The following is a 60,274-nucleotide window of genomic DNA, read 5'->3' as shown; positions in this document are numbered from 1 at the left end:
TCAACCACGCACCCCGTGACACAAGAATTTTATATATTAGATATTATGATAGTCGGTAAGTCACGACGGCCGTCGCTAGATGCATGAATTGATACGACTAATATTATATATTCTGTGGCATGAGATACATCCAAGATAGACAGACAGACAGACGGATAGCGGACAGACAATGAAGTCTAGTAATAGGGTTCCGTTTTTACCCTCTGGCTACGGAAACCTAAACGAAATAGACCAAAAAAAAATGGCCAAGTGCGAGTCGGACTCGCGCACGAAGGGTTCCGTACTGTTATAGAGCGAAAGTAGGTAAATTTTTGATTCTTTCAATTTTTATACACGTTATTAAATAACTCCCTACCAACATAGATATCAGAAACAACAGCCTACCAATAATAAATCATAAAGTTAATACCTACAGGTATATTAAATTTATTTTTCGAAAAAAACGCCTCCGTGGTCTAGTGGTTAGAGCGTCGCTCTCGACTCTGGAGGTCGTGGGTTCGAATCCCGCGTTGGAAACATGTTATTTCCAAGTTTGGTTAGGACAATGCAGGCTGATCACCTGATTGTCTGACAAGTAAGATGATCCATGCGTCGGATGGGCATGTAAAAAGTCGGTCCTGCGCCTGATCTCTCGCCAGTCGTGTCGGTCTTCCGTCCCACTGGGTTATGAGAGTAAAAGGAATAGAGAGTGCTCTTGTGTACTGCGCACACACTTGGGCACTATAAAATTACTCCTGCGTAACTGGCCTGGTTTCAATGAAACCGGCCACTTTAGCTTTACCCAAGTTGTGTAAAGATAAATAAGCTTTAAAATTTGGTACTTACTTTAAAGATAAATAAGCTTTAAAGTTTAATTAAAAATATATATATTATGTGCACACTGCACGGCTGTTTTGGGTATTTTGATTTAAGGGGTAAAGGTTTTAAAAAGCTTTTGACACCAATTTTGTTGACACCGCGCGCTATAAACTGAAGTCCACGCGAACGAAGTCCCGGGCAAGAGCTAGTGTAGTTTATATACGTTTTAGGATAAATTACGTTTATTTTAATACGGGAACTAATTTTTTGAGCAGTTATTTAAATATTTGAGATGTTATTATAATCAGTTTAAAAAAATATTGAGCAGTTATTTAATTTTATGGCGGTTGATTAATTATTGCGACTGTAAAACATGGACAGTAATAAAAAAATAATTGAACAGTCCAATAACTGAATGAGAGATAAAAATGATGGAATGAGCGGTTCGATAACAGAAGGCCTACTTAACCACGGATATCGTAGCGGGGGGACGGGGGGGCGCAGCTTCTTTCTTTTTTTTTTCGACTATTTGAAAATACAAGCGTTTTTGTGGAACAAATCGTTCGACACTCGTTATTTATCCGACGCGTTTGATTAACACCCACGCATTTGGACCGCCATACTGGTACAAATGACCAAGAATTTTGTGTCACCATCTCCTGGTCTATATAATATCTATAGTTACAAAAAAAAAACAATTAAAAAATAAGTACCTATATATTTACTTGTAAGTATGTAATAATAACAGTTATAAATTTACAAAAACACAATAAGGAGTTGTTTTATATAATAATATGTCAAAGCAAATGTTACTTAAAAGGCATTTAGCATTCAAAGCCTAGCTGTAATATCAAAACATATTAATATTTACATAATACTTTCTACAGAATGCAAGAAAAATATTATAGTACGGGAGACCAGTAATAAAAAAAATGTTCTAAGGCTCCCGTACTATCATATTCCTTATTGACCCAAACTATTGTGATCTACGGATAACAAAAACTAAGGAAGAGTAACTGTCAAAGTGTCAAAAATTTGTCTTACGAGTCTACAAAATTAGTACCGAATATTATATGCATAATTTATGCTGGTGTTTTTGGTACATAACAGTAGGGCCTCGTAAATCCGGAGAGGCAAAAACACGACCCTTTTTTGGATTATAGTATGCGATATATTTTAATGTTTATAAAACACATGTTTAACCTTCACTTCTTTAATATTTTTTTTAATATCAATGTCGAATATACGTGGCGGCGCCATGATCTTAGCGAACGCGCTAAATTTACACTGAGTGTCCCCGCCAAGATGAGCCGAGCGAAGCGCGCAAGGGCACTACCTACCTTTTCTCGAAACGTTTCGTCGTATTTTTGAACCCTCGTAACTTTGGTTAGGTTAATGCCAGAGAGTTGAAATTTTCATGATATTATGACATGAGTATCTTATATCTTTAAACGAGCAATTCTTGTATATATGTCGCAGCCGACTGGTTTAAATAGCCGTTCAATCAAACAGCTAGCTCTTTGACTGAACAACGCCATTCAATCACACGTCTAGCGTCTAGCGTTTTATATAAGGTCCAGTGAGGCTATTGTAACTATCGGGAAAATGCAACTTATCTATATATTTTTCGATACAATAGTTTTTTTAAGATAGTGACATCTAGAATCGTTAGGTGAACTACTAGTCTTTGTAAAAAAACATAGATAGAGCTACCACTGTGTAAACTGTTTTACTTACAGTCGCTTTTAAAAACCGCCCTTTTTACGGCAGTGTTGACGAAACAACCGGTGTTAAAATTTTCCGTGCAAAAATTGTAAATTGCTGTTTTTTCAACTAGAATTTTAAGTGGTGAGCAGATTAAGTTCAAGGTAAGTCCTTTTAACTATTTACTTCGTAAAATATTTCTTTAAATAAGTAATATGGCTATAGATACATTTGCCCCTTGAAATCACATTGTGTGGCTATTGTGACTTTTGGGTTAGTTGCAATGACCCCATCTAATTTGTATGAAATTGAAAAAAGCTAGTGTTGGCCTCATGGTCGATGTTTTAGTAAGGTATCGTAATGACATTTTATAAGAATATTTTTATTTTAGAACATTCTCGAGACACATTCGACGTTTACTTAACTGTGGAATATATATATTTGCGGGTTAGACTCCCGAGAGTAGCGGAGAATATATTTAAATCTGTCGACCGAAACACTCATTCTGCGAGTACTCTGGTATCTTCTTAAGTTGAACCTGTTAGGCGAAAGGCTTATTTTAAACCGACTTCAAAAAGGAAAAGGTTTTTATGTGCGTTTCCGTACCGTACCTATTATTTTATATTATGTGTTCGAAAAAATTCGATAGGGTACGTCTTAGGAGTGGTACCATATAAACTTAATTAAAATAGTTTTGTGTTTTACGCAGGAAAAAAATATATATCTTGTTAGAATCATGAATTGTAAAAAATATGTGATACTTAATTTTATTTATTAAACTTTATTGTCCCGAAGTGCCTCAATTTAATTACTTTTACTATTTTGTTTAATCAATTGAATAAATCTATTTTAGATGGTGCGAAACTATAAGAGAAAAAAAGAAAAGCAATATACTCAAGACCAACTTCTTGCAGCTGTTGAGGAAGTGCGCAGAAAAGAAATAAATAGCTATGATGCTGCAAAAAAATACGAAATCCCAAGATCGACTATTATTGCTCGGTTATATGGTACCAGAGGCTCTAAAATGAATAGAGCTGGAAGACCTTGTGTATTTTCTGCAGAAATTGAAAAAAAAATTGCGTCCTATATTCACATCCTTGAGAGATGTGGATATCCATTGACAAAAAAAGAAATAGTACAAATGATTACAGAATATATTCGACGTAATGGAATTATAACTCCCTTCACAAATGATGTTCCAGGCAAAGAGTGGTTCTTAGCTTTCCGTAAAAGACATAAACTGTCATACAAAAAACCGCAGTCTGTCGAAATGGCACGCAAAAAGGCCTGCAACCCATTTATTGTTTTTGAATACTTTGGTATACTAGAAAAGGTCACGCGAGAGTTAGATCTTTTAGATAAGCCAGGACAAATTTTTAATCTAGATGAAACAAGTTTTTGTTCTGACCCGTCTAGAAGCAAAATTGTTGGATTAACTGGATACCAGTCCACAAGAACAACAAGCGGCCCTGGACGCGAAAACACAACGGTTTTGCTTGCTACTAGTGCCAGTGGCGTAAAGGTACCACCATTAATAATATTTCAAGGAAAGTATTTGTGGAACGAGTGGATGTACCAAAACGATAATGTCAAAACTGCATATGCAGTCAGCCAAAAAGGATGGATGGAAACGACAATATTCGAAAAATATTTGAAAGACATATTTATTCCTGCGATTGGTGACAAAAGACCTGTGTTACTAATATATGACGGGCATTCTACCCATGTGGATTTGAATGTGGTAGAACTAGCAGCATCAACGGTATAACAATTATAAAATTACCTCCGCATTCATCACATGTGCTGCAGCCTTTAGACTGCAGCACGATGAAGCCAATGAAAGATAAATGGGAAGAAGCTCTTGTTAAATGGCAGCGGTTACACGTAGGTATAAAATTACCCAAGGCAGATTTTGCTCGGATTATCACAGAAATTTGGGATTCACTTAATCCCGTTATACTACAAAACGGATTTAAAAAGACTGGAATTTACCCCGTTAATCGGCATGCAATTGAAGAGACAAAATTTGATTCCTTGTCATGGTTGAAATGGCAGCAACACATAAAACCAACCAGTGCTCACGAGTTTGAAGATTGTTTTACAGAAATATCCTTCGGAGAAGTAGTTAATAACTGTGATCTTCAAAAATCTGACCAAAAAGTGCAAAGTCTTTTGAGTATCGTAATTAGTAATATTAATTCAATATTCGAAATAAATTCAAAAACAAATTTTAAAAGCCTGGTGAGTGTTAAACCTGCGAGTAAGGAGATTCCAATATTAAATGAGAAAAACAATAATTTGACTTTATACAGATCAGGAAACGGTACTGACGGTTACAAACTACTACCACCAAATAAGCGTATCACAGTTCTATCCGATGAAGTAATCGTACCTGCAGTATCTAGTACCAATAAAACTTTCTATTCCCAACATGAAGAGCACATATCATTTGAACAGTTAATTTTACAGTCTATTGCTCGGAACGATATACCCAAAAAGTCGAAAAAGCGTATAAATACTCAAGGTGCAGAAGTGTTAACATACCCAACTACAATAGAGCGAATGAAAAATGAGTTGCAGGAAAGAAAAGAAAAGGAAGCTAAAAAGCAAAGAAAAAGTAAAGGGTCAACATTGAATGAAGATCAGCAGTCTGAGAAAGAAAACCAATATGATGAAAAAGAAACGAAGAAAAAAAAGAAAAAGCTAGCTTCAAAAGCAAACATCGTTAAAAAACCAAGAAAAAGACAATACTCTACAAGAAAAACAGTTATCCAAAGAAATTCCATAAAGAGAAGACGGAAACTACATAATAGTCAATAGTGAATCCAGCTCAGACTCATTATCTACCAATTTTAGTTTTGATGGCACAGACGATTCAGATAGTGAAACACTTGATCATTTTCTAGCTGAATGTTTAGAAGAAGAAGCAGAAGTTACTGATGATATCTTACACCAGCTAACGCAAAACGATAATTCCGAACTGGAAATACCATTTGGTGTTCATGACATCCAATATGATACTGAAAAAGAATTTAATTTGAAAGAAAATGACTGGGCTATCGTCCGATTCTGCACAAAAAAAAGCGTGAAACATTTCGTTGGAAAAGTTATGACTCTGGATGATGCAAAATGCCCCACAATGAAATTTGTAAGAAAAGTGAAAAATTCTAGGTTTGAAAAGGGCACTACGTTCAGCTATCCAACGGTAGACGATGTATGTGTCATAAAATACTTAGACGACATAAGTGTAGTGTTACCGGAGCCGAAAGTCGCTAGACGTGGGCAGTTAATATTTAATTACGATTTTAGTGAATTTAATGTTCAATAAAAACGTACGGTACGGTAGTCATATTGTTTTCATACAGGGTCATAACTATATTGTATCTTTGTCTTTTAGATAAGTAGGCAGTTTTGTGATGAGGCTTTAGAATATACATTTATTTTTGTTAATCGCAATTTTTACAAATTTTTGTCTTGTTTTCGAGTGTTTTTTCTTTCATATATTTTATAATGACTAATTCTAAGTAAAAAAATCGTTATAAGATTATTTAAAAAAAACTACGACTAAGTTGGAAGTTGTTGAATGTTTAAGTTGTTCTTATAAACGAATTGTTAATTTAATAAGTATCTATTTGCTTCAAATAGTATTATTCTTACAGTCAAAGTAACATCTTTATTTTATTTCTCTTAGTGCCATAATAAAAAAATATCTCCAAATTCTAATTATTTTATTTTGTAATTTCCTACTGAAGTCTTAGAGCAAAAGTGGTTTTGCAATCGTTAACGATAGTTGAATGTATTCAACTATCGTTAACGGTTGCAAATATTTAGGGGTAGCTTCAATCTATAATACAAGCTACGAGTTAAATCAATTTAAAACAAGTTAAATCAAGCAACACCTAAAAATTGGTACTTAATTAATAAACACACTGTAGGTATAATTATATAATATGTTATGGAACAAGTTAATAATAATACGGTATCGATTAAATAAATCAATACCGTATTAGCCAATTAACGAAATTTACAAACTAGTACATACCTACCTAAAGAGAGCCAGGGATAATAAAATATAATATATAGATAATAAAAAAAATATTCTTTAATTTGTCGATAAATTTCCCATTGTAATATCCCAACACTAGTGACTATGAAAAAAGTCGCATTAGCCCCATTATTTTTTTTACTTTAATTTCCTGTAAATTAAACCGTCATACCGCTGCATAAAGTTCATATTTAAATAAATAATATGTTTTTGAATGATAAACCACAATTTTATATTTTGAACTGTAATGACAGTCATACTAACTACCATTAGTTGCATTTACCTCGGCTTGGGGTTATTGTAACTATTTACGTCAAATGTTGAGAATAAATGTCAATTTACTCTATAAAGCAGTCTTTTATCTCTTTTTGATAAATCAAGAGTATAAATTGATATATCTGCAACTTATATGTATTCTTATTTCTACGCCAAATTTTGTACTGATGATGATACAAAAGTTTGAAATTTTGGTGGCATCTTTTTTAGTTACAATAGCCTCGCTGGACCTTATATGAAAATTCCAACTCACACACAAACCGTGCAAGATTGTGCCGTGCGAATCAAGCCTTAGTGTTTCGTTGCTATTGCCATATTTTAGTGTGCGAAAAGGAACCAAATTCAAAATTGAAGTATGGGACTTGGGAGTTACATTTCCTTAGTTTTTATTATTCGATGATTGTGGTTAAAAGCCTTACTTATTACATCGACGATTTTTGGGCGATATGATTTCGCAATGGTCACTCAGGCTTGAAGTCTCGAAACCAGCGGGCAGCGGGGCGGGAGCGGCGGCGTGTGACAATTTATAAAATATGGACATTGGACACGCCCCAACTGAGCGGCGCGCGGCGTACTACACGGCTTATCCATATATGTAAATTCTATTCTATTATTGTCACGCGCCGCGCCGCTCCTGCCCCGCTCCCGCCCCGCTGCCCTCTGGTTTCGAGACTTCAGACTAAGCGGTTTAGTCGCGGCGACTTCGCGGCGAACATTAGATATATTATGGGCGTCGCGCAACCGCTTCGCCCGCATGACACCAGTATGATATGGCCTTTAATATCAGTTTTTTCCCCATATAACTGAACTAGGCTTTTAATGTACTTAATTGACAAAAATAAATATATGAAATCTCTATACAAATAATATAGTTTTGTAATATAACATACTTAATATTATCATATTGTATTTAACATGGCGAAACCTAAACAGAAAAATCAGATCCTTTTATACTACTAATTTTACGGTTTGTTGGTTCTATAACATTTAACAATATTATTATAACTCAATATATAGAAGTTTATTTTGTGTTCTCTTATGGATTTAAATTTAATTCAGGTTTATTCTCGCTGCAAAAACCTACTAATCGGCAGTATGTAAAATAGGTATTGCTATTTAGACCTATTAACTAAAATATAGGTACACTATACAGTATTATTGGCTTCTTAGCCATATTATGTTACCACCCTGTGGTACTATACTGTACTGTACTACTATAGTAAGTAATTTTGTTCGTAATTTCTCTGAACTTTTCATAAACAATATAGTTTTGATGGGTAGAAACTACTTGATATGTTACAAACTTTCATATATAAGTACAATAAATAAAATTGAAAGTTTTCAACAACAATTAACTGAGGACTTCTACATTCTTTATTGATTTCAAATGACATATAAATTTTTGTACCGAATCGTACATAGGCATGTTGATACTCCGTGCGTTAGCGACGAGTCCCGGTACGATCTCACCAGTGAAAGCTTTAAGTATTTCCCACTGCCAATTGGCATTCATTTTCATTATGTCAACTTCTACACCCTGACTGTTCGCTACCTTTATGCAAAAACACTGCACATTGCTGAACAGAGACAGAAACAGTACCGTTTGATCTGAAACGCCCACTACGTAGCTCAACTTGAAATTTATAAGGCAGCGGTATCCGGTCGGCAGCTTAGTTTTGCTATCCAGTAAACGAATATTGTAAAATTGAAGTAAATTTCTAAAATACATGAACGGCGAGGGCGTCGAAGTATTCGGAAATTCGACCGTGTCTAAAATCATGCAGTCCGGTTTACGTACTAAATTGGTCTCCACACCGTTCGACATGGTGTTTCCTATTTGAGACAGGGGGCGCATCGTCGCTGTGGGTGCTATGTGGACGTACTTCGGGGCATTAGGCCCGTTGTTTGCGAGGTTATAGTTGGTGACGTACATGTTAGGCGCGCCCGCCGCGTCCGCCGCAGGTCGGTTGGATTGCGCGGGGCCGGCGAAGCAGTGGTACGGCTGCGAGTAGTACCGACTGTCCCCCGGTTCGTCCCGTTTCGCCATTAATTCGTGCACCGGCTTGAGCTTGAGTCTCGGTAGAGCTGTTTGCGCACTGCCGTCAGCTGTTGAAGTATCTGCACTGCTCGTTGTGTTCGAAACACTCTGTGTATTGATACCATTCCCGCGACTAGTGTTTTGGCTTTCGACCGATATCTGGATGCTCAAACCCGATTCCTCGTTTTTCTTTGGAAGCCTTTTCGGGTTGGGTACAGGATTAGCGTTCAGCAATATACCATATAACGTACGTGGCGAACTTGTAACTTTGTCCTCGATAAATGGTTCCGGTCTTAGAGCCTTATTTAAAACATCAAAGAAATCAGTCGTCGGCTCCGAATTCGATGTACTATGCAGACTTTTCCATTCGATTTCATTATTAGATCTTTCTTTCTTGTTTTTTAATTTTGTGCGAATGCGCACGTAATTGTCATTAGATTCGTTCATTATAAAATTAACTTCCAGGTTTCTGTGCTCTAAGTATCTAAGTATACCAATACAATTAATAGGATTTGAGTTTATAATTTTCGAACCTATGCTTAAAACTTTGTGACGGAGTTGCGATTTTTCTGCCGCGTTTTTAGCTATACTTGCACTATCCATTTTTTTCAGTAAATTATTGTAACAGACAGTAATAAGTGTATCTATCAAATTTCCACTCGGGATGTTATTTAATTGTGGGGGTTGCGAATTACTTTCGCTCGCACTGCTAGGTGGCCGATCATGGATTTTTATTGTTTGTTGTTTCGTTTCTTCCTTAATCTCGGCTTTGATTTCTTCACTATCATCTATCACCAATGTGTCACTGGAACTTTCCGAATCTAGTTTTAGTCTCTTAAATTTTCTCTTCGGAAGGAGCACCTCATCCTCAGAATCGGAGTGGGAGTTGGTCTTGTGTGAATACACTATATAGTATTGTGTCTTATTTCTCATTATTTTATCTTTATATAAAACAACAAATTTTGTGGATCCTGTGACATTTGGTCTATCATCAAATTTCTCTAGCCTTACAAAACATGCGTTATTTACATTTCTCTTGTGTGTTCTTATATGACTCTCAATTTCATCCTTCTTTTTAAACTTTTCAGAACACAACCTACATCCAAACTGTTTTACATAGGAGCTACGCCAGCCTTTGTTGAGGGTTTTCTTACTTTTCTTGATAATTAATTTAGTGTCCTTACCACTCGAAGTAACAACAACCCTTTCTTGTTCTTCAGATTCCTCTTCTCTGGACTGTGACCTTCTCCTATGTTTATGTTCATTTGGTTTAGCGGCACTAATACCACTCCCTTCAGATTTATTCTGTAAATTATGAAAGTCATTTATAAAGTATTTGGTCACTGTCATTTAGCACTGTGGTCTGTAAGTATATGAAGCTAAGCCAACTCAGCTTGCTGAATGTACAACTTTTAATATAATAACTTATTCCAATGAATGTTAATTATTATTATAAACGCAAAAGTTTGTATATTTTTCTCAGTCAGTCAGTCAAGAAGTCAGAGGACTTCCTCAATCCTTATGCTCACACCTCTGAACCAATTAAGATGAAGTATGATGATACTTTCAGGACTGGATATTTATTATCTCAAAAAATGGTATGAATCTCATATAAAATATTTTGACGCGATGTAGTTACAACATAATATATAATATATTATATTGCCCTTGTACCCTGTGTATATTCTGAATATATTCTGAATATACACAAGAAAAAAATAGCAATAATTTGTCTCTATCATACGTTTTTCCATAATTTACACAATGGATACAATGTTTGGTGATACTATTCCATGTTTTCTGCATTTTTTAATATCCCGTTAACAATCCCCTTGGCAGACAAAGACCAAACTTTGCATAGCTTGCGTGTTGTGTAACTTTTTTATTAGGTAGAGGGTTAAGATTATACTTAAAATAACTTACTGTTTCACATTGAAGCCTGCTTTGCAATCTTTTTTGCTTTTCTTGAAACAACTGCTTAGTACAAACAAAGTTACTCAGAAGTTTTTCACAATCAACACATATTAACTGTGGAAGCCCATTATTTAACTCAACCTGCAACAGAATTGTTTTGATAATTAGTATGAATTATTTAATTATCAGAATGGTGCAACTGGAATTGTTATCTAATGGAATTAGGGTTGCCATCCGTCCAGATTTCCCCGGATTTGTCCTAGTTTGAAGGGCGTCCGGGGTGCATCCGGCCGGGTTTTTGAAAAATGTCCAGTTGAAATCCAGACACTTTTGATGAGAGAAATTTAACTTTTAAATCATGCGGCAATAAACAAAAGATAAAAACTCGCTAAGCATACACACATTTTCTTGCACGGACTTGAGTTAGTCAGATGTTAACAAATTCTTGTTGGAAAAGCAAAAATTGGCAAGACATTATTGTAAATACTGTTTAAGAGGTGTACGGGGAAATAACCCCATTTTGGCCAAATGTCCGGGAATTTTGTTGTGCCTGACCGGCGAAGGGAATTTGGGTGATGGCAACCCTAAATGGAATCTACAGATTACAGTAGATAACAATATTTGTTTATAAAAACAATTGGTTTCACAGGAACAAATGTAACTTTTGCTAAAAAATTTCAATATGTGGCTTCTAAGGATAAAAGATTGTTCTAGCGCAGCCCTACTGACAAAATACGTCTGTAGGCCATAAAGAGTAGTAAAGCATCTTCATTCACAAAAAAATACAATTATGTAAAAAGAGCCTAATAATAATTAAAAAATCTACACATTTGTACCTCAATATCAAATACGAATTTAATATTTTCCTGGATTACAGGTACAATTTGGTACTTTCCCTTTTCTTCTAGACACAGCCGACATGTAGTAAACAGTTCATGATCCACTACAATCTTTGGATTCATTTTCCCCTCAAACTTATTTTGACTTGCTTTTTCCTGCAAATGTGAAATATTTTACAAATATGGAACAAATCAAAGTAAACCATAGCAGCCAGTAAAACAGCATTGCGGTACTTCAGCTTTTGTCTTCAAAAGATAACTTAGACTTTATAAAATCCTTTAGACGGCAAATCTTCCAATTCTATGAAGAAATCACAATGATATTACAGAATTCGCATCATACAAAACTTGGATATTACAAATAAACACAAGTACCGTATGCTTTTTTGGCGGTCAAGATTTGAAAGATTTGTCTAAATAAAAACTAATACACAACACACGAAATCAGAGAATAACAGGAAATATACAAACATTGGTTTTAGCGCTTTTACCTCAAACTGGCTCAAACGGCAAAATATCGTAAGAATAGTGAAGGTTCTCGTTATTTTACTAATTACTTTTTACGATGTGCATCTAGCCACTAGCTCCAATTACGTTTTTAGCACAGATTACTAGTATATGTTTTTAGTTTTATTCATTGCAGATCATCAGATAGCCAAAAACATAAAATAATTTTTAGGTGGAAGCAAGGCAGGGCCAAAGAGAATGTCATATACTACGTAACAAGAGGTCGGACTTAGAAGAAAAAAAATTAACATTTATTATTTTTTTAAATTGAAACTTAAGTTAAAATTTTTAAGTGCAAAACCTTCCACTCTAAACATACCAAAAAAAAAAGAAATGAGCTCAAATCAATGTTTTATTTCAATAAAAATTATTGTACATAGCTAAATAAACACAAAACAATAAAACAGATTTAATTCACAAGGTTTAGGCAACAAATCCGTCCGCTGCGTACGATCCGATTCCGATCCAGTGGACGCGCATCTTTAAACATACACACATAAGTATTATTACTTTGTTTTGTTACATTCTGTACATACGACAGCTGAAATCTATCGCGTGGGCTCAGGCCAGCTGTATATCACCTCACTTGATCAGAGGATTTTCCCTTAGTGGCAGCACCTCTCATAATCCCATACCTTCCTTCTCCTTAAATCTCCTTAACAACCATTGCCTGCAGATTAAAATGTTGCAAACTAGTACAGGGACCTAAAAATCTGAAATTAATGAAAAGTTTTTCATTTACTACATTTCCATACATAAATTATTATAGTTAATGACCTTAACGTGCAATTAATAGACACATTTCAACATTTTCGAAATTAACTGCATACATATTGATACATTATAATATTTTCCATGAAATAATAATCTATCTTTTTCATATTATTATAGTTTAAGTTGTAAATTATTAAACAAATGTGCAAATAATCACTATGACATACTTTGTATTAGAAGTTAGAACACGGTATGACATAGTTATGTTTTGCTTCAATTTATCAATTTACGGTTATATTTACATTTTACAATGGCTTACCTTTTGTTTTTCAATAATTAATCCACTAATTTACAATTTTTGAAAGAGTTGCTACAAAATAATTTTCACTAACTGAAAATCGAATTTTGAGTTTTAAACTTCTTCTTCGTCTTTTTTATCAACCAATCACAGTCGATCTTGCTTAAAAATTGTACAGATTATCCAACTTAATTTAGTTGCTACGTTTAAATTTGGAACCCAATTTTTTTTTGTTCGAAAGTTTCAACCACCTGGGCAGGGCCAGTGTTGCAGAAATGACATTTATGAAATCGGTGTTGCTACCAACTAAAAATCGAGAGAAATAGGGAGATTGCTACCAACTAAAAATCGGGAGATAGTTTGCATCTTTAATATTACTGCTTGCCTGTTACCACCCAGCAAACTCCGGGCGTGTTTCCCACTCTTTTTTATATTTTTGTACATATCTTTTTCTTTTTGTTCAGAACCATAAAATTAATACAACGATATCAAAATACTGATAAGGGCATTTCTCCGGATTCGGATTATTTAGTTGATTCCCTGGTACATTTTTATTTCTGCATATTTTTTTAAATCAATAATCGCATATTATTCTTAAGTGAATTATAAAAATAATTATCTATTTGGGCTCTTTTTCACTTCACAATTTTAGAAGATATTTTGATTTCAATTTTTCTAACCTAGGGAATCAACAAAGCTAATAGAAAAAAGCTTTTTCAGCTAAATAAACATGTTCAATTTAAATATAAACATGTAGGTATAAAATTGTCTACAAACTAAACTTGTTCGTTAAAACCAAGTACAATGAATGGAAAATGAATTTATTTGAAATATTTTGACTTCAAGAATTTTTTTTTTAAATATTTTACTTTTTGGTATCATTTATTTGTATCAGTATATTATGAAGATAATGTAAATTTATTTTAATAAAAATAAACAGATATGTACTAATTAGATAAATAAATGTAAAATATTTTGATTCCCTACTTAAAATACCCAGGGAATCATCAAAATGTATGTAGAGGGAATCAATAAAAAGTTAGTTTTACCTGAGGTGTACAAAAACTGTGCATGTAGGTTAAACAATAAATAGTCTAACTAAAAACCATACTCATTATCGTCGTTTACATCGTGTCTAAGCAAACTTAACTTTGAAAATGACATTGTAATTAGCGAATAGGGAATCAATTGTGTAAGGAACCAGGGTTGAGGGAATCAGATATTTTCCTTTGTAACTCGGAAACGGAGCTACGAATTGTGTGACTTCCTTCCATGATGTTTAGAGGGCTACCGAAACTCCCGCCCTGCGCACCCGCAACCACGTGCTTCTTATAACTAGGGAGGTACGAGCCTCCAAGTGAAGCGTATAGGGAATCACTATGTGAGCCAGGACAAATCTTAAAATGACTTTTTCTATTTATATAACGATATATACGTTTATATACAATTGTTTTATAAATATTTTGTTTATACTCTTACTATTTATTTACTTTGAAATTAGAAATTCATTGTATTTGTGGGATTTTTTTTGAATTTATAGTGAATTCTGGGGACAGGACACGTCCAGGGAATCAATTTTTCGACCTTTAAATTAATTTTAATTATATTTACAGTTAAGTTTTTCTTCAGTACCAAAGTGGCCCAGTTAGATCACACCTTATATTACTATAAAAAAATACAAAGGTCTACATAATATGTAACTCTGCGGGTAGTTTGTACATCCGGACAACTAAATTTTGCGGTTTGGAGAATCAGCCTAATATACCTTTTTTTTTTTTTTTTAGGCTAGCGGAGCTTAATTAGGCGGGCGCCAGACATGTGATCAAATACCTACGCAAATTCGCCAAGTGTGGCACTGACATTTGCCTATTTGTGCAAAGTTATTGCTAGCATTTTCCTATTTGTGCAAAGTTTGCTCAAACTTTGATTTGAAGCCCATGTCTGGCGCCGGCTAGGGTTGCCATCGCCAAAAATTGTGCTATTTCGGTTTTGTGTAATATAGATACACATTAAAAACCGCACAATTTTTGAGGTCCTGGAAGTTAGCCCCCCCAATAAATTTTTTTTGTAATTTTTTGATTTTTATACTCGTATATCGTTTGTTCGTCGTTTGTTCGTGATTGTTCGTTATAAATAATCGTTTGTTCGTTACTAGTTTATTTAATAAAAAATGTTTTAAAATATGATCTTAAGTTAGCCCCCCCATTCTAATTTTTAATGAATTTATGTTAATATTGAATTATAAATATTCATTAATGTTTGTTCGTCGTTTGTTCGTGATTGTTCGTTATAAATAATCGTTTGTTCGTTACTTGTTTATTTAATAAAAATTAATTTAAAATATGATCTTAAGTTAGCCCCCGCATTTAAAAATTTTAATAAAATGTCAATATTGAGTTTTAAATATTCATTAATGTTTGTTCGTCGTTTGTTCTTGATTGTTCGTTATAAATAACCGTTTGTTCGTTACTTGTTTATTAAATAAAAATTAATTTAAAATATTATGATCTTAAGTTAGCCCCCTCATTCAATTTTTTAAAGAATTTATGATATATTGAATTATAAATATTCAATAATGTTTGTTCGTCGTTTGTTTTTGATTGTTCGTTATAATTAATCGTTTGTTCGTCACTTGTTCATTTAATAAAAAATAATTAAATATGCTCTTAACTCTTAAGTTAGCCCCCGCATTTTAATTTTTAATAAATTTATGTCAATATTGAGTTTTAAATATTCATTAATGTTTGTTCGTCGTTTGTTCTTGATTGTTCGCTATAAATAACCGTTTGTTCGTTACTTGTTTATTAAATAAAAATTAATTTAAAATATTATGATCTTAAGTTAGCCCCCTCATTCTATTTTTTAATGAATTTATGACAATATTGAATTATAAATATTCAATAATGTTTGTTCGTCGTTTGTTTTTGATTGTTCGTTATAAATAATCGTTTGTTCGTCACTTGTTCATTTAATAAAAAATAATTAAATATTATGCTCTTAACTCTTAAGTTAGCCCCCGCATTTAAATTTTTAATAAATTTGTGTCAATATTGAATTATAAATATTCATTAATGTTTGTTCGTCGTTTGTCTTTGATTGTTCGTCATAAATAATCGTTTGTTCGTCACTTGTTTGTGTAATAAAACTTAATTTAAAAAAATCTTCTTAATTTAGCCCCCCGTTTTAAATTTTAATAAATTTATGTTAATATTGAGTTATAAATATTCATTAATGTTTGTTCGCCGTTCGTTCGTGATTGTTCGTTATTAAATAATCGGTTGTTCGTCGTTTGTTTATGTAATAAAAGTTAATTAAAAATATCCTTTTATGTTAGCCCCCCAGTCTAATTTTTAATAAATGTATGTCAATATTGAAATGTAAATATTCAATAATGGCCGTGTTCGTCGGCGTATTTTTGGACAAACCTTTTATTGCGCATGTCCAAAAGATGTCATGGCAACGCCATAACAAGTTGCTGGTCAAGTCGTAAACAACGTCTTAATTGTTTATACATGATTAAAATAATAAAAGCTAAACATAAATACATAAGCCTAAATTGTCTAAAAGCCGCAAAAATAATTTATTTAACACTATGATAGTGTTTGATTATTTTATTTTGGAAAATATGGGTATGGATCACTTGGAAAAATTTAAAAATTTAATTGTTTTTTTAATGAAATAAGAGGGCAAACGAGCAAACGGGTGACCTGATGGAAAGCAACTTCCGTCACCCATGGACACTCGTAGCATCAGAAGAGATGCAGGTGCGTTGCCGGCCTTTTAAGAGGGAATAGGGTAACAGGGGAGGGTAGGGATGGGAAGGGAAGGGAATAGGGGAAGGTAGGGAAGGGAATAGGGTAGGGGATTGGGCATCCGGTAAACTCACTCACTCGGTGAAACACAGCGCAAGCGCCGTTTCACGCCGGTTTTCTGTGAGAGTGTGGTATTTCTCCGGTCGAGCCGGCCCATTCGTGCCAAAGCATGGCTCTCCCACTGGTTTGTTCATTGTAACGCCACCAACAAATTGCAATTGGGTTAAATGTCAAGTCGTAAACAGTTGTCGTTGCCATGGCATGACATGATTTGGACATGCGCAATAACTAGGTTTTGCAGCGAATGCGCTAAAAATTACGCCGACGAACACGGCCAATGTTTGTTAGTGCTTAAAAGACGTTTGTTCTTCCTTCTTTTTTGTTTAATTAACAATTTTTATAATTATTATTTTAGTCTGGCTTACCCAGCATAGGTATATTTCGACTGGCAACATTATTCTGAAGTTGATCTTTGTCGTCTATGGTCATTGGATTTCATGATTTTGATACTTGGGAATAAGGTAAGGTTATTTAAATATTATTATGGTTATTATTTTTTACGTCTTTACTTGTCTGTGGCGCCTTGAGCGGGTTTCGCCACAGGCAGAGGTTTCTACACGCCCAGCATACACTAAAACTGCAATTTCATGTTCCTTGGTCTTGCGGAATGCGTTATAAAGATCTGAATCATTTTTAAATTAAATTTTCTACCTAGAAAATAGTACTTTTGTAATATATATTTGTCGGTATAATGTTATACAGCCGGTTTAATTACTGAGATACCTATGTTCAATAGATTTTGGGTCATATTTTAATAATAAACCACTATTTAGCGAGCCAAGAGTATTTATTTATTTATATAACCTTATAATATTATTCACAAAAATAATATCACACAAGTCACGACTCTCATACAATTATTTTAAATAATCAACGTTATAAGTACAGCGGTTCTAAAATGGTCACATTTAGCAATTATTCCTCTCAATCAATTCAGCAAATGAATTGTCAAAACTGTTAAACTGACAAATGTCAAATCAACTACAAAGATACAGAAATGAATTGCAAGCAGAGTTGCATTTTGCGATTTTAGAAAAATGAATCATATTATGATTCATATCATGATTCTTCAAAGCGACCATTTTAGCCTTTTTTGCTAGCTGTCTTGCTCTACATAAACGGGTTTCAATATGATAAATATGTAAGTACTTACAAAAAAAGCACTGCTATTTTTGTACTTACATATTATTCTTTTTTTTTCACAACATGTTTTGGTTCTTTTAGAATATTTTATTTTTTATTTCTAAGTTTTTTTTTTGTTATTCTTATGCGTATTTTATGTGTTTTTGTTACGATAAATTGAATAAATTATTCTTATTAATACTAGTGATGACAACCAATAACGATTAAGCGGTCATTTGCAAGTTACGTCACTTTATAGTTTGTGCGTTCGATATGGGTGACAGTTTTCATGTTCCTTGCTACAGTTTTTTTTACAAGAAAACAAAAAAAATCAAAATGTAATAAATTATATTCCATCTACAAAAACAAATGTTTCCTATAATTGTAAATAAATAAAAATGAAAGGATGCTAAATGCCAACTTATTAATAAAAATTATAAATATTAACTGTGACATAGGAGTATAAAATTATTGTTACGAAAACATTTGAAAAATGTCATAAGCATGAAACGAAACTTATGTCAATAGAGATTGACTCTGTTGAATTGAAATCAAATCGATATAAAAGGGCGGCTATCTTAAATCGCCGGCACCACTGAAATGTCAGTACGAAATCGATAATTTCGATTGCAATTCCTTTACGAAGTGATTCGATATTTTTAAACTATCGATTAATTTTTGTTAGGTAACTTCCCTACTATTGTCAATTATAATGTGTCACGCATATCATCATAAAACGCACAAACTATAGTTAAGCCCAGTATTCTGATATATTATGATCATTATTTCCTTATCTAAAATTAAAGTAAAAGTCACATCAAAATAGCAATTAAAACATTTTAAAATCGATTCATCATAAAACATGCGATTTAAGTATATTAATTAATACTTAGTCAATAATAATAATAATAAATAAGGTTAGTTGGGGTAAGGGGGCCGAAGGGGAAAGGGAAACAGTAGTTTGTAAATCAAAAACTATAGACCGTAGCCCTATTATTTCTTGGTCGATAAAGCAGTAATTTTGTTTTAGTTTCAAAGCAAAAACATAAATGGCGCTATATCTACTTAGTACGAAAGAGTGACAGAAACAAAAAAATCAGTTGACCACTACAATATCACGAGCTCGCCGCGAATTGTTTGGGTGCTGGTTTATTGTGTTAAAAGTGCTGCAATAAGGCTGTCATTTTCAGTGAGTATTGTTAAATACCCTTAATTTGATTATTTACATACAAATGTCTATAAACTATGCTATAAATATCAAAATTTAGTATGATTAGAAACACAACCTACAAATTCAAATTCGGGAAAGGGGAACTACCATGGCCAGGGAAAGGGGAACATATGTTTCCCTTTCCCGATGTCAGAGGTCTTGAACATTTTAATAGTTGCTAATTTTAAGAATACGCACTAGAATTCAGGGTGCCTGTACAAGTGGCGATCACATTTACACCCGGTTTCTGAAAGGCTGATCAACGCTAAAATTAACTAATCGCCTGTTAAATCTCTTGTCAAGTACCAATTGGGCTGCTTGAAGCATGGTTAGTTAGTTTAATTTGATCAGCGTGTCAGTTGACACAGCTGTTTTTAACTCGAGAATGATATTATATCAACCGCTATTTTGGGTTTCCGAAACGCTTGTCAAGCCGTGATCATAGATTAAAGGTTTGTCAAAAGCTGAAAATGTTTTAATTAGTAACTTGTAATGCCAAAGTAAAGTCCCTAGTAGATAGTACTAGTAGATATAGAGATACTAGTAGATAGATTTCAAATGATTTTACTTTATGTAGGTAATTTAAATAACACGTTTTTTAATATAACGGAATCTTACTGCAACAAAAATTACTATTGAGACTGATTCATATGAGCTGTATGTTTAGTATGAATAAATATTTAAAAATTTGCATTTCGTTTTTAGTTGACTACCCCTGTTTCGACTAGTATGTTTCCCTTACCCCGAATTCCGATTTTAATCAAAATTTCCTATTTTAGTTCGTATTTCAATAAGTATTGAGTTCCAATTTGATAAACGAAATATTAAAAAATGATATCGTGTAGGTGTATAATCTATACTACTATTTATACATAAGATATTCAGACTGTTCCCCTTACCCCAAAAACAGGGAAAGGGGAACAAAAAAAGTAGCCTAACGATTTAGCATTTTCTGGTTAAAAGCATTATAACTAGCTTAAAAAGTCGTTCAATCATGGAAAGCTGACATACATAGGTATATTTTGCGTTAATCAAAATTATTAAAAGACATACGTAGTAGTAGCTAGAACTCAAAATAACATTTGAAAAATAAAGTATGTTTCCCTTACCCCAACTAACCTTAGGTTAAATATCTTAATTAAGAGTTAATTAAGTTACACGTGGGAGAGCCATGCTTCGGCACGAATGGGCTGGCTTGACCGGAGAAATACCACGTTCTCACAGAAAACCGGCGTGAAACAGCGCTTGCGCTGTGTTTCGCCGAGTAAGCGAGTTTACCGGAGGCCCAATCCCCTACCCTATTTTCTTCCCTACCCTCCCCTATTACCCTATTCCCTCTTAAAAGGCCGGCAACGCACTGGCAGCTCTTCTGATGCTGCGAGTGTCCATGGGTGACGGAAGTTGCTTTCCATCAGGTGACCCGTTTGCTCGTTTGCCCCCTTATTTCATAAAAAAAATTAGTATAATGCAGCAACAATGTAAACTATCCAGCTAAAATGTCATAATAATTGATTGGTATAAAAAATAAAAAATAACACAAAAATTCATGTACAAAATTAATAACAATTAAAATAGAATTAATTACATTGTCACATCAATTAAAAATACAAAAAAAAATCAATATCAATGTCTACAGAACAACAAAAATATTAAATTATGTTACTAGAATAAATATTGTATATATTACCGTTAGAATGCAGAATACGTTAAACTGCACATTACCTAGGTAATCTGCAGATTCCCTGATACCATCTTTCCATTTTTTCTATCGAGTGAAGTTGATGATATTGTGTAATGGAATATGAATTCACACACATCACATTCATGGAATATGAGTTAACACATTTAACTGTTAGATCCTCACTTAGCTTAGCTCCCCATTTCTATTATTGCACATGCACATGAAAATGAAACGAATATCTCTATTCTAAGCAGCTGTATCGCCATTACTTTTCGAAGAATAGTTTTCATCAATTTCAATTTGAAATATTTCCAAATTCAATTAACCAAAAGAAAAAAACATAAACCAACTTACAAAAAGAAATGAAATCCAACTAAAAATATTTTCATGTAAAAACTAAAAATGTTGCCAAATCGAGACGATATAGTTCGTGGTGTCAAAAAGTAGTGAGATCTCATGTAGAGCCAAGTTTCTATTAAGTATTTTGCCGCGACTTATGTGTAAAATGGTTTTTAGATTTAGGGCTGAGTAGGTATGTAAGGTTAGGAACTTGGCTCTATATCATGATCTCGCTACTTTTTGACACCACGAACTATATCATGGTTTCGTCTTGAAATTTTTTTTACATGAAAATGTTTTTGGTGCGATAATAATTATTATTCTAGGACATAAAACACTGCGTGGGGCTCAACTCTGGTACTAATATATACCGATTCGAGTTTCGTTGACAAATCATTATATATTTGCCAATTACCTCCTAGTCGCTGGCAATAAGCAATGTAGAGGCCTGTGGTATACGCTGCAACTCCAGATATTCTAAAAATTTATTAAAATTAATTAATTTGATTCAAAACAATAAACATGAAATTGCAGTTTTAGTGTATGCTGGGCGTGTAGAAACCTCTGCCTGTGGCGAAACCCGCTCAAGGCGCCACAGACAAGTAAAGACGTAAAAAATAATAACCATAATAATATTTAAATAACCTTGCCTTATTCCCAAGTATCAAAATCATGAAATCCAATAACCATAGACGACAAAGATCAACTTCAGAATAATGTTACCAGTCGAAATATACCTATGCTGGGTAAGCCAGACTAAAATAATAATTATAAAAATTGTTAATTAAACAAAAAAGAAGGAAGAACAAACGTCTTTTAAGCACTAACAAACATTATTGAATATTTAAAATTCAATATTGACATACATTTATTAAAAATTAGACTGGGGGGCTAACATAAAAGGATATTTTTAATTAACTTTTATTACATAAACAAGCGACGAACAATCGATTATTTAATAACGAACAATCACGAACAAACGGCGAACAAACATTAATGAATATTTATGACTCAATATTAACATAAATTTATTAAAATTTAAAACGGGGGGCTAAGTTAAGAAGATTTTTTTTAAATAAGTTTTATTACACAAACAAGTGACGAACAAACGATTATTTATAACGAACAATCAAGAACAAACGACGAACAAACATTAATGAATATTTATAACTCTATATTAACATAAACTTATTAAAATTTAAAACGGGGGGCTAAATTAAGAAGATTTTTTTTAATTAAGTTTTATTACACAAACAAGTGACGAACAAACGATTATTTATGACGAACAATCAAAGACAAACGACGAACAAACATTAATGATTATTTATAATTCAATATTGACACAAATTTATTAAAAATTAAAATACGGGGGCTAACTTAAGAGTTAAGAGCATAATATTTAATTATTTTTTATTAAATGAACAAGTGACGAACAAACGATTATTTATAACGAACAATCAAAAACAAACGACGAACAAACATTATTGAATATTTATAATTCAATATTGTCATAAATTCATTAAAAAATAGAATGAGGGGGCTAACTTAAGATCATAATATTTTAAATTAATTTTTATTTAATAAACAAGTAACGAACGAACGGTTATTTATAGCGAACAATCAAGGACAAACGACGAACAAACATTAATGAATATTTAAAACTCAATATTGACATCTTATTAAAAATTTTAAATGCGGGGGCTAACTTAAGATCATATTTTAAATTAATTTTTATTAAATAAACAAGTAACGAACAAACGATTATTTATAACGAACAATCACGAACAAACGACGAACAAACATTAATGAATATTTATAATTCAATATTAACATAAATTAATTAAAAATTAGAATGGGGGGGGCTAACTTAAGATCATATTTTAAAACATTTTTTATTAAATAAACTAGTAACGAACAAACGATTATTTATAACGAACAATCACGAACAAACGACGAACAAACGATATACGAATATAAAAATCAAAAAATTACAAAAAAAAATAATCTTGGGGGGCTAACTTCCAGGACCTCAATTTTTGGAAAATAATACAAAAACATGACAAAAACACGACGTCACTCTTTCATACTCCCGACAAAACCTCTTCTTCTTCTTCTTTTTTTTTTCATATAATGGCACTTCGGCTATAAGTGCTATAACCATGGCCAGTGTCGAGTATAATATTATGGCGGGAAAACAATATTCTTTAGACATTTTTTTATATAATTTTATATTATTAATATTATTATATTATTATTATTATTTTTTTCTATATTATCGTCAGGTCAGTCAGGTCTAAAGTCTAGTCAAAGTCTAAGTATAAAGTCAATACAGTCAAGAAGTCAAGTCGGTCGATTCAGTAAAGTGGTAGGACGCTTTACTGAAACTTTTGATGGAGTTTTGGAGGGAACACAAAAGAGCACGCTTCTGGTTATTACATCACTTTCCCACACTTGTGCACGATAACGAATATTTAACGGTTAATATCCTACCAATATTACACATTAAAAACCCAGATAACACAATTTTAGGAAAATAATATAAAAACACAACATCACTCTTTCACATTCTTCCAAAAAACCTTCTTATTCTTCTTAATTTAATGGCACCCAAAGATGCAGGGATGCACCATATTTCGATAATTTTGAATTTGGAATAAAGTAATTGATTATCGAAATGTTTGATTTTTAGTGGTTGAATAAATTTTCTCCATTGTTTCGAAACAACTACTGGTAAAATACACATGGTCAAGAATAGCATACTCCGAGAGCTTCCTATGGTTACGCCGAAACTCCACCCAATACTCACGGCCGTAGCTAGAGGGGTGCATTGGGGGGCAATGCCCTACCTTAAAATCACAATGCCCTACCTTAAAAATATCAAAACCCTAGAAAATCAATCAATTATGATATTTTTATTACTTCTGCCCTACCTGTAACCAATGCTGCCCTACCTCAAATCTAACTCTAGCTACAGCCCTGCCAATATTCCTCTAACGTGTTCAACTTTCGTTTACTTACAATAATCAATGGTTTTTCGCTCAGCTCCATCTTTCTTAAAGTCAGTCAAAAATTTAGATAGATATTCGCCTATTTCAATTTGGTTAGCGTATAACTTCTCCATTTCGATAGCTGCTATTTGGTCAGTCAAATTAATAGAAAATAAATGGTTCTATCTGACCTGAGTATCGCCTTACACAGGTACTGCAGTACTCTCACCGGCGCGGCGCGGCACCCGATCTGATGCACAGGTCACTTATGGTCACTGGTCGCTGGTTTCTATTAGTTCCCGAAAACATGAAATACCTAATGGTAAATCGCGTCCCGAACCTAACTCATCTCGAAGGACCATGAAAAGGGTAATGTTTTAAGGGGTAGAGTTTCGGGGTTTTGGTTATTGGTTCGTTGGTTGCTCTGATGGTTCAGTTTATGGTTTACACACGCGTGGTTGGCAGAGTTAAAAGATGCAAAACTGGTTAAATTATTTATTCACTATTACTACACTGGTATTATGGTTTAGTTAATGGTAAATGGTAATGGTTATACGAGCTGTCAAGGCAGCGACTCGGACGGCGGACCGATTGGTTGACAACTCGGCAACTACTCGACAACTGCGCTCGCTAAATGCGAAAGCTATTATAAATTATTATATTGTAAAAATGCTGATCTGTTCGATATACCTCGAACACTTATCCATAGGAATAAAACGTTTCCCTGCGGTTAAAAGTGGTCTTGTAGTTAGTACCTATAAGCTTTATTACTGTTTAGAGGACCGGTTGGTCTCTCTAAGAGTTCACTAGAGGTCGGAGGAGTAAAGAGTAAAACTCGATTTACTGTGGTGAACTGAAGTGATTTATTTACAAAAATGCGCTGCTTATATACAAAAAAATGAGTTAATTATTATTATTACAAAATGTACAAAGGTTAAAAGATTGATTGTGATTGGCTATTACAATTAGAAAGAGATGTACAGAAAGGGATAAAAACATTTACAAAAATTAGAAAGGGAAAAAAATTGAATAAGAAATATTTACAAGGTAATTATGATTGCCGCGCGAGAAACTGGACGCACCGCGGCTCGCGGCGCTGGCATCGCCCGAGTATAAATATGGGCTCTCGCGGGCCGCGAATTCAGTCCGCGCGCGCATTCCATACCGACGACGTCTCGCTGCCGGTCGACGCCGTGCCGGTAATAATTGTAGTGCCGCCATTTTGTGAAGATGGAAGCTCTGCAAACGCCATGAAGACCGTAGCCACGCTGCGAAGATCCCTCGCTCGACGTAGCCGCGATGTGAAGACGCGTAGTGTTGTTGCGAAGAATTCTTATTAGAAAAATGCCTTTTTCAAGGCCGGTTCATGTCCGGTATTATTACACGGACAGTTTCTCTCGTCATTGCGAACGTACGTTCTTTGCAGAGCGATTTCCTTCTGTGTTTCAACTTCTATAACGAACGTATACAAAGACGGCGTGCGTTCTTTTCAGAGCGCGTTGTTTTCTTTGTTTCATCGGCGAACGAACGTAGGTACTGCTACAGTGCTCCCCCTCAAGCGAAGCGTACCGGCAGTCTGACGACACGGCCTGTTCTTGTTGTCTTCTGTGCTGGACTTGCTGGTAACTTCTGCTTGATCGGTGTTGCACTTGGTAATGGTTGTGAGGTAACAGGTAAAGGTAATGAGGTAACGGGTAAGGGTAATGAGGTATTTTGAGGTAAATTATTGGTATGTGAAGGTAAGGTAACAGGTAAATTGGTATTAGGTAAGTTGAGAATTACCGGTGACTGTTGTACATTGCTCGTTGACTCGCCGAGGTAATCTTCACTCAGTATGTAGGCGGGCTTCAAACGATCGATGGATACTGTTGCTGTGCGATCGGGTAGTTGTATTACGAAGTATTTTTCTTCTCGTCGGAGAACTTTGTACGGCCCGTCGTACGGTGTTTGAAGTGGTTTCCTTACGGCGTCGTTACGTAAAAATACGTATTCGCACGTAAGTAGATCACGATGTATGAAGATGTTGCGTTGATTACCGTGGCGCTGTACATTGTTTTTCGGCTTGAGAGAGTTGATGTTTTTTCGTAGTTGCTCAATGTAGGTATGATCTAAGCTCGATGATGATGTTGTTTCGAAGAAGTCGGCCGGTAAACGTAGGTTACGGCCGTAGGTTAATTCGGCGGCGCTGACTCCGGTGTCCTCTCGTATGGCGGCGCGTAGTCCGAGTAAAACTGTAGGTAGCTCGTCGATCCACGATGTATTACTGTTGATGAGTCTTGTTTTCAGTGAATTCTTGAGACTTCGATGCCAGCGTTCGATCATGCCGTTAGATTGCGGGTGATAAGGCGTTGTACGAGTTTTTTTGATACCCATACATCGAGTTAGGTTGACGAACAGCTGACTCTCGAACTGGCGTCCTTGATCGGTTGTTATTGTAGTCGGACACCCGAATCTCGCTATCCATTGCTCGTAGAATACTCTTGCGACGGTTTCGGCGGTGATGTCGGTGAGTGGTACAGCTTCAGGCCATTTTGTCGAGCGATCGATCATAGTTAGTAGGTATCTATGACCACTCGCTGTTGTAGGCAGCGGTCCGATGATGTCGGTGTGTGTATGTTGAAAGCGGTCGACTTGTGGGAATGTCGACACGGCGCTCGATGTATGTCGTTGTATTTTGCTTCGCTGACATTGTATGCAGGTTTTCGTCCACTCGCTAATGTCGGAGTTCATTGACGGCCAGAAGAATTTTTGCGCGATGAGTTTCCTTGTTGCTTTTGTTCCAGGATGACTTATGTTATGAATGGAATCGAACACGGCGCGTCGAAAGTCTTGCGGAATGTACGGCCGAACGTATTTTGTAGAAGTTTCGCATACAATCTTGATATCGGAGTTAGGTAGCGTAGTTGTTTTGAAACTTAAGTTTTCTTGGCTGTAGAGTGTAGGTAGCGTGCTATCTCGCTCTTGCGCGCGAGATAACTCTTCGTAATTTACAGCTGACGGCGTGTTGATTGTTTCGATGCGGCTGAATGTATCGGCGACTATGTTGTCTTTTCCGCTGATATGACGAATGTCGTGCGTGAATTCGGAGATAAAAAGTAGTTGTCGAGTTCTTCTCGGAGTTTCCGATGTTGATGATTTTTTCTGTAGGGCGAATGTCAATGGCTTGTGGTCGGTGAATATGATGAGTTCTCGGCCTTCAAATATTTTTCTGAAGTATTTTACTGACATGTAGATAGCTTGAAGCATAGACATAATATATACTGTCGTATTATATTATGTCTATGGCTTGAAGCATAGACATAATATATGCTTGAAGTTCGCGATCGTAGGTGCTGTACTTCGTTTGCGCTGTTGTAAATTTTTTAGAGAAGTAGCCGAGTGGTTGCCATTTGTTATTGTTGAATTGTTGTATTACAGCTCCCGCTGCGGTGTCCGAGGCGTCGGAGAAAATAGCGATCGGTGCTTTGTGATTCGGGTGGGCAAGCAAAACAGCGTTTTTGATGCTATTTTTGCATGCCGTGAATGCTTCTTTTGATGTCTCGTTCCACTCGATCAGTGTCTTGTCTCGCTTTTTCGCATTATGTAGGTATGCGTGTAGCGGGGCTTGAATTGTAGCGGCGTTCGGAATGCTGTCTCGGTAGAAGTTTAGCATGCCGAGAAAACGTCGTAATTCTTCTATGTTCTTCGGTAGCGGAAAATCTTCGATGGCTTGTAGTTTGTCTTGTGGCGGCTTGATTCCGTCGCTGTTTACGGTGAAGCCGAGGAATTTTACTTCTTGTTTTCCGAGTACACATTTGGCTGGATTTATCGTGATTCCGTTTTCTTCTAGGCGTTGAAGAACACACCGCAAATGTTGGCGATGTTCTTCTTCGCTGCTGGATGCGATCAACAAGTCGTCGATGAACGAGAAGACGAAGTCGTAGCCTTGCAGTATTTCGTGTATAAAACGTTGAAATGTCTGGCCTGCGTTCCTAAGGCCGGGACACATTCTCGGAAATTCGAATAAACCGAATGGTGTGATGATTGCTGTCTTCTCTATATCCTCTTCATGGACTGGTAATTGCTGGTAGGCCCGGTTTAAGTCGATCGTTGAGAAAATAGTTTTTCCGGCGAGTTGAAAGGTGAAATCTCGTAGTCGTGGGATAGGGTAGCGGTCGGGCTTCGTTACTGCGTTGAGTCGTCGGTAGTCGCCGCACACCCTTATGTCGCCGTTCTTCTTTGGTACGACGTGAAGCGGAGAAGACCAGGCGCTCTTGCTGGGACGACAGAGACCTTGTTGCATCATATTTTCGAATTCTTTCCTGACTTGATTGTAGCGATGTGGTTGTAGCGGTCGGGCGCGACAATGTAGCGGTGGCCCAGACGTCTCGATGAAGTGTTCGACGCTGTGTTTCGGTGTAATGTTCATCGCAGTCAATCTCGTGATGCCGGGGAAGTCTTCTAGTATGTCGTGGTACACCTGCGTGCTGTCGACACTACGGACAGTAGGTACGTCCGTGTAGCGTCCGGGAGCGTTGATGTGTAGACTGGTTCTCCCGTCGATGAGTCTTCTGTTCTTCAAGTCGACAATGAGTTCGTGGTGTTGCAGGAAGTCGGCACCGAGGATTGGCTTCGAGACTGCGGCGACGATGAACTTCCATTTGTATGGTCGGCGAAGTCCGATGTTGAGTTCAAGTGTCTTCTCGCCGTATGTCGGTATGACGGTGTTGTTGGCGGCGTACAGTTGAAAAGGTAGCGGCTGGAGATGGAGGCCTTTCTTTTTTGGTATGACGGATATGTTTGCACCCGTGTCTACCAAAAAAGTGAGATTCGTAGTCTTGTCCGTGACGAATAGGCGGTATTGTTTGTTGTGAACGCCGGATTCCGCCGCTGCCAACGTTCTGTCTAGTTTTCCGTCGTGTTGAACGTACACGGTTGTGTACATTTTCTTGCTTCCTTGCCGAATCTGTTGTGGTAGTAACAGAATGGCGATGGTGATGTAGACCGAGGACGCGATGTCGATCGTTGCCGGAATCTTAATGTCGATCGATGTCTTGACCTTGAGCGTTGATAGTAATTTTCTCTTCTATAATTATTGTTGTTGTACTGTTGTTTTTTTAACTCGGCGACTTCTAGTGACAGTTTGCGGATTTCTTCGATGAGCAGGCACTCGACGTTCGATGATGTTGATGCGGAGCTATTTACACGATGAGTTGATGATGAAATGCTATGTACAGTATTTACAGTTGACTGCTCCATTATTTTGTCGGCCAGCGCAGCTTGCTCGTCGAGTGTGGTCTTCGACTGGAACGTTTCACTGACGGCCAGGACGGAGCGGATACTCGTCGGGAGGAGATTGGCCCACATGAGTTGTAGGGTGGAATCGGGGACCTTGTTGCGAGCCAGGTTTCGCATACGTCTGAGAAGTTGTGAAGGTTTTTGGTCTCCCAATTCCATGTCCGACAGCAGCGTTTGGAATTGCCGACTGTCGGATTCTTCGTATGCGGAGATGAGCCGGTCTTTCAGTGCTTGGTACTCGTTCGTCTCTGGCGGGTTGTACAGTAGGTCGGCGATCTGTTCGATGTCCTCTTTTTCTAGACGAGCGATGACCATCTGGGAGAGCTGGCTTTGGTTCTTCTGTGGGCTGCTGGTGGCTGCTTCGAAGGTGACGAACCAGAGCCTGGGTTTGTCTCTCCAGAATGGCGGGATTCGCATTGACAGGGCAATGCCGGCGATTTCCTGTGATGACGGTGACGTCGCCGTGTTGCTGGTGAGTGCCGAGGTTTCGGGCAGGGATTCGCCTCTGGATTCCATTGTGTGGATTTGGTGCGGGAAAATCTTTTCGGGCAGGGATTCGCCTCTGGATTCCATTGTGTGGATTTGGTGCGGGAAAATCTTGAGCAGAGTTTCGTCGGGCAGCGGTTCGCCGGGCAGAGGTTTGTGAGCAGCGTTGTTGAGCAGAACTACGTCGAGCAGAGATTCTTCTTGAGGTTGCTGGTTTTTCTTCGGGCAGAGTTTTCCCTTGCAGAGGTTGCTTGTTGTTCACGGGGTCACCAGTTTAGAGGACCGGTTGGTCTCTCTAAGAGTTCACTAGAGGTCGGAGGAGTAAAGAGTAAAACTCGATTTACTGTGGTGAACTGAAGTGATTTATTTACAAAAATGCGCTGCTTATATACAAAAAAATGAGTTAATTATTATTATTACAAAATGTACAAAGGTTAAAAGATTGATTGTGATTGGCTATTACAATTAGAAAGAGATGTACAGAAAGGGATAAAAACATTTACAAAAATTAGAAAGGGAAAAAAATTGAATAAGAAATATTTACAAGGTAATTATGATTGCCGCGCGAGAAACTGGACGCACCGCGGCTCGCGGCGCTGGCATCGCCCGAGTATAAATATGGGCTCTCGCGGGCCGCGAATTCAGTCCGCGCGCGCATTCCATACCGACGACGTCTCGCTGCCGGTCGACGCCGTGCCGGTAATAATTGTAGTGCCGCCATTTTGTGAAGATGGAAGCTCTGCAAACGCCATGAAGACCGTAGCCACGCTGCGAAGATCCCTCGCTCGACGTAGCCGCGATGTGAAGACGCGTAGTGTTGTTGCAAAGAATTCTTATTAGAAAAATGCCTTTTTCAAGGCCGGTTCATGTCCGGTATTATTACACGGACAGTTTCTCTCGTCATTGCGAACGTACGTTCTTTGCAGAGCGATTTCCTTCTGTGTTTCAACTTCTATAACGAACGTATACAAAGACGGCGTGCGTTCTTTTCAGAGCGCGTTGTTTTCTTTGTTTCATCGGCGAACGAACGTAGGTACTGCTACAACTGGAACTTTTTTTATTTCCTCATGGTTCTCATCATCAAACCACCACTTTTGTGAACAAATTGAAATACCCCATACAACAAAAGAAAAATTTTGAAAATCGGTTAACAAACGGCGGAGTTCAACGATAAAAAAATATCCACAGCCGAACGTATAACCTCCTTTTTGGAAGTCGGTTAAAAAACCTAACAACGAACTTCTTTAAATTTATCTACGAACGTATAATTTACTTATATCGGAAACCCAGATCTATTTAATATACTCATTTTTCTAACTTTGAAACCTAATTACAAAAGGTTTGCAACATCTGAATAAAAAAATCGCTTACCTGCCATTTTCAGGTTAAAACTTAGTAAAACTCAAAACAACGTAGCCTTCCGTTAACATTAGATAAATCAAGTTAACTTCTAAGTTCTATGGCGTGTCATACACGGCTCACGTGTCACGAGAAAATTGTATGCCGCCACGACTGAAAGTCTTCAAAAAGGTGCGCCGCATTGAATGATAAATCGTTTATAGTTTGTGCGTTTTATGATGATATGCGTGACACATTATAATTGACAATTATAGTAGGGAAGTTACCTGACAAAAATTAATCGATAGTTTAAAAATATCGAATCACTTCGTAAAGGAATTGCAATCGAAATTATCGATTTCGTACTGACATTTCAGTGGTGCCGGCGATTTAAGATAGCCGCCCTGTTTTATTATCGATTTGATTTCGATTCAACACAGTCAATCTTTATTGACATAAGTTCCGTTTCATGCATATGACATTTTTCAAATGTTTTCATAACAATAATTTTATACTCCTATTTCACATTTAATATTTATAATTTTTATAAATAAGTTAGCATTTAGCATCTTTTCATTTTTATTCATTTACAATAATTATAGGAAACATTTGTTTTTGTAGATGGAATATAATTTATTACATTTTGATTTTTTTTGTTTTCTTGTAAAAAAACCCGTAGCAAGGACCATGAAAACTGTCACCCATATTATCTTAGAACGCACAAACTATAACATCAATGGTTTGGGTTCAACTAAATATGTTAATATACGCGTAAAAATAAACCTTTTTGAACATGGCGGGTGACACGGTAGCCGTGTCATCTACTTCTATGGCGTATAACACGGCTAACGTGACACAAGAAAATTGTATGCCGCCACTAGGTACTGAAAGTTTAAAAAATGTGCGCTCCATTGAATCGGTTGGTTTGTCCTTGTCTGTTAAAATATGTTTTTCAAACTTTCCAGACAAAGACAAGATATTGTACAGCAAAAAAAGCGAAGGGTAGTTAAAAACATACCATTTAATGTCAATTTTATTACCTTTTATTCATTATAATAATAACACATCATTATAAGTATAATTCTAAGCAATTATCCATCAATATAATTGTTAAAAACAAAAGTAACATTGTTACTAGTCAAGTTAATTAACATAAAATTGATGTTGTCGACATGTCAATAAACATTCACATTAATATTCTCACTGAATATTATAATCAATATGAAGCATTTTATCACAATGCATGTTTAATATTTAATACATCCTGGGGAGAAAGTTTATGAAGAATTATTTAAGTAGAACATTTTTCCACCGGCTTGTTTTCATTTAAGATATTATCACAGCACTAGTACTAATAAAATTGCAGTGTATAAAAACAACATAATATTTACAACAGATGGAAACCCCAGATGACGTCAGATATAACATATAACAATACAATGTTAGAACATAATATTACACAAAAAATTGGCTTATCTACGATGGCGGCGTTTCTTCTTTTGTGGGCGTGTACCGTTTCCATTTTGAGCTTGACCATTTGAAGGCCCTGGAGGGGCAACAGAAACCAGCGCTGGGCTGGACGCCTGGGAGGAGTCGCCATGACTGACTATAAGTGGCCCGATGGCAATTATTTGCTGTTCACGCGACGAGTTAGAATTGTTGTTGCTCGAGCGTTGGGGAGGCGTAAAATAGCTGGAGCGCGGAGGGGGCACGGGAACCATGCCAGGCGGAGGGACAGGCGCACGTGCGTTTAGATTTCTGATTATATCCCCCGCATCAAATGCGTTACGTATTTCCTGCATTTGCCTCTCCATAGCTTGGATTCTTTCCTGATGCGGCGAAGGTGCCGTCGCAGCTGGTTCCCCGGCTGGTCCATTCAACGCAGCCCTCAGACGCTGACGCATGCGGCGGCGAGCGTTACGCGACAACGTCGGTTGTTGCTCAACATTACCATTATTCAAAGTAGGCTGTGCGGCTACCGCATTACGTGCGGGGGCTGAAGGAGCATTCATTTCGTTCTCAATGGCTGCAGTAATCTGGCGATCGATCACGGCGAGAGACTGTGACAACCTCGTTATATTGTTGTCAATGTTTTGAAGAATATTGTTTGAGATGTTATTACCATTGCTCACACGGTTGGCAATCCTGAGCACGGCTCTCGGTTGTGATTGGTTGGCCAATTGATCCTCAGGAGTACGGCGAATGCATAATTTTGTGCTGATATGAGCCGGCGCGGTTAAGGCTTGAGCATCTAAATCTTTCACGAGTAAACAATGCCCTCGTTTTTTCAATGATCCTTCGCAGGAACGAACTGACCAGACCTAAAAGTAATAATTATTTTAAAGTAAAAAATCATTACATAATATATGTTTGTTTAGGGTTGATGCAATAGTTTTTTTCAGATATAATATTATATTACAAAGTAAAAAGTATTTAATAATTATTTTAAAGTAAAAAACATTACATAATATATGTTTGTTTAGGGTTGATGCAATAGTTTTTTTCAGATATAATATTATATTACAAAGTAAATCTATCTAAAACCTTGAAATTTTGTTCATACATACAAGTCGCACCTACATTATTTAGTATAATTAGATCAATGTGACCTGAAACTCAATTGCTCGGATGTACTAAAGTATTATAATTTTATTGACTTACACAATCGGAGAAAATAGCTTCACGATCATTGCCACATATAGTTACAGTATAATTAAATGCATGAGCAACCCATGGTGTAGCGGCCATTGATAGCCAAGCAAAAACAGAATCACCTGAAAATAACGAAATTGTGTGTGTGTTATAATCATGATCTCATTTAATTATTCCTAGCCAACCTAAGTATTAAACAATTTATATGTTACGCTCAAAGCCCGAAAACGCTCAGTGAGCGGAAAAATAGCCCACAACGCATTGTGGTCACAGTTAGGGAATGCAATCTTGATCTTGCAAGATCAAGATTCCACCAAGATCTTGAGTGATTTTCCAAGATTCAATCTTGAAAGCCATCAATCCTGAATTTTGAAATCCTGTTCGCGATCTTGACAAAATAGTTCAAGATTGTAACAAGATTTTGAGAATTTCAGACTGTTCATACCTGCGCTGCAAAGCGCGAACCACAGATTTAAGGGTATATAATATAGAAGACAGATAAGCGCAGGCGACGGACAATCCGTGACGCACTTTTTTAGTCCGTGGAAATAGAACCTATGCAATTGCCAAATTATATGCAGTAACGCACATGTCTGCGCTGCGCGTCGTATGCGTTACTGCATACAGGTTCTATTTCCACGGACTAAAAAATGCGTCACGTGTCGTCTGCGCTGCGCCGATTTTTATGTTTCAAAAAACTTGAATTTGTAAAAACAGTTTGTTTTGTTTTACTTAATATTAAAATATTGGTTACTATCAATTTGCAGCAAAAAAAAACGATTTTTTTCAATTATTTTGCTCAATCTTGAAAATCCCGAAAATCTTGATTCGCGACCAAGAGCTCGACCCGAATCTCAACAATATCTCTAACTGACCAATCTTGGTTCAGAAAAAAGACGCCAAGATCTTGAGTAGTCAATCTTGGCCCAAGATTGCATTCCCTAGTCACAGTGAACAACCACGACGCGAAATTCGCGTTGTGGCTCTAATGAAAACGGCCACGACGCGTTCTGGCAATCACAAAAAGACCATAACGCGAAATTCGTGTCTTGGGCCGTGGCTGATATGCTATTCGTTTTTCTTGATTTGTTCTTGATTGATTAATCGTCTATAATAGGTATGGAAGATTATATTTGAATTACCACGCATACTACAAAATATTTTTTCTTTTACTAAATCACTGCATAACGTGTTTACCATTATCTTAAATATAAGATTCTCGTGTCACAATGTTCGTTCCCGTACTCCTCCGAAACGGCTTGACCGATTCTCATGAAATTTTGTGAGCATATTGAGTAGGTCTGAGAATCGGCCAACATCTATTTTTCATACCCCTAAGTAATAAGGGTTCTTCACCCTTAAATATTTTTTTTTAATTTTGGACGAATCTTTTTATTTTAATTTTTTTATAATGTGACATTCAAAAATACATACAATCCTAAATTTTTACTTTTTTATCACCAACCCCTATTTTTTAAAGCCATTTTAGTAATTTAATCATTGTTCATCCCCAGTCGATAACTGATCAATCGTTCTTCTTCTTCTTCTTTTAAAAATGGCCGCCTCGGTGAGTTGCCAATTCGTTATTTCATTAGTTATCCCCGCCAGTTGTCTACAGGTGTCATGTCAAGGGTTACGTCAAGCCACTGTCAGATGCCCATTAACATTGACTTGCCCAATCTTATATATAAAATTCTCGTGTCACGATGTTAGATACCGTACTCCTCCGAAACGGCTTTACTGATTTTTACCAAATTCTATATTATGCATATTCAGTAGATCTGAGAATCGGCTACTGGGTACTTTTTATATTGATAAGTCCATTTATTGAATAAATAATAGTAAATTACTTATTACTAGTCGAGACTGACGGCGACCATTATTTGTGCGACGGGATAGCGATGGACATTGCCATGGTGACATACTTATTTAGGCACTTTAATAAAATAATATGGGCGAAATACTTTATATAGCAAAACAACGTTTGCTGGGACAGCTAGTTATTTATAAAATATCCATAGTTCCATTATACTATCCGTACCTACTAATATTATTACTGTCTGTCTGTCTGTCTGGCGCAACGTAGTTGCGGGCATCAACTAGAAATATTATATTTAAATTATATAAATTAAAATAAAACTATATTTTTATTATTTAATGACATCAGATTACTTTTAAACTAGCGACCCGCCCCGGCTTCGCACGGGTATAAAATATATAATATAGCCTGTCACTCACTGAAAAAATTATTAAAATCGATTCAGTAGTTTTGATTTATATTCATAACTACCCGTGGCCCGCATTGGTTGGTACCGCTACAAAAGCTACGTCCCGCAATTTTTAAGGTTGGGTTGTACCAGAGGCGTGGTTAAAGTTAAAGTTGGACAGCTGGTCCAACAAAGTTAAAAATGAACGTGAGCGGGGGCGCTGCTGGTAAAGGAGAACTGTCAAAAATGGCGTTTTTGTATGATGACAGCGTTAGTTCTTTTTTTCGCCACGTGCATTTAAAACCTTGCCGAGCTCTATGGTTATGGTTAAATATGGCATCTTGATGGCGTCCATTTTTAACTTTAACCAAAGATTTGACATTTTGCATTGTAGTTAAAGTTATAGTTGTTACAGTTATAGTTAAAGTTAGTTGGTGCAACCCAACCTTAATCTGTAATATCTTCGAAAATATTAATTTAAATCATATGCTGTAAAGAGCCATGTAGATCTATATTAAATCAATTATGTATTTAAAGTATTAAATTGAATAAGGATTAATGCTGTATTGGTTAAAATCGCTTCGAAAATTAGCCATTATTTGTAGTTAAAAGTAAATGACAAAAGTTATTAAAGTACAAATATAATTAAGGATTTCGTGAAATTTTCAAGTGCCTCGCTGTTACTATTATTGATTACGAGCAAAAAAGGCCAAATAAATCACGTTTCTTGTAATATGGGAGGCAAGCCCACCTTAAATATTAACTTTATTTTATTTTTAGTATTTGTTCTTATAGCGGCAACAGATATACACAATTTGTAAAAATGTCAGAAGTCTAGCTATAGCGGTTCTTGAGATACAGCCTGGAGGCATATAGACAAACAGGCAGACGGACAGACAACAAAGTCTTAGTAAACCCTATTATTAAGACTTCTAAAATTTTCACAGATTGTGTATATCTGTTGCCGCTATAACAGCAAATACTAAAAATAAAATAAAGTATAATATTATTTAAGGGGACTCCCATACAAGAAACATGATTTTTTTGGCCTTTTTTGCTCGTAATCAATAATAGTAACAGTTAGGCACTTGAAATTTTCACAAAATCCTTAATTATATTTGCACTTTAATAATTAATAATAAAATTAAAATAAAGTAATTGTTTAAGATGGCTCCCATACAAAAAACACAATTTTTTGTCTAGTTTTGCTAAGATAAAAAAAATATAAACAATGAAATTTTTTGAAATCTCTATTAACAATATTATTAACTATTGTATATAGAATTTTAAAAAATATATATCTTTGACATTATTATTTTTTTAAATATATTTTTCATCGGTCGAAAGTACCCAAATTTGAGGTTTTCGAACCTTTAAAAATTCATATCTTTAAAAATATTAACTTTATCGTAAAAAGTCATAGGACCTTTTTTATTGGTATTTCAATGAAGAATATAAAAAAAATTGTTTGGTTGAAAAATAACAATTCCTTGCAATTGCTTAAAAAATTTTTGTTTAAACAATATGGCACCGGGTTGCGCCCTGCCAACATGCATTTATATCATCAGGAGGGCAATTTGAAGAGGATCGCATAAAAAAATTGAGGTGGAATAGTTTTCGGTACTCATGCGCCGACTCGTGCTAGTCTATTTCGCTTTATTACATTATGGCTAGCCGTTTTGAATAACGTATGGCGCCGAATGCATTCCGGTGATTTTTCATTCAGCCGCATTCAATCTAGCTAATCAATAAATCGCTGCATTACAAAACGGCCCTCTTTCTTAAAACAGCTAGCCGTAATGTAAAAAGGCGGATTATACAATCCTGCCTGCGACAGATATACAATAAAGATAATAATGATAAACACGTTATGCAGTGATTTAGTACAAAAAAAATTTTTAGTAGTATGCCTGGTAATTGTAATATATTTTTTTAATTTAATTATAATTGATTAATGGTCCATAGGTATGGAAATACCTATGGACGATTAATCAATCGAGAACAAATCAAGAAAAACGCATAGCATATCAACCACGCCACGAATTTCGCGTTATGGTATTTTTGTGATTGCCAGAACGCGTCGCGGCCGTTTTCATTAAAGCCATAACGCGAATTTCGCGTCGTAGCTGTTTCACTGTGACCACAACGCGTTGTGAGCTATTTTTTCGCTCAATAAGCGTTTTCGGTCTTTGAGTGTAACCTTTTATATATTAAGTACTTACTAGATATTTCTATAATTAAAAAGAATATGCCCATATTAGCAATACGAATTGCAGTTACAAGCCTGCCAGGTGTGGTAGCAATTTGCCATGCTTGTAAATATTCTCCATTTTCAGTCCGACCCTAAAAAATTAATAAAAAATTGCATGAGTATGACATTTGCTTAAGACAATAAAGTTAAGTATTTTAAATCTTATATTCATACAAAAGTCACACAGAACAATATGAAAAAATATGTATGAACTTCACACCACCCCAGTCTGGTCCTGAGGTAAGTTTTCACAGACTTTGTGTTTCAAACAGATATGAAGAAAACAAAGAAAATATATTGTAAAGTTTAATATTATTACTTATGAAACTACAGTAGAAATTTACAGTAGGAAAGGTATTAAGAAGATTATGTTAATTATGCACACAAATATCAAAAACAATTGTTACCTCCAACAAATCAGGACGGTGGTAGTACCGAAGGTGATTAAGTAAGCGAGCAGCTGGTAGTCTTTCGTAGTTTCCATTTTTACAACAAAGACAACGAAACAGTCCCTTGCTTGATTGAGGTGTACTGGCTGGCAGGCTCTGAAATGTTAAAAAAATATTGCAAATACCATTGCAACACAACTGCAAAAATCTTTACTCCACTACAATTAAAACTAAAAGAATGGGACTTATGAGAAGAACAAATTGTACCTCAGGTGTGGTCTCACTGTCTTCTTCTTCATTCATATTATCATCCTCAGGCTCTGAATTATTCTCCTTGGCTGGGGTGCTACTCTTAGATGATCCACTAGTAGCAGCACCACCAGTTTTCTGCAAAAAAAAAAAAACAATAAAGTACTCATTTTTGCTATATTTTACTAAAAAAAAAAATTATCTATATGTATAAAAAGTTACTGGATGAAGGTCTGAAACGGTCATTACATAAATTAAAAGAAAAGGGCCGGGACCAAGTCTTAACACCCGAGAAGCTCAAGAAGGCCCAGGAAGCAATTGCTTAGGGGTGCATTAAATATGCTGATCTATCACATAACAGAATCAATGATTATGTTTTCTCATTTGACAAGATGTTAGACGACAAGGGTAACACAGCAGTATACCTCTTGTACGCTTTAACTCGAATCAGGTCTATAGCCAGGAATGCTCAAATATCAGAACACGAATTACAAAGCTATGCTCAGAAATCAAGCATAAAACTGGAGCATGATGCCGAATGGAAGCTCGGAAAAGTGCTCCTTAGGTTCCCAGAAGTCATATTGAAAGTGGTTAATGATCTGTTGTTGCACAGCCTATACGAATATTTATATGAAATCACAACAGTTTTTACAGAATTCTATGACAAGTGCTATTGTATCGAGACAGATAAGAGTGGTAATATTGATAAATATACCACGAGAGGTTGATGTTGTGTCAAGCAACCGCCAGAGTGATGGAAAAATGCTTCTATCTGCTCGGCATCAAGACCGTCTCCAAAATGTAGGGCATCACATTTTTATAATTTATTAATAAAAGTGCAAAAAAAATAGATTTTCAATTGTGTTAGTAACGCTAAAACTCGAAAACGGCTGAACGGATTGGGCTAATTTTAGTCTTATAATATTTGTAGAAGTCCAGGGAAGGTTGTAAAGTGACACGAAGTTCACCGGGACAGCTAGTTAGTAATAAAAAGGCTACATACCAAAGTTTTCAATTTTCTAAAGTTAGCTATCAATTCCTCCATTGCATAATTTCTTGTGCCAAAGAATAACGCTCTGCAGACAGGACACACATCAAGACGCATTTTGCAACGCCCGCATACATGGTGTCCTTCATTGCATTGGAAAATTTGTCCCGTTGGAATTTCATAGCACACAGGACATTGTAACAAGTCATCTAAATTAAGTAGAGATTCTGCCTAGAAAGTAAAAGTGATAGAAAAAATAATATTAATTGAATCCACATACTTAAACTGTTTAATTCATAGACATTATTATTCATTTGTTTAATCTTCTCAAATGTTTTGGTAGTACTTGATTTAAATTCAATTAAATTTCATTTTCAGCAAAATTTTATAATAATGTATGGTAAGAAATAGTATTATAAGTATGTGATATCTTTAAGCGAGCAATTCTTGTATATATATATATATATATATATATATATATATATATATATATATATATATATAATTGGAATCTCAGAATCGACTCCAAAGATTTTCATGAAATGGGGGTTTCGGGGCCTTATTGCTCAGAATTATTGAAGGATATAAATTGGAAGAATGGTCTGAAGATAGTTTCACTTTTCAATTGGAAAAGAGAAGATAGTCTATGTACCATCGAGTCGTCATTTGGTCGGATCATATTGTCAATTTAATGTAAATTGTGATCTGTCGGCTGGGTTTAATGTAATGCCTGCCATAAACGCTATGGTCTACCAGAGAGGTCCACCTGTGCAGATAGACCGGAATGTGTGTGGGAAACGGGAATAGACCTATGCAGTTTTTTGGACCTGCGCAAAATCTATTCCCACACACATTCCGGTGTACCTGCGCAGACATATTTGCAGAGGTGGCCCTCTCTGGTAAATCGTATGGCTTACATAACGCGACCAAACTACGTAGGTCCCCCATCTGCCTAGGAATTAACTTCTCTGATAGTACATTGAATCTTTGAAGTTTGAACAATAGCTCATAACGAACTTTATTTGAATTCTATACTCCTATGCCCTACCCTCATTTAAAAACATAATATAGTAGAATCAATTACCATTTACTTGTATGATGTATCACCTTACTACGACAAAAATTAGTTCACGATTTAAAATTGCGAAATTTCAATCGTGTTCGTGGTATTCATCAAGTACCTACGTGATAAACACACGAATGTAATTTTTTTTTGTATATTACAGAAAACTGTACAATATTAAAGTTTAGTAAAATAAATAAGGAACGAAGTAAGTATATAAAAATCAGCTGAACACGTTTATCGACCAACCCACGACCAACCAACAAGGTGAAAATTGAAACAATGGGTGCTTTGACATAATACGACATAACATATTATTTACCTTTACTTCAGATTTTTCAACCATGTTTAACGTTTGTTATGCTACTAAATACATGAACAATTACATTTATATACGCACAACACTAATAATAGAAATTAAGACGCCTATTTTTATCTACAATGTACAATCCAATCTTCAACCATACAATATTTCTTTTAAAAAATGGCCGACGATCCGCAACTGTCCGCAAGTCACAACGCAACTAGGCTTGTCGAAAAAATATCGATATATCGATATTTTTGGGCGATACGATTACGATATATCGATATCAAATTTCCGATACGAAATTGTATCAAAAACGATATTTTCCGCTTTTTAATTTCGTACTTAAGTTGATTTTCAAGTTGGCAACTCTGTCTTTAAGTTTTTATTTTTATTTTATAGTACCTATATTTACTTTCTTCTAAATTCAAAATTATTGTCGAAATTTCATTTATTTTTCTTGTTATTAACTCGACACTGGCAGAATGGTCAATGGTGCAACCCTGCATCTTTGGGTGCCATTAAATTAAGAAGAAGAAGAAAGTGACATGTGTCAGTTCAGTAAAATTTATCAATCTTTGGACTGGGTTGCACCAGAGGCGTGGTTAAAGTTAAATTTTAAGTTAAATTTATGGTTATAGTTAAGGTAAATTTAACTTTAACTTTATCCTTAACTTTGCCCGGAGAAATTGACAGATGACAGCTGATCCAACAAGGTTATAAATGCGCGTGGGCGGGGGCGCTGCTGGTAAAGGAGAACTGTCAATAATGGCGGTTTTTGTATGATGACAGTGTTAGTTACTTTTTTCGCCACGTGCATTTAAAACCTTGTCGAGCTCTATGGTTATGGTTAAATATGGCGTCATGATGGCGTCCATTTTTAACTTAACCAAAGGTTTGACATTTTGCATTGTAGTTAAAGTTAAAAATAAAGTTAAATTTACAGTTAAAGTTAGTTGGTGCAACCCAGTCTTAGAAAAAAAGGATAACACTACGATGTTACCACTTTTAAATTTCTTCACTTTTTTGACGGACTATACATTAATTAAAAAAAAAGGAAATTGGTCGAAAAATTTGACCGATATATCGATATTTTTTTTGCGATATATCGAGACCGATATTGGTATTTTTTTCAAATATCGATGTATCGATATATTGATATTTTCTTTCAATTTCGACATCCCTAAACGCAACGTCTTCCAGTGTTGCCAGATGGTCTCGGCGACGTACCTCTGCACTAATTTGATTTCTCCCCAGAAATCCCCTAGAATACCCTCACCAAGCGGATGCAATTTTTTGAAGCGGCGGTCATGTCGAAATGATGGAGATATTACAAAAAGTATTTATAATAGAACATTGATTGACAGGAGTAAGTTTAATTTGCTTTTTGGTTACAGAAGACTTTGATTATAGATTAGTTTCGACATAAATTCTAAATCACAGGCTCGCGGAACGTGATATATTATGGTAAAAAAATGTATTTGACGTGTTTTTTGAATTTCTCCTAAAAATCCTCCAAATTTTTTTTTTTATGAAATAAGGGGGCAAACGAGCAAACGGGTCACCTGATGGAAAGCAACTTCCGTCGCCCATGGACACTCGCAGCATCAGAAGAGCTGCAAGTGCGTTGCCGGCCTTTTAAGAGGGAATAGGGTAATAGAGGAAGGTAGGGAAGGGAAGGGAATAGTTGAGGGTAGGGAAGGGAATAGGGTAGGGGTTAGGGGATTGGGCCTCCGGTAAACTCACTCACTCGGCGAAACACAGCGCAAGCGCTGTTTCACGCCGGTTTTCTGTGAGAACGTGGTATTTATCCGGTCGAGCCGGCCCATTCGTGCCGAAGCATGGCTCTCCCAAATATTTTTTCCCCCTATTTTGACCCTATCTTGGTCGAAAACCCCCTAAATCTAGGGGGAAATCCCCTGATTAACAACACTGACGTCTTCTCCACAGATAACCTACGTCTTCTCTGCATCAGATTAGGTATGTCTCTACATATACTAGTAATCTGTGGTCTCTGCATTCGTCATTCGACTCGACCATAAACACGAGACATTGATGCCAACCACAGAGGGTAAGGCATAGATAGACTTAATATATTATACTGTCGTTATATGTTATATGTTTATGGGGTAAGGGACCGTGTAGGGCATAGACTTAATATTATACCTATAGGTACCGTACTGTATGTCTACATATACCGTACGGTACGCATTTAATTAGTGGCGTGTAAAGGCGATAATGCTATAACATGTTTTAGAATTAACGCGATAATTAACGACGTTTCTCGTTAGTGTGAACGTTACTGAGACTTCGATGTCTGTACTTCTGGCTGTCTGTCTCCAGGCTGTATCTCAAGAACGGCTCTATAGCCGTTCTTGAGATACAGCCTGGAGACAAGGCTAGCTATTTAGCCTTCTGAAATTTTCACAGATTGTGTATTTTTGTTGCCGCTATAACAACAAATACTAAAACAAAATTAAATTAATATTTAAGGGGGGTTACATACAATAAACTTGATTTTTTTGGCCTTTTTTGCTTGTAATCAATAATCGCAAGAGGTACGCACTTGAAATTTTCACAAAGTCCATAATTGTATGTGTACTTTAATGATTAATAATATTAAAATAAAATAAATATCATACAAAAACACAATCTATGGCCTATTTTTTCTGTACGGAATCCTTCGTACGCGAGTCCGACTCGCACTTGGCCGATTATTTTTGTGTGCGTGTGTTGTGTATGTTACTGAGCTCTTCCTTAACTGCTGGACCGATTATGATGATTCTTTAATGTGTGTGTTTTGGAGTATTCTCCAAAACACATAAACTATGGATCTAAACCATTGTTTAGATCCATAGTTTGGTCCACTGGAAAATGCCGTTTTAATTATTTTTTGTGTAATATTTGTACCTAGTTATGTACAGACTGGACAAAGGTTTGGGTCCGCTAGTATTTATAATTTCCTATCATCCCATTCCTCATCCGCATCCTCTTCCTCAAAAAATATCCTCTTCCTCATCCGCATCATTTGCGCGTGACAATTCCTCTTCCTCCTCCTCTTCCTCATAATCACTTCCTCAACAACCCTAATTCATAATACGAATCATAATATGATTCTTAATATGAATCATCATATGATTCATGATATGATTCACAATATGAATCACAATATGAATCATAATATGATTCCTAATACGAATTATAATATGATTCACATTATGAATCACAATATGAATCATATTATGAATCATAATATGATGAACAATATGAATCATATTATGAATCATAATATGATTCACAATATTATTCACAATATGAATCATAATATGATTCACAATATGAATCATAATATGATTCACAATATGAATCATAATATGATTCACAATATGAATCATAATATGATTCACAATATGAATCATAATATGATTCACAATATGAATCATGATATGATTCACAATATGAATCATAATATGAATCATTTTTTAAATCGCAAAACTCTGCTTTTCATATCTAGTACGAATAATTTATATAAAATATTTTGTCAGTTTAGACAATTCAGTTGCTGAATTGATTGAAAGGAATTGCTAAATGTGATCATTTTAGCCCCGCAGATTTAGTGATATGGCTGATACACTTAATCATGTCAATTGCTAATCAAAATAAACAAAAAGAACTAAAGGCTCCCGCAGACAGGCGCGATATATCGCGCGTTCTTCCTCACACAGCCGCGATTTTATCGACCGATATTTCTTACGAGAGAACACGGCCTATGTTGCCAACTCTTCAAAAAATTTTCTCCTAAAGCATCTTTTAATTCAGGGACTGTATACCGGTATTTTAATTTTACCGATATTTTCCTTAAAATATCGATTCACGTATCGATATCACTCGAAAATATTGATATTTTAAAGGGATATTTTTTATTAAATTGATATTTCATATTAAGTCCAGCGTACTTGTTTATTGGAGGTCAGTGTTTAAAAGCCACTAAATTTCGAAGAAAACTTACCAAAATATATAATTTATCATTTGGGGTACGTTCCACAAAATTATCAATGACGTCATTATTCTTGCTTATGTAATTTTTAAAATGACCTTAAAAGATGGGTCGAAGTGGACTTTTTTACATATTATGCAAAATAATTCGTTAATTTGAATTTGAACAGAAATAATAATAAGATATCTAATCTAATTATTATAATAAAATATGATTAAATCAGACTTAATATGAAATTCTAATAAAAATGATAATAATAGTACTAAAAACGAAATAAATATATGTTACTTCCAAAAATATCCCCAAAAAAATTTTGCCTCTAAAATCCCACAATATTTATTTTTTCTCAATAAATTAAAAAAATAAATTGGTACATCTGGCAATACTGCGTTCTTGCATATACTTATATGCAAGAACGCAGTATACTTCCATTGCGGCGTTTTATCGCAGCAGTGTGTAACTACATGAGCGTCCTCATACAAAATGTACTGAAAACATATTATATCGCGTGATCGATCGAGCGATATATAGCGCCTGTCTGCGGGAGCCTTTATTTTCTTTTATAAATATACTGGTTATACTTAAAAATAACATAGTTTATACTTAAAAATATCATACAAATAAATAATAAATAAAGAAAAACCATAAATAATTCAATTGGTTACTAAAACATAAATACTCAATTAAAAGTAAATACTGAGTGTCTAAATTTATTTTTACTGAGTATTTACTCTGGTCTGCAGGGAATGTGGAGCGGGCTTAATTTTATGACAGAAAGGAGAAGGCGAATGCAGGTAAACTGTCATTACCAGTCATTACTCATTTGTTTTCGATGGTTTGCCAAGTTTTGTGATTTTTATTCAATTTTATTTTGCAAGATATCAAGATATTGTAAATGATTAATACACTTTAAAGATTATTTGTGATTTAATAATCACAAATAATTTGTAATACTTAATACAAATATTCTTTGTATCCTAGTCTATTAGAACAATAGGAAAAAGCTATGAGAAATTGTGAAAAATAAAACTATTTTCATCATGAAGCTTTTTTGTTTTGGTCTCTTGATATCATTTAGTAGTTTATTTTTAAAAGGTAAGAAATTAGACAGTAAGGAATATAATATATTATTATGAATACGATACCTATTAAACCTGTATTTTTTAAACTGAAACTGTATTTTTTGTAGGAATCAACAGTGAAAGACTTCATGAACAGATTTATTCTTCTATCGAAGGTAGTGCGGCGTGTTTTAGAAGACTCAATGGAACCCATCAAGCTGGATGTTCATGTATGTAATATGTTTATAAAGTAGTTATGTTCTTTGAATTTAGTATTCCAGAACTCCTATATCTTTAATTTATTATTTCACTTTCTAGCATCTTTCAATGGCGCTGTCGGCGTAGTGCACATGGTTCGTGATATTTCGCATGCCCAGTGGGTGGTTTACAATGCAACCGCTGGCCCATACATGCCTGTTGTCAGTACATCAGTCTTCAACATTGTAATTGAACTATTACTTGAGGAACCCTCAAACATTGCTGGTATTCTGGTGTTCCATAATGCCACAGCCAGGTAAAACTCTCTCCATTTACACCAGTCTGGCTCAGTGTAAATTAAATATAACTTAAGTCTTTATTCAATTATTTTACAAAATTATTTCCTTATTCTAAAAACTACATAATATCAGTTTGTTGGCAAATATATATTAAAAAAAAAAAAAAAAATTAAACGCATGCATGCATTGATAAATGCGTGCCATACATGTGTTTACTATATTTTTAAATCTTTATTTACAGAAGATCTTGTGGGGCTCGTCTTTTTATTTTTTGAATGTTTGGTTTGGTAGGGTTTTCATAAATTTTTTTGCCAATATGTTCGGATGTGATTTTATCCTTTTACAATAGTTTTGGAGGGAGTTTTGGAGGGACGGACAGACAGACAGACAGACAGACATGACGAATCTATAAGGGTTCCGTTTTTTGCCATTTGACTACGGAACTCTAAAAACATATTTCTCTCATTTGCAAAGTTTCGCTTATGGTGGACATACCGGGATTTGATATTTGCCTACACATATATATTTTTGACCGACTTCCAAAAAGTAGGAGGTAATACGTTCGGCTGTATGTATTTTTTTTTAATTTGAGGTCGAATTTCGACCATTGGGCCGATCTCTAGTAATAACAATCAGTCTCTTGTATAATCTAGTGCTCTAAGGAATTATTAGTATAGACCGTCAAAAAAGTGAAGAAATTAAAAAGTGGTAACATCATAGTGTCATCCCTTTCAAAACAATCTAAGAAAAAATTTGTAAGAAAAAAAATTTGTAATTATATAATTATAATTTTTTATTGTACAGTCTGTCAAGAAAGTGAAGAAATTAAAAAGTGGCAACATCGTAGTGTCATCCCTTTCAAATCAATGTAAGAAAAAAGGAATGACACTACGATGTTGTCACTTTTTAATTTCTTCACTTTCTTGACAGACTGTAAGTATGTGTATTACTATGTAGATTTCTAAAATTTATCTGTGCATGCCCTAGCTGATATTTCCCTCCGTAGGACTGCTGGAAGCTGTTAGAGATAAGCAGTACCTGTTGTGTTGTTTTTCTTCTGTGTATATTTCTTTTTTAAAATGTATGTGTGCAATAAATAGTAAATTAAAAAAAAGGATGACACTACGATGTTGCCACTTTTTAATTTCTTCACTTTTTTGACAGACTTTATAATGTAGTAGTATTTAAGTATACAGCCTTTTTCCATGACATTATTTTTTTTAGACCATCTTCGTTCAGTCATGAACTGAAATGTCCAAATGAATATTACAATACAAAAGAGAGCAAATGTCCATCCTCTAATGGCTTGGTGTGGAATGAAATTGGTACTGGACTGTTGAGAAGAGACATCCCATACCCAATATTCTATTTACCTAATTCTAAAATAGATGTCATAAATCAAATAGAACAATGCTTTGAAAGGTAAGAATGTTGTTGAAATAATACCTCTTTTGATAAATATCCATATTCTGGTACACCATACAACTTAACAATTTTTATCTGCATTCAAAAATCATAGTATTTCTATAAAAATAACAAATTATTATGAACTAGAGGATTTCCTCCTTTTCCGAAACTAAGGGGGGTATTACATTATCATTTATATATATGATCGTTTCTATGATCATATATAGGATCCAATATATATGATCATTTGATCATATCTGCATATTACATTATCATATTTCATTGATCCGTCATATGTGGTTTCAATAGCCAATGGAGAGCGCTAACGCTGACAGGTATTGACGTGAGGGTTACTAGATCCCAGAGAATTCGATTTGTCATAAGACATCGTCATTTTTAATATGGCTTGTTTTTTGTTATTTCAGCAAGATTATCCAAGTATATAATTAGAAAAATAATTACATTACATTATTTGAAACATATTAACGAACAAGAAATTAAAAACCCTTTTTTATATTAAATAACTGGCAACACCTATTTTTATGACCGTATTGGATCCAATCTCTCAGCAAATGTCAAAAATCTATGATCAAGGAAGAAATGAATCATATGTCTATATTACATTATCCAATATCATTGACTCAATGATCTCGGATCCAATATATATGATAATCTAATATGGGGATATAGAGGATATAGGGGGCTAAAACTACCTCCATAGAAAATTTCATCAAAATCTGTTCAGCGGTTTTAGATTGAAGAGGTGACAGATAGATAGACACCCTTTTGCGTAAATATTGTTGTGTAAACTGAAATTACCGGTCCGTCTGCCTGCGACTATTTATACGGCCGAGACGAATAATTCTGGACTGTACGAGAACATTCTTTTCTCGAATGTATAAAGTTCGCGTAAACAAGTGTGGTGTAATTCTAGAAGCCTAACGTCATCTAGTATCGAATAGCGGATTTACGCTGTCTGCGTTTCTTCAATAAGTTGCGCTGGTTTGACGCTAGATGGCACTATGTGTCCGTATCCGTAACAATATTTTATTAGTGTGGATGTAAAGTTGCTATTCTTTAGTGGTAATGGTAAAATAGTAAACTGTACTAAACTTTTTTGTTTTAAGAATATATATTATACCATTTAAATACAAAATAATTTTTGTAATGAATGTAAATTATTTGTCTTTCAGATTTAATTTAGATTTGAACAATCAAAAGGGGAACCCCTTGTGTTCACTGCAGTTGAATTCTTTCATGTATGCTGCAGTAAATACTGTCACTTGTTTAAGAAGGTTTGTATTTTATTTAAAAATGTTGTAAGTAATAAAAGTAGTAACTATTTAAAGATCTTGCAAAAAACTTATCAAAGTGGAACATTAATGTAATTAAGTAAATGTAATTAATTCAAATTTTTGACTTAAGCCTCATGCATTATCTGTCAAACTCTAAATTAAAATTGAAGTTTATTTCATAATTATAATATGTCTGTGAGTATGGCGGTTATTCATAATCTAAGTTGAATAAAATTACTGACAAGTAAGGTGCTGAATTGTTTGTTTTTCTTACAGATCCGCATCATCTGACATTCTTACAGCAACAAAAGTTTGTGATCCATTAGGAGATTATAATGTTTACTATTCGTTATTTCCACGATCTAAGGTCAGTTCCTAAGTTGGGATTATAATAATGTCATGAATAGAATTTTATTTGGTAACTTTAATTTTAAATGACCATAATTATTTACTTTGTTCTTAAGGAGACAGAACCTAAAACAAAACCTGTGACATTAGTTACTGCAAGGATTGACACTGCTTCTCTGTTTGATGGTTAGTAAGAATATATTATTACTATGTCTGCTAAATGATGGTAGTCCATCATGGTCGTTATAATTTAAATGTAATCTTTACTTTTAGTTGATTTAGAAAATTTTACATTTTAATTTTAAATGGTTATTTAAATTTTTATGTTGTCTTTGGTAAGAGAATTCTTCAATGTAATATCGTACAAATACAATCAGTACAGTAAATATTTTTTCATTGTGAGTGACTAGGTATGATGTCAGAATGTGTATGAATGTTATTTAACATGTTTGCAGGTGTTGCTCCTGGTGCGGCTAGTTCAGTGATTGGATTGGTAGGACTTATCACCACTGCTAGTGTCCTGTCTAAAATGATTCCCGTCAATGATTCCAATCTTTACGGTGAGATTTTAAAAATATTAGTGTTGAATAATAATGATATCTCTAAAGCTACCTGTACATTTTTAAGGAGAGTAGTAGCGCGGGCATTTTCCATTGTTTATTTATAAGGAAAAGTTTTAGGTCATAACATAATATAGAAAATGTGGCCTACTCTGTTGTTTTCCACTATGACATGCCTACAAGCGTTGTCATATTATACATTGTGCTAACATACAGCTCTCGTACTAACTCGTAACATACTCTATAAAGTAAAAGCTATCCATACTAATATTCATAAATCCGAAAGCGTCTCTGTCTATCTGTTTGTTACCTCTTCACGCCCAAACCCCTAATCCGAATTTGCTGAAATTTGGTATGAACATATTTTGAGTCCCAAGAAAAGAAACCTGTTATCCCGGAAAATGTACGGATCCCGCGCGATAAACGAATTTCAGCGCGCGAGTTGCGAGCGCGGCGTCATCTGGTTCTAAAAATGGAAGCTGATTAAAAAAATATATATTTCAAATCTATTTTAGACAACAATGTTCTGTTCACTCTTTTCAATGGCGAGTCGTACGACTACATTGGATCTCAGCGAGTCGCATATGATATATCACAAGAATCGTGGCCACCATTACTGCCCTTGAACTCGGAACAAATACCCTTGCACGTGGAGCTGGGACAAATTGGAGGGTCCCTAAAATTATTCAAAAACAATTCGTGGCCAATGTATGCCTACGCTCCATACACCGATCTACCAGCACAGGTCAGTATTTACGTAGAAGTAGATAGGGCCCCCGTAAGGGCTCCTGGCGTCTGTGTGCAAAAAATGATTTTGGCGGCCCTTAAGGAAAAATTTTTGGGTCCTTGGTTTTGGCGTTGGTGGGTTCCCCTAAAGATGGTGATTTGGCGCCCCTAGAGGATGGCGCCCGTGTGCATTGCACACATTGCACATATGGTAGCGGGGGCCCCGGTCAAGTAGAGTTTGTTTCTTTCCATTTTTAATCTAAATAAAAATCATAATATTCGTTTATTGGGCGGTGATTGAACAGTTGGTGGCATTGTAGCCCACATCGAGCTAAAGCTCGATATGGGCTACACCCCAAATGTTAATTAAGATTAAAATTGCTTGTATGTATAGTTGCTTATGTGTTAAAATTTGTAACTTACTACTTGTTAACACCTTCTTAATCCTTTCAGATTACGGAGTTCCTTGCGAAGTTTTCAAACTACTTGAATGAAGTAAACATGACAGTTACACCAAAATTCACAATGAATTTACCGCCGTCGTCAGTGCACTCCTTTAGAAGGATTCTTAAAAATGCTACAGAAAGTGCTAAGCTGTCTGAATTGTTACTTGTGGATCATGGTGACACATTCACGAATAAATACTATGAGTCAGTTCTCGATGATGAAGAAAATATTGGATATGTCTATCACAACATTAGTATTGGCAGTGACGGGACATGTATGTATAAGTGTTTGTAGTTACCATAATAAAATAGCAAAGTAAGCAACATGACTATAATCCACAGCAAAGTGTGAAAGTGTGTCTGTCTAAGGCCGGTATAAATAGTCAGTACTCAAGATGCATCTCGGTCTCCAAATTTTGACAGCCAACCAAACACAGAGCCGAACCGTGTCTTGAGACCGGGTCGCATCTTAAGTACTGACTATTTATACCGGCATTAGTATCTGCTACCACTTTGCGCTTAAGCTGCATAACTGCTTTAAATGATACTTGGTTCGGAGGTACTTTGTGTCCTAGGAAAGCACATAGAATATTTTATCCCAGAAAAATGTATGGTTCGCGTGCCATAAACGAAATAATATCTAGTTTATAGTTCAAACGTAATGTGTATGAAGTGTATGTAAATGTTATGTGCATACTTACAAGCCGACCGTGTATAGTTATTTATTATCTAAAATATATTTTTACAAGCTGTTGCCCGCGACTTCTTCTGCGTCAGTATATAAAAGCAAACATAATAGACGTTCCGCGCGGCTTCGCCCGCGTAAATTATATTTCACAGACAAATGAGTCCACAAAAATAGCCTATGATCCTTCACGTGGTCTACTTCTTATCTGTTCCAAATACCAGCAAAATTGCTCCAGTAGTTCGTGAGATAAGCCCTTTCAAATAACTTCCCCCGTTTTTTTTTCACATTTTCCTCTATTTCTTCGCTCCTATTAGTCTTATCGTGATAAAATATGGCCTATAGCCTTCCTCGATAAATGGCCTGTCTAACGCTGAATTTTTTTTTAAATCGGACCAGTAGTTCCTGAGATTAGCGCGTTCAAACAAACAAACAAATAAACTTCCGCTTTATAATATTAAGTATAGACAAGTATAAGGGGATACATTTATAATATTTTGTCATTGTCATTTTCAGTCGTATCAACGGAGGCGTTGCTAGCGAATGGTACGATGAAGGCGTATGAAGCGCAGGTGAAGTTGGCTCGGCTGGCGACCGCTCTCGCGCGCACTCTGTACCAAGAGGTCACGGGCAAACCCTACAGCGGTAACGTGTCGGCGTCAGCACATATGGTGCGATATATTTATTTTTTAGTAACCGACTTATTCTCGGGCGTCCAGCTTATAGCTTGTAGCACAGTTCCCCGATTGTACTATTTGATAAGGGAATGCCTCCGCTGCCGGCGCCGGTTGCCGATATGTCTGCCGGCGCCGTTTTCTGAAGTTTGCCGAAGTCACGCGATGTTTGCCGAAAAGGCTGTCAAATGGCAGAATAATGATAAAAAACATCAGTCTTAAGCTAAAGGACTGTGAAAAGTACAAATAATAAGGTCATAATTCATAAATCATAATGTAAGGATGCATATTTTAATGGAAGTGATGATGATGCTAATAAAAATGTGATCTGCATAGTAGCATAATATGCTTCTTTAAACAACGCTGAAACTCTCTAACATGTATATTGTATAAGGGGTCTGAAGTTCTGTTCAGTACCTTTGGAAGCATACCACGGGGTTTATAACTGTGGTGCAAAATCTTACTTTTTTCAGCTACCTACTGAAAAAAGGTAGCTATTAGGTAAAGCTAAGGGTAGATGAAAATGCACCACAAAAAACTAAAATATCCACAGCCGGCAACAGGAAACAGGCTCATAGTATGGAGAGTCTGTCAAATAAGTTGTGTCAAATAGCCTATCCGGCACTTATCAGGAAGTGGTGAAACAGGCACTTAGTCTATTTGCAGGTAGACGAGGTGCTGTATTGCTTCTTAAGCAGCCAAGCGTGCCGAGTGCTAGCGGCGGCGGATTACGGGGCGGGGTCGGCGGGGGCGGGGCCACCCGAGCGTCCCGCGCCGCTGTACGTGGGCGTGGCCGCGGCCGCCAGCCCCGCCGCGCTGTACGCGGGACACGCCCTCGCACTGCTAACGGGAGATCACCTCACCGCAAACAAGACGGAGTGTGACGTTCTCGATAAACCGGTAACTATTTAAGAAAGAAAGAAAAGAAAATAATCTTTATTTGGTAAAACAGTAGATGAACATTAAAATAATCAAGAACATTTTGAGATAATTCTTTCCAAATTGGCACCTACTGAGCATCTGTTGCGAATGCAGTTCGCAACGCTGGTTTTCAGTAAGCACCATTAAAATATAATTAAGTATAATTAATAAAAAAAAATTAAACACTTAAAAGCATTTGTCAAAGTTTTTACAAACACAACAGTGACGTTTGTGGTAACGTAAAGCTAATTTAATAATAAGTACCTGGATGACGGTGAGCTTTGCTCGGTATAGCAAACACTCAATGACTTCGTGATACTTAACAACGCCATCTGCTGGAATAGCTTTAGCTGTTGTTGTGTCGTTAAAGCAATTAGTTGCTCACAAAACAGTATTATTATTCGCCTATAGATGTCAGGAAGAGTCACATTTTTCAGTTTATCGAATTGCTCGTTTAAAGATATAATGAAACACCATTTTTTATACCTAAATAAAAAAAAAAAACTCAAAACTATTTCATACTACTTGTGGACTTCCTACCACTTCCCTCCTAATATAAACCTTCCCTGGACTTCCACAAATATTTTAGACTAGGATTAGTAAATATAAGTATTATATTACTAATCCTAGTCTTGAAATATTTGTGGAAGTCCAATAGGTTCAGCCATTCTCGAGTTTCAGTAAGACTAACAATATTTTATTAATATGTACTTAGATTAAATAATAATAATCAGAAGGACTTAACTTTTAAGTTATAAATTAAAATATAAATATCGAATACAGCTTTAGTCTGATTTCTGAGGTTTTTTTCAATAATGAGAACAATCTCAAATATAATGAAATGCAATACGCCAATGATCATAAAATTTAATACATAAAATAATTTATTTCAAGGGATACACATACTATTGGCTAAGAGGTTGGAATCTCACCGGAGTCTGCATACAGACAACAATGAACTTCAGTGCTGCAGTCAGTCCGGCTTTTATAATATCAGGTAAACTTAAGATTATTCAATAATGTATCTAGAAAATATGGTCGCGCTGTCTAAAGGTGCTTGTTGGTAGCGGGCGACATGAAGCGGCGGCTGACGACACTATTGGTTTCTATGTACTTACATATTTCTATGAAATACCCTCCGCAGCTAGCAACACCTTTGCTTCTGCTGCTGCCGCTTCATGTAGGTGGCTTCCAACTTGTACCTTAATATTAAATTCTTTTTCAACATACCATTCTCGCCTTTTAACGTTTTTTGTAAGTTTTTGTGAAATAAAAAAAATCTTTGTGCGCAGATTATGACATGACGTCTGGCGTGTATTCGAGCTGGACGGAGTCGGTATGGCAGGCGATGTGGGCGCGCGTGTTCGTGTCGGCGGGCGGGGGAGGGGCGCGCGCGGCGGGCGCGGCGGGGGCGGTCGTCACGCTGCTCGCCGCGCTCCTCACGTGGCGCCTCCAGAAGGACCCCGCCATGTTCACCCTCGCCGATAGACCAGCTAGCTCCGCGACTGGGTATGTCCGATTGTTAATAGAGGGATGATCATTGAGTACACTATTAAAGCTATCGGTGGTCTGGTGATCACTGATCAGCAATAATTGTCTTTTTTAAACATTCATACTAATATTAAAAAAACGAAAGCGTCACTGAGGACACTGTGAGTTATAGGGTAACTTGTGAGTCATACGTTTATTAGGATTATAGGTCACAGCACACATATCAACTCGAAAAGGGATCGTCACCGTATCGCCTTTCGCCTCGCCGTTAACCAGGCGTCAACCTAACGTATGCACGTAACCAAAGCGTATCAGTATCGCCTGTACGTCAACTCGGCTACGGCTAGTCGACGCCTCGCTTACGGCTCGGTGAAGGGTGAAGGGGCAAGGGTGGACGAAGAAACGTAAGCTTGAGTACGGAGAGAGGGTAAGCACGGGGACGACGAGCAGTAAGCGCGGGGATGACGAGCCGTAAGCGGGTGGACGACGAGCCGTAAGCCCGGGAACTGCTAGTTGACCACGCGTCGCATCCCAGTTCGGAGCCTGTTCCGATCCGAGGCGATTACGTTACGGTTCCGCTTAGTGTGCGTTGCAGTAGGCAGTTTCATACAAACAATATTGAACGGCTCCAGGCGTTACGGTGCCGATCCCTTTCCGAGTTGATATGTGTGCTGTGACCTATAATCCTAATAAACGTATGACTCACAAGTTATCACTTATTAACAATTAGTCGCGAAGTTACCTTGATGGCAATTCATTACCTTTTTTTTGTCACATACTTAATGATAAATGTATTTACTTTTCAGGATACTCGGGACCGTAAACTGTTAATAAGGAGGAGGGGGCATCAAATTCTTATTGACATATTGGCAGTAAAAACAGTAAATAAAAATGTTGTTAACTTGATTGAACATTCCATGAGCTTTGTAACATAAACATTAGAAATCAAATTACTATAGGTAACTCGTTAATTCCATAATATCCGTTGTAAGTACTACAATTTCAATAAAAATACTTAATTGCATAATTACCTGATAGGCAATGTGTGTAAATAACTCATGCTGGTGAATTTATAATTGTGTTGTCTCATATTAATTTATCCCAATTTGTATTTTGTAGTTGTTTGAGGCTTTTACTTTGTTCATACCATACCTACATACTCAAAATTAATAATAATATTATGTATTTAGGTAAGATTCTACGATTAGTGCTTTTTGTAATAATTCCTAGAAATTAAATATTTATTTCATCTATCTTTAGTTTTATTCCAGTGTTATTCTATTGAAATTATCATAAGTATTATTTTTTTAAGCACGACACCTTTAATCTAGAAAGAAAGAATTTGTCACAAATAGCCTGCAGTCACTGACCTCCATTATGCGTACTTGTATAATGGAGATCAGTGCCTGCAGTGCATCAAGGCCGCTGAAGATAAAATTTCACTTTTTAAAATCGAAAGTCTACCAGAATCTGATGGCAAAAAGTGAGATAAGAAATAGATTTTAGCACTACTGGGGTACTTGGAATAAAAACATTTTGATCCTTTTTTTCCATAGATTTTCCGGTTGATTCTGTGAGTGAAACAAGCAAATATAAAAAATTATCCAATGATCAAGGATATTTATTGAAAATCTGCCATCCGCCATCAGATCCTGGTAGACCAACAATAGTGTAAATGTGAAAGTGTGCCATCTGTATAGTACAAAATTATTTATATTATTAGATATGAACAAGTAAAATGTGAGACAACTTGAAACAAGGAGTTCGTTCGAGGTAACGAATAATGAACTAGTTGTTACTAGTTACTTCGATGATCCACGTTCGTTTATTTTTAGTGACGCTGTTCAAGTTGGTGGATGGACTAAGATACGACCACGCGCCGTGGGCGAGCAACGTCCACAGTCTCCACACCAAGCGAGCGGTACGGCGCATGCCGCGCGCGGCGGACCTCACCCGAGGCAGACCTGTCCCACTCGTGCGTGTAGGATTGTAGGTATCGAACTGTAAGTACCACCCGCGGGTGGCAAATCATTAAGGACTCACTTAGACTTTGACTAGACTTTGGACCTGACGAAATAGAAAAACGGTGAATATTGTTTTCCCACTTTCCCATTAGAATGCTTTCTACTTGTCACTGGCCATTATTTTATAGCCGAAGTGCCATAATAAAAAAAATGTGTCAGTAGTGTCAGCTGTCAGCTGTCAACTGTCAAATTTATTGAAATTGAAAATGCCTGGATTTTTATTAAAATTATCGCAACGTTTCTCTAGCGGTAGATTGCCGACGGCTGGTTTACCGACAGTTTGTAAACGCTGTGTTCTCACAAGTAATCCGTTATCGTATTCAGCAGTAGCAGCTAATAAAAGAAAAATGGCATCAGATAAAATCTTGCCGAAGTTGTTCGAATTTGTGGACAAAAATGCAGAATCTTACAAGCAACTTTTAAAGGAAGCCGTGGCTATCCCATCGGTATCAAGCGATGCAAAATATCGTGCTGACTGTGTTCGTATGGTTCATTGGACTCAAGACAAATTAAAGGAACTGGGGGCCACTACAGAACTGAGGGACGTCGGATACCAAACAATCGACTGTCAAGAAGTCAAATTGCCTCCAGTACTAGTTGGAACTCTCGGAAATGTATGTGTGTATTCACTTTCTTTTATTTTAGATAACTTACTTGCCTTTTTAATGCTAAATCTTGTGAACAGGACCCTAAAAAGAACACTATTTGTATATATGGGCACTTGGATGTTCAACCTGCCTTAAAATCGGATGGCTGGCTCACTGAGCCGTTTGAGCTTGTGGAGCGCGATGGAAAGCTGTTTGGCAGAGGATCCACAGATGACAAAGGCCCTGTTCTGGGTTGGCTCCATGTTATAAATGCATATAAAGCAATTGGAGAGGAGGTAAGCTAAAAGTCTGTTTATTTTTGTTCTCTTATTAATTTTTTATAAGTTAAGTAGGATACTTTTTTTAAATTATTTATTTATGAAAAAGATGAAACTTAAGAATATTCCCTAGATTGTGAATACCATATAGTTCTTATCCTATCCTATTAATTTGACCGCTTGGGAGTTGAAGCATAATTATTTTTTATTGCCAAATATTAAAAACAATGATGTTACGATAATTTTGGAATCTTATCTTTTATTAGATATGTGTATTAGGCTTGCCTGACATAGCCAGAATTTCATAATCGGAAATTCATATTCTTACAGATCGATCTATGAAATTCATAATCTGAAAAAATCAGAATGTGTGTGGAGCATACTGATATTGTATGGTATTCCGGTCTTTCTGAATTAATAATATGAATTTCCGATTATTAATTTCCGGCTGTGTGCGGCCAGCCTTAGATTTTATTGCACTTTATTGACCATTTCTCATAAAATATGTCACATTGTCTTTATTATTATTTATTATTTACTATTTTCTTTATTGGAACAAAAAACAGTTGTCTGTGTATGATATTAAATCCTAACTTTGTGTTTCTATTTATCAGCTGCCTGTGAACTTGAAGTTTGTGTTTGAATGCATGGAAGAATCAGGATCTGAAGGTCTGGATGAGTTACTCATGGAGAAGTTGAAGCCCGAGGGTTTCTTTGACACGGTAGACTATGTGTGTATATCAGACAACTACTGGTTGGGGACCACTAAACCCTGCATCACTTATGGACTGAGAGGTATTAGCTACTACTTCCTGGAGGTGGAGTGCGCTAAGATGGACCTACACAGTGGAGTCTATGGGGGAACTGTGCATGAAGGTATGATTTTTACTTATATTGGAACAAAGTTCCTTATCGCGCGTTGCAAAAGGGGGCTAGACGAAAAGTTGTAATGACACAAAAGTGTCATGTGTCGCGTCACACACGAAAGTGTGTGTCGCGTGTTTCTCTCTCTGTCTCTCTCTCTCTTTCTCGCATTGAACAGATCCTTAGAAACTTTCTCATATATAAAAGTAGTACATATTTTTTAATTATTGCTCTTCAGCTTTCACCTTTACTTTGAAATGTATGGACATTAAAAACAGATGTATATTGCAATGAAATTGACACTATGATATGATAAGGTTCAATGTTTGTTCCATTAGTCATACATTGAACCCAAGCGGTATAAATCAAATATCACTATCACTAAAATATAGATTTGATTGTTTTATACTATGTTTCTTGTTTGTTTTGTTTGTACACAAAAAAGCTTATTTAATTTAGTCACAGAATATTATATAAATTTAGTACTCCGATTTAGTTCTTTTTACAATTTTTTATTAATACAGTTGATGGAAATAAAATACCATCTAGTTAAATATTGCCACATCATTTAAGAAACATTTTGAAAAAGCAAATGTTGTATTTCCATTCTTTTTAAGTAATATTTTTTGGTTTGTTTTAGCTATGTCGGATTTGATATATTTAATGAACACATTGGTTGATAAAGATGGAAAAATACTTATAACCGACATTTACAAATCTGTGGCGCCCTTAACGGAAAATGAGAAGAAATTGTATGACACTATTGATTTCAACCCTGATGCTTACAGGTAAGATTTTAGAACATTCCTAATACCCACATAAAAACAGTTTCCAATGAGAAATGACTTGGTCCTTTACAGGAATA

General features: G+C 35.7%; 4 protein-coding genes across 7 annotated transcripts in view; 2 read left to right on the top strand and 2 right to left on the bottom strand.

Annotated features, from left to right (window-relative positions):
• Positions 1-7,741: 7,741 nt before the first annotated feature.
• On the bottom strand, positions 7,742-31,499 carry LOC121729861. 4 transcript variants are annotated; one of them, XM_042118522.1, is made up of 4 exons: positions 31,479-31,499; positions 11,612-11,770; positions 10,785-10,916; positions 7,742-10,166 (listed from the first exon to the last, which is right to left on the bottom strand). In XM_042118522.1, the coding sequence occupies exons 2-4, from the start codon at positions 11,735-11,737 to the stop codon at positions 8,175-8,177; spliced, it is 2,250 nt and encodes a 749-aa protein (XP_041974456.1). In that variant the 5' UTR covers positions 11,738-11,770; positions 31,479-31,499; the 3' UTR covers positions 7,742-8,174. The 4 variants fall into 4 exon arrangements, with proteins under 4 accessions (XP_041974456.1, XP_041974455.1, XP_041974454.1 ...); XM_042118521.1 differs by lacking the exon at positions 31,479-31,499 and adding an exon at positions 12,086-12,296; XM_042118520.1 differs by lacking the exon at positions 31,479-31,499 and adding an exon at positions 12,106-12,296.
• A 1,130-nt stretch (positions 31,500-32,629) lies between these two features.
• LOC121729866 lies at positions 32,630-41,750 on the bottom strand. Its single transcript, XM_042118531.1, has 7 exons — positions 41,567-41,750; positions 40,197-40,412; positions 39,212-39,331; positions 38,963-39,100; positions 38,527-38,647; positions 34,107-34,219; positions 32,630-33,766 (listed from the first exon to the last, which is right to left on the bottom strand). Exons 1-7 carry the CDS (start codon positions 41,588-41,590, stop codon positions 32,918-32,920), a joined length of 1,581 nt encoding a protein of 526 aa, XP_041974465.1. The 5' UTR covers positions 41,591-41,750; the 3' UTR covers positions 32,630-32,917.
• A 4,685-nt stretch (positions 41,751-46,435) lies between these two features.
• Positions 46,436-56,572, top strand: LOC121729862 (nicastrin). Its single transcript, XM_042118524.1, has 15 exons — positions 46,436-46,640; positions 46,735-46,836; positions 46,925-47,120; positions 48,328-48,525; positions 49,704-49,805; positions 50,082-50,172; positions 50,270-50,339; positions 50,609-50,713; positions 51,229-51,458; positions 51,893-52,160; positions 53,087-53,241; positions 53,911-54,144; positions 55,060-55,162; positions 55,458-55,674; positions 56,463-56,572. The coding sequence occupies exons 1-15, from the start codon at positions 46,586-46,588 to the stop codon at positions 56,485-56,487; spliced, it is 2,151 nt and encodes a 716-aa protein (XP_041974458.1). The 5' UTR covers positions 46,436-46,585; the 3' UTR covers positions 56,488-56,572.
• A 1,371-nt stretch (positions 56,573-57,943) lies between these two features.
• Positions 57,944-60,274, top strand: part of LOC121729867 (cytosolic non-specific dipeptidase) — a 10,074-nt gene continuing 7,743 nt past the window's right edge. Inside the window, exons 1-4 of the mRNA XM_042118533.1 lie at positions 57,944-58,294; positions 58,366-58,563; positions 59,160-59,421; positions 60,050-60,197. Coding sequence (XP_041974467.1) covers positions 58,028-58,294; positions 58,366-58,563; positions 59,160-59,421; positions 60,050-60,197 — 875 coding nt within the window. The 5' untranslated portion in view covers positions 57,944-58,027. The remainder of the gene's footprint in view (positions 58,295-58,365; positions 58,564-59,159; positions 59,422-60,049; positions 60,198-60,274) is intronic.

This window comes from Aricia agestis, chromosome 8, assembly GCF_905147365.1.
Source record: "Aricia agestis chromosome 8, ilAriAges1.1, whole genome shotgun sequence".
NCBI classification, from domain to species: Eukaryota; Metazoa; Arthropoda; class Insecta; order Lepidoptera; family Lycaenidae; genus Aricia; species Aricia agestis.
Note: the sequence above shows the minus strand (reverse complement) of the source record. Positions and strands in the feature narration are given on the sequence as shown.

Excerpts from the sequence above, each read along its gene's own strand:
- LOC121729861 (XM_042118522.1), bottom strand. The coding sequence starts at position 11,737 with ATGAATCCAAAGATTGTAGTGGATCATGAACTGTTTACTACATGTCGG. Across the intron at positions 10,917-11,611 it reads AATTCGTATTTGATATTGAG|GTTGAGTTAAATAATGGGCT; the intron begins GTACAAATGTGT and ends ATTCTGTTGCAG. Across the intron at positions 10,167-10,784 it reads GCAGGCTTCAATGTGAAACA|AATAAATCTGAAGGGAGTGG; the intron begins GTAAGTTATTTT and ends CATAATTTACAG.
- LOC121729862 (XM_042118524.1), top strand. The coding sequence starts at position 46,586 with ATGAAGCTTTTTTGTTTTGGTCTCTTGATATCATTTAGTAGTTTATTT. Across the intron at positions 46,641-46,734 it reads TAGTAGTTTATTTTTAAAAG|GAATCAACAGTGAAAGACTT; the intron begins GTAAGAAATTAG and ends TATTTTTTGTAG. Across the intron at positions 55,675-56,462 it reads CCAGCTAGCTCCGCGACTGG|GATACTCGGGACCGTAAACT; the intron begins GTATGTCCGATT and ends TTTACTTTTCAG.
- LOC121729866 (XM_042118531.1), bottom strand. The coding sequence starts at position 41,590 with ATGGTTGAAAAATCTGAAGTAAAG. Across the intron at positions 34,220-38,526 it reads TTTAATTATAGAAATATCTA|GTGATTCTGTTTTTGCTTGG; the intron begins GTAAGTACTTAA and ends CGTTATTTTCAG. Across the intron at positions 33,767-34,106 it reads AAGCTATTTTCTCCGATTGT|GTCTGGTCAGTTCGTTCCTG; the intron begins GTAAGTCAATAA and ends TATTACTTTTAG.